This window comes from Palaemon carinicauda, chromosome 3 (genome assembly GCF_036898095.1).
Source record: "Palaemon carinicauda isolate YSFRI2023 chromosome 3, ASM3689809v2, whole genome shotgun sequence".
Lineage (NCBI taxonomy): Eukaryota > Metazoa > Arthropoda > Malacostraca > Decapoda > Palaemonidae > Palaemon > Palaemon carinicauda.
This window is the reverse complement of record NC_090727.1, coordinates 152,363,529-152,415,061: the sequence shown is the minus strand read 5'-3', so window position 1 is coordinate 152,415,061 and position 51,533 is coordinate 152,363,529. Positions and strand designations below refer to the sequence as shown.

The 51,533-nt window shown below is 37.7% G+C and overlaps 1 protein-coding gene across 3 annotated transcripts; it reads left to right on the top strand.

Moving 5' to 3' along the window:
* Positions 1–23,624: 23,624 nt before the first annotated feature.
* Positions 23,625–47,315, top strand: LOC137638663 (uncharacterized). 3 transcript variants are annotated; one of them, XM_068370944.1, is made up of 11 exons: positions 23,625–24,334; positions 26,092–26,198; positions 26,711–26,885; positions 27,201–27,351; positions 27,951–28,045; positions 28,550–28,751; positions 30,854–30,973; positions 32,909–33,197; positions 33,637–36,720; positions 41,391–41,450; positions 46,982–47,315. In XM_068370944.1, exons 1-11 carry the CDS (start codon positions 23,970–23,972, stop codon positions 47,038–47,040), a joined length of 4,707 nt encoding a protein of 1,568 aa, XP_068227045.1. In that variant the 5' UTR covers positions 23,625–23,969; the 3' UTR covers positions 47,041–47,315. The 3 variants fall into 3 exon arrangements, with proteins under 3 accessions (XP_068227045.1, XP_068227047.1, XP_068227046.1); XM_068370946.1 differs by lacking the exon at positions 30,854–30,973; XM_068370945.1 differs by lacking the exon at positions 41,391–41,450.
* Positions 47,316–51,533: the final 4,218 nt, after the last annotated feature.

Genomic DNA, 51,533 nt, shown 5'->3' with positions numbered 1-51,533 from the left:
CAGTAACTATAGACCGATACTTCTCAGGTACCACCCTCAATGGAGGTTAAGTCACTGGCTTAACAACTTATTTATCAGACGTGAATTGGCAGTGACTATAGAGTAATACTTCTCCGGTGTCAACCTGAATAAAGGTTATGTCATTGGCAGTCTAATGAAAAAGGCATAGCAATTTTATTACATATATCGAAATAACTTTATTTACGTAATTCCTTTGATTTCTTATCTCATATAACTTCATTTACGCAATTTCTGATGAAGCGTAGAGAATACAAAATGAAAAATTACGCAAAAATAATTAATATATTCAAGAATTTGATTAAAGATTCTATGATGAAATTGTCTGAAATGTTACCATCTTAGAATGGGACTTATTACCGCCCATACCAAGACTCCAAGGTCTGTTGCAATCCCGAAATCTTTGATAATAGAAGGGTGACGTATATATCATATAATCTATTTTCTTATTAATCATATTTTGATGCAAATATAGAAGAAATGAAACCTATACATAGGTTAAGTAGAAAACTAAAATGATTGGGTTATCAAGGTGCATATAGCACACAGCATGGGGTGGACTGTAAACACTACATTAATCAATTTCCCAACCTTTTGTAGGGAATAATGAACCGTGAAATTAGTTCCCCACCATCAGGGAAAAAAGTGGAAAATCCAATTTGTGATTTTAATCTATTTTTATTTTTTAATTTATTTCTAGGGGTTTTTTGGTGATGGTGGGACTCTTTCGTGGTTCGTGGGTAAAATAGTTTTCTGTTGCTAATAAAAAAATCTAGTTCTGTATTCCTTAATCATAAATAAATTGTAGAAAAATATGCATAATACATACATGTGTATCCTATAAAAATTCATAGATACAGTGTTTTATATATATATATATATATATATATATATATATATATATATATATATATATATATATATATATATATATATATTTATAAATGGGTGTATTTATGTTATATATTTATATTTCTATACATATGTGCACTATACGGAGAGAGAGAGAGAGAGAGGAGAGAGAGAGAGAGAGAGAGAGAGAGAGAGAGAGAGAGAGAGAGAGATTTACTAATACCATCAATACTCCAATCACAAATGAACAATCAATTGCAATGACCCTAATAACCATTAACTCACATACCAACCAAAGAAAAAGAAGAAAATTACCTTCGAACAAAAGAAAAATAACAAAAACAATCGTATTTCACCTTCAAACAAAACAAAAAGTAACAAAAACAACCGTATTGTACCTTCAAACAAAACAAAAAATAATAAAAACAATCATATTGACGTAATAAACCAAAGTACTATCGAAGGACAAACGAAAAATTCAATCAACATTTCTCTTTCTCTCTTTGTGTCAACATTTCTAGAAGCCTCCCCTCAAAATAGAAAACGGGATCTGACCACTCACTTTTGAACACACTGTATCGACTAGTAAATAACATATCAGAAAAACTGTCTTAACAATATCCTGGTTTATTGGCACGTATAGGATGATTGTGTGGGATTGGGGATGGGGGGTAGGGAGGTCAGCACGCAGTGCCCCAATATGTCTCTTGTCATCCTTTCAATCCTATTTGATGCGGCCTTCCAGTTCTAACTGTGCCCAGCAAGGACATTTTAACGGAATACAGGTCTAGGAAAAAGGAGTGCAATCTTCGATATGAGTTTTATTGTTATTATTATTATTATTATCATTATTATTATTATTATTATTATTATTATTATTATTATTATAGCTTTTATTAGTAACGTTACTTAAAGATATGTACAGTATAGTAACGTAGTGAAATTCTAAAGAAATTATCACGAGAAACTTCAAGTACTTTATATAAAGGTTATAAAGTATATTTGTAATAGATTACTTACATATTTAAGTAGCAGTTAGTAACGCACTAATATATGTGTATATATATACATATATATATATATATATATATATATAATATATATATATATTATATATATATATAAATATATATATATTTATATTTATAAAAATATATATATATATTATATATATATAAATATATATATAATAGTATATATATATATATATATATATATATATATTATATATATACATACATATATAAATATATATATATATATATATATATATATATAATATATTATATATATTATATATATAACGTATCAAATTTCTAAAAATAATAATCACAAAAAAATCTAGAATACTTAAATTACAAGTTATAAAGTATCTCGTATATATCTTGCACTTATCTTACTTAAGAGTTAAGTAATATCTTGTGCCATACTTAAGTAAAACCACAAAACAAACGAAAACATAAATTATAAAAGCATTCTCTGTACTTGAAATTTATCTTAAAAAGAGTCGAGTAATATATTTTATGACACAAAAGAATCAATTATTATTATTATTACTATTCTTATTCTTACTAGCTAAGCTACAACCCTAGTTGGAAAAGCAAGATGCTATAAGCCCAAGGGCTCCAACAGGGAAAAATAACCCAGTGAGGAAAGGAAATACGGAAATAAATAAACGATATAAGAAGTAATAAAACTAAAATGAAATACTTTAAAAATATTAACAACATTACAACATATTTAACTTATAAACTATAAAAAGACTTATGTCAGCCTGTTCAATATAAAAACATTTGCTACCCGTTTGAACATTTGAAGCTATATTCAACTACCCGATTAGGAAGATCATTCCACAACTTGGTCACAGCTGGAATCAAACTTCACAAAAATATTTGCTGCGTATTTGAACATTTAAAGTTCTACTGATTCAACTACCCGATTAGGGAAGATCATTCCACAACTTGGTCACAGCTGGAACAAAACTTCGAGAGTACTGGGTGGTATCAACTCTTCGAAAACAAACAAAACAAACACGACCTATTCAACAAACAAACAAACTAGGAAAAACATCCAACCTTCATCTACCAACAAAAAATCATTCCACAACTTGGTCACAGCTGGAATCAAACTTCGAGAGTACTGGGTGGTATCATCTCTTCGAAAACAAACAAAACAAACAAAACAAACACGACCTATTCAACGCACAAACAAACAAACAAGAAAATCTAACCTTCATCTAACAAAAAAATGGACTGCTACTATACCAAGGTCTCTTTAGATATGAGTCTCAAAGGTTACTCTTAAAAAAAAAAAAAAATGAAGTGTATAGTTATGTAATGTTTCTACATACTTGTGGTTTGAGTGTAGGATGCCATGGCTTTGCCATTCGGATGATGGTAATAATAATAATAATACTAACAATAATAATGATAATAATAATAATAATAATATCCACCTATTTTTTTCATTTTGAAATACCCAATCATCGATTTTGGTGTGTTTTGGGAGTTTACTGTATACGAACAGTTTAAATATATATATATATATATATATATATATATATATATATATATATATATATATATATATATATATATATATATATATATACACACATATATACTAAACATAAGAAACAAACATTCACAAACAACGAAAAAAATGAGTCTGATCAATCCATGGATGGGTAACCAACCCATACACCCAAGACACCTTAAGTCAAAAAGAAAAAAAAAACTCTTCTACCCATCACCCAAACTCCCACTACTCAATAAAACTCCAAAAGGAGACAAAGATGAAGAATATAAAAACATTTTTTGCTAAAATTCAAAAAGACGATGTTTGCGATATCTCAAGCCATTACTAACTCAATAAATTGCAGTTTGCAACTTTTCTTTTTAATGCCAAGAAAATCTAGTCTTATATTTTTAAACTGTTTTATTTTAATTGTTCATTACTTCTTATATAGTTTATTTATTTCCTTATTGCCTTTCCTCATTGGGCTATTTTTTCCCTGTTGGAGCCCTTGGATTTATAGCATCTTGCTTTTCCAACTAGGGTTGCAGCTTGGCTGATTAATAATAATAATACATCGTTTATTTACTTCCTTATTTCTTTTCCTCACTGGGCTATTTTTTCTCTGTTGGAGCCCTTTGGTTTAATAACATCTTGCTTTTCCAACTAAGGTTGTAGCTTAGCAAGTAATAAATTTCCTTTCCTCACTGGGGTATTTTCCTTGTCAGAGCCCTTGGGCTTATAGCATCTTTCTTTTCCAACTAGGGTTGTGGCTTGGGTAGTAGTGATAATAATATCCTTTATTTATTTCCTTATTTCCTTTCCTCACTGGGCTATTATCCCTGTTGAACCCCTTTGGCTCATAGCATTTTGCTTTTGCAACTAGGGTTGTAGCTTAGCTGCTAATAATAATAATAATAATAATAATAATAATAATAATAATAATAATGTTTATCTATATTAGTCCTACCACAATAAAAACAAGTGATAATGATGATTATAAATATAATACAAAAATTAACAATAAATAATCCTATACATTTCTATATTATGTTATATTACTGGCTATACAATTATATCTATTTCTGTCATAAGGAAAAACAGCATATGATAGCAGGCTATGCTATCTAACGGGGATAGATAAGTCTATTTAATAATAGCGAAAATAGGTAAATCTATTAATCAAGGTTTTATTATCGTGTATTTTGAGCGTAACAGACCATAATAATAATAATAATAATAATAATAATAATAATAATAATAATAATAATAAAAGCGTAGACACTATGGATAAATAACGCAAAAAATGTAGTAGGGTTTAACGTCCTGTAAATGAGACTGTACATAATTTAATTAAGAGAGAGAGAGAGAGAGAGAGAGAGAGAGAGAGAGAGAGAGAGAGAGAGAGAGAGAGAGAGAGAGAGAGAGAGAGAGAGAGAGAGAGAGAGAATATTATGAAAACGAAATGTATTTAAAAATCTCTATTTCCCTAAAGGAAAATTACTAAACGAATTGTCTTACTCTCGTGTTCACAATCTTCCCAAAACCATTATTAATACGAGAGCAGAAATTACTTCAGAATTCTCTATGGGCTTTTGTGTTTCCACACTGTATTGTAAGTCATTACAATAGACATTCTAGAAACCATTTATATATATATATATATATATATATATATATATATATATATATATATATATATATATATATATATATATATATATATATATATATATATATATATATATATATATATATATATATATATATATATATATATATATAATCATTTTGGTGCCTTACCAACACCATACGTGAACTATAAAAAAAAAATTATAGGTATACGACAGTTAAATTACATCTAGATTAATAATTAATTACATATTTGCACTTTGAAAATATAGTTCACTACGATAATAAATTAATTTTCATTTTCTTCAGTTTTATAATTATATATAAACTATAAATTATACAAAATACGTATATTGAAAACTCACAAAACCACAATTTCTAGAAAATTCGTAGAATAAAAACATTATATCACATTTTTAAATAAAGTTAAAAGCGCAAAAATAAACCAGAATTTATTATCCACACATTTTCAATATTATTTTCTAAAAAATAAAAAAACACGTCCACTAAAACACACTAAATAAATAGAAATATTTCTTTAAAACACAATTCTTCGCTCACCGCCGACAGAGCTAAGGACAAACATGTTAACGCAATGGCGCTTACGATACTACTGAGAAACAGTCGAAGTTTGAACTCCCAGTCAGCTCCTGTAGTTGTGTGTCACGATTAGGGGGAGTGTGGGTGGTGGAGGAGGTGGAGGAGGTGGTGGAAGTGGTGGGTGGTGTAATTCACCTCCTCCTCCTCCTCTCCTCTCTTCGTGAGTGATGATAACACCCAGAGCATTCCAAAGAATTGGTCGAGTGTGGTGAGATGGGGAGAGTATCACCATTATAATACTCGTCTTTCTCATACTGCTCGTTTTAATTATTAAGATTGACAATACTGGATCGATTTAACTCTCTCTTGGGGCGAAAGTAAAAGAGAGAGAGAGAGAAAGAGAGAGAGAGAGAGAGAGAGAGAGAGAGAGAGAGAGAGAGAGAGAGAGAGAGAGAGAGAGAGAGAGAGAGCAGTACTGATATTTAAATACAACTCCATTGCACAAGGTAATTGCTAATATTACTGTCAAAAGACACTGGTTACACAAACTAGCATGAAAAATAAAGTTGGGATGAGTTCAGGGGTCCACGCCAGATCTCTTTAACATCTTATGACACAGATAAATCACACACACACACACACACACTATATATATATATATATATATATATATATATATATATAATTAGCCATTGCTTGTTCACTGCAGGACAAAGACCTTGGACATCTTACATACATGCATTTGTTTATAGTCTCTAAGTAAGTCTATACCAGCAAATTTTCTTGGCTTGTTAATTCATTGTCTTCCTTTCCTTGCCGTAATTACTTAAGATTTGCAGAAGACAGTTCGGTTTAGTGAATCATGGGAGAAATTGCAAAGAAAATAGAAGATTTGAATAAAGATAGAAAAAATGTAGGACTGAAAATGAATATGAGTAAAACTAGCATAATGTTCAATGAAAATGCAGACAGATAAATGTTATGGACGAACCTCGAGAGATTTTTAATGAATATATATACTTAGGACAGACAGTGTTTGACCAGGACATAAGACCAAAATTAAGTAAAGGATAAGCATGGAATGGAGAGCTTTTGGTGAACAAAATAAGATCATAAAAAGTAAAATGCCACTTCCTCTAAAAAGAGCATTTAATCCCATGGGCCTACCAGTATTAACTTATGCATCAGACACTTGGAGCCTTACTAAAGCCTTAGAACATAAGCTAGTTACAACTCCAAAGAGGTATGGAAAGAATAATGATGGGAATAACACTAAGAGACAGAAAAAGAGCAACATGGATATGAGAGCAAACTGAAGTAAAGGTATTATTCTATTAACACATAAGAAAAAGTAATGGACATAGGCCACACACATAATGAGAATGACAGATAATAGATGGACATTAAGAATAACAGAATGGGTCCCTAGAGATTGCAAAAGAAGCTGGTGAAAGAAGAGAAGACAATGGATTGACAAACTAAGAAAGTTTTCATGTGTTGACTGGCATAAAAAGACCATAAACAGGCGAGAGTGGAATGACATGTCTGAGGCATTTGTCCTGCAGTGGACTAGATATGGATGTATATACTGTATATATATATATATATATATATATATATATATATATATATATATATATATATATATATATATACCAAGGCACTTCACCCAATTTTGGGAGGTAGCTGACATCAAACAAATGAAACAGAAAAGGGGACCTCTCCTCTCTACGTTCCTCCCAGCCTGACAAGGGACTCAACCGAGTTCGGCTGGTACTGCTAGGGGTGCCACAGCCCACCCTCCCCCGTTATCCACCACAGATGAAGCTTCATAACGCTGAATCCCCTACTGCTCCTACCTCCACGGTCTTCCAAGGCACCGGAGGAAGCAGCAGAGCCTACCGGAACTGCGTCACGATCGCTCGCCATTCATTCCTATTTCTAGCACGCTCTCTTGCCTCTCTCACATCTATCCTCCTATCACCCAGAGCTTCCTTCACTCCATCCATCCACCCAAACCTTGGCCTTCCTCTTGTACTTCTCCCATCAACTCTTGCATTCATCACCTTAAGCAGACAGCCATTTTCCATTCTCTCAACATGGCCAAACCACCTCAACACATTCATATCCACTCTAGCTGCTAACTCATCTCTGACACCTGTTCTCACCCTCACTACTTCGTTCCTAACCCTATCTACTCGAGATACACCAGCCATACTCCTTAGACATTTCATCTCAAACACATTCAATTTCTGTCTCTCCGTCACTTTCATTCCCCACAAATCCGATCCATACATCACAGGTGGTACAGTCGCTTTCTCATACAGAACTCTCTTTACATTCATGCCCAACCCTCTATTTTTTACTACTCCCTTAACTGCCCCCAACACTTTACATCCTTTATGCACTCTCTGACGTACATCTGCTTCCACTCCACCATTTGCTGCAACAACAGACCCCTAGTACTTGAACTGATCCACCTCCTCAAGTAACTCTCCATTCAACATGACATTCAGACATTCAACCTCACACCACCCTCCCTTCTCGTACATCTCATAACCTTACTCTTACCCACAATAACTCAACTTCCTTCTCTCACACCTTTCCAAATTCTGTCACTAATCGGCTAAGCTTCTCTTCCACGTCTGCAACCAGTACAGTATCATCCGCAAACATATATCTATATATATATACTCAGTATGTATAACATAGACCACTATTTGCCCCGGTTCAATATACGTCAGTCCATACATGTACTTCACGTTGGTCATCCTTAAATATCAAATATAAAAAAAATCCACGTTTCCCCATCTTACGCGACCTTACGTTTCTTTCGAACATCAAACAATTACAATAAAAGTGTGTTTCAGATGAAGGAAAAAAATCACAAATTTTAAGTAATTTGTATTTTTCCTAACAGTACTCGTGTGATTTCCAAGGACTCTCCTTAAAGAGGCTAGAACAGGAAATCCAACACAACATAATTACCTATAAAATATCATCTCCACTACTCTATGGACAGTGCATCAATAAACACCAACTCGGTGTGGACGAGAGACCACCGAGTTCAGGCTCAATTGAGCACAAAATAGCACCTTCACTGCTGAAATCATTTGGTTATCAATGACGAGTCATCACCGAGAACCATCACTACAGCTATGGACAAAGCTATTTGCACACCAACTTGTGGCCAGCTACCATCTATCAAACTCAAAGTGGGAATCAATCGTCCTCTTTCCATGCACAAGGACAGGGAGGGGGGATGGCTTTAGAAACCAAATCTCTTTAAAAATAGGTATCTCTTTTGGGGTTAATACTCTGTGTGGCCTCTAAGGACTAATACCAGAGCGATAACCGAGTAGACTCGTGAACCATTCAGAAAAACCTCCTACAATCAAGCAAACATCTTAATCATGTGTATAGATGAAAAGAAAAATTAACCAGTCTTAGAATCACCTCTTAAGGGAAAACTCCGGAGAAAGATTGGTTGACAGATCATGATTCTATTAAAAGACCCAGATGATATGGTCCTTCTTCTATCTAGTTTCCCCTTACAGACGTCACGAACAAGCGGAGTACCACACAGTACGGTGTACCGTTTTGATTTGCTTCAGGTAGTGTTTAATGTAAACCCTATGAAATGACCAAGCCATACAGCACTGGATGTCCTGAAATTACATATTAAAGAAAGAATACTACTGATGAAGCAATTTCCTCACATCGAGGGTTTTACAGGGAGAAAGAGTATCAGCTTCTATGGGAAGTCATTAGAACATGGATAGCCCCTGTTGAAATGGGCTTGTTTGCCTGTGTATTTTGAAATAAACTACCTCCAGGAGTGGATCTCTGTAGGTATAGTTGCAGAATACACATTGGACACAGTAAATAGTGCCATGTCTCAGCTCTACGGCTGTAATATAAAGGGGAGAATAGCTAATGAATATTATCAACGCAAATTCAGTGTCATTAAAGTAAGTACAGTTTACTTTGTATTCATGTTAAATCCTTTCCTTTACAGCTAAAACAAAAGATTGGCCACCCGTGGTCTGAGTGATCTCTGTTGCCATTGGAGATCCGGTGACAAAGGTCCGTCATAGTGAAAACGTGAACATCAGAGGTAAGACAACATTAACCTCCATGCTGAACGTCTGTGTGATATCCGGTTAAGCCGGAGATTCGATAAAAAAGGACCGTAATAATGAAATGGTGATTATTCATGAAAAAGGGTTCGTACCCTGGTTCTGATCGTCTGATTGATCTCTGTTTGTACCGAAGATCCGGTGACAAAGGTCCGTCAGCGTGAAATCGTGACCCTCAACGGTACGATAATATTAACCTCAATGCTGAACATCTGTGTTACCTCCCGTGAAGCCGGAGATTATGAAAAAAGGACCGTTATAATGTAATTGTGATCAATCATGACACAGGTTCGTGTGCAAAAGGCCTCAGCCGGAGTCCGAGTGCCAGATTTCACCGTTGCACTCCAAATATCTGACTAGTTCTCACCCAATGAGTATCCATTATAGCGGAGTATAAATCAAGGCGGAGCTAAGGGTGTCGGCATAAAGCGATCCCAAATAATGACTCATACACTAACGTAACCTATTAATAGTGCTAGCTCTATTAACAGTAATCACATCAATAAAACGTGAATATCATTAAACGTGAATATCATCAACTCGGAGAATAAGAGGAGGCAGGAATAACTCGTGATCGTATAAAACGGAAAACGGGAAATCCACCTCCTCTACTCGAGCTTAATAAAGAAAACGAGAGAAGGGGTAACTCGTATCTGTAGAAACAGAATACGAGCACTCTATGCTCACGCTCTCAAGGTTACATAATAAAAAAAACCAAAATCACACAATAATATGATAAGAATGATAAAATTGTAATAACCAAGAACGAAAAATAACGACAACGTAACAATTAAACATAAAGATATAGTCTAAATCGAGCACCTTCCTGAGGCGTGAACATAACTATAACAAAGACTAGATCGATATTCTTCGTCCAATTAGCCCTATGATATTTACCATGTGTAATTCCTATGGTTTAACTGTTATTGTAGTTACAGTTCCTTTAAGGTTTAGATATGCTTAGACATGTAAGGTTTGATGCCTTTTGCGATTCGACACTCAGCTGATTCCTTGTCGTCTTAGTTATTTAGCCTTACGCTCCCTATGTCATTTGGCTAGTTGGTAATTGGACGTTTCTTACATTATTATATTACATTATTGTCGTACATGGTGATTGTATTCTCCGCATTATGTTATTACTTTATTGGGCTTAGAAGGCCTTCTCTGGTACTTTTTCACCGGCCGTCACAGATCGACCCAGAAAAGGGATTTCGACGAAGGAAAAATCTATTTCTGGGGAGAGACCTGTGACGCCCGGTGAAACCCTTCCCGGTTATTTTTGTACGGACCCACCCTTTCCTTGCCAAGCCATATGTTCTTGCAGAAGGATGACCTAGAGAGCGCGAGTAGTAGGTGTCGGTGGGGTAGTCCAACTGTATTCCCTAGGGCCTGTCACGGCCCTCCCCTTTGATGAAGGGATTATCTAAATGGAAGACAGCCTGTGACTAGTGGTTTACACACGCCCTTGTTAAATACACGACACCCACAAGGTGATCGCGCGAGGGTTGTAACCTCTGCATTCCATGCTTTTATCTTTCTCTAGTATATTTGGAAGATTTATATTAGAAAAGTGTAAAGAAGGACCCTTTTCACCGGCCGTCACAGATCGACCCAAATGGGGGTCCTGTCTCTGAAGAGCCTTCAGTTTTTTGGCTAAGGACAGGAAATCCGGGGGCAGAATTAAGAAGACCCAGAATGAACTCTCCTAAAGGCTGCAAGTTCATGGACTCTTGCTCCTGGGGCTAAAGCTATCAAAAATATAACATTTTGTAACATTTAAAGAATACGGAGGAATTATCTAGACTTGTCAAAAACTCAAGCACTCTATCTAGAGAACAAGATATTGCAGGGATTGATGGATATGGGAAATATGAAGCAAAGCACTGGGTAATCTTAAAAAATATGTACGACAATATTGCTTATGACTTGAGCTTCCCAGCCTCAAAGAGGTGGACTAAAAAGAAAGCCAAAAAGTCCAGGGTTATCTAATGTGACAATCTATTCCTCAGAGAAGCCATCCATGCCTTTCACACCGACTGGTATTGTCTAGTGGATGAAGATGACTTACAGCTCATCAAAAATATCATGCCGTGAGCTGAGAATTCACTTACAGCGAATGTTTTTATGTTGAATAGGGTGACATAAGTCTCCCTTTATAGTTTAAATACAAAAGATCTATTTAAATACTATTAGTGTTCTTAAAACATTTCATTTAATTGTTCATTATTTCACTAGTAGTTTGAATTTTTATTTCCTTATTTCCTTTACTCACAGGGTTATTTTTCCCTGTTGGACCCCTTGGGCTTATAGCATACCACTTTCACAAGTAGGGTTGTAGCTTACCTAGTTATAATAATAATAAGATCCAATCATAAATGTTCTCAGTCAAGAAAAAAGAAGCCAAGGTAATTTGACTCTCTACTTCCTCATACAACCGTGTCAACAAAAACAGGTGTAACCTCGGTCTCAAATGCTGGAGCAGTGGATACCACAGGCCGTTTGCCCAAAATGAAGCTACTAGCACGGCTGACCTAATTTCTATGGCAACCTTGATGAGGAGACAGAGGAGACAACCGTTCTCTACAAGCCAAAGAGAAGACTAGCTCACCACTTCATGAGTATATATACAGGTGGCTGGTACCCTTAGTTACCCCCAACCCAGTCTCTGGGTAAGGTTGGCACCTCGTGCCAAAAAGTCTAATGGGCTACCTTCCAGCTTTGAAGAAAGAATACCCATTTATAAATAACATAAGGTCTGTTAGTTAGGTGAATAAATCAAACTTATCAGACTAAACAGATAAATCATGACCATCTGTTCCAATCAAGATTTAAGGCATCTCTTGCCACTGCCTGAGAATCCAAATTTGAAGCAAAGTATAGCAGACATTTGTGGTTTTCTTTTGTTGCAAACAGGTCTATTTGGAGATCGGGAACAAACTCTAGGATCTCTCAGGAAAAGCTTTGATCGAAGGTCCAATCCATATGCAGGACTGAATGTCTAGACAGGGCCTCGGCTACTACATTGAGGGATCCGGACAGATGGAATGGAGAGAGGAACAAATTCCTCTCCTAAAGAAACTTCATTAAGGGAAGACACTCTGCATTAAGACTACTTGAGAAAGATAGTCCCTCTAGGCAACAGACTTCTGCCTGATAGTCTATGGAAGTTTTTATGAGTTCCTTCTTGGACAGCATCCATTCAGCCTCAGGATGAAAGTCATCAGCTCCAACACTTTGTGAAATGCTGCTATCTGAGGGGACCATTTCCTGAACACATACAATAGAAGTAACTTTGCTATTGGCAAAGCGGTCGACTAGGATCCCCCTATAGCCCCCGCTTCCTAAGAGGACGTAACAGGCACTAGGCTTAAATACATCTGGCACTAAATTCTACTGTCCTAAGATCTGGAAATGAAGGAATACTGTCACCCAGTTGATTGTTATTAAAAACAATCTGGAGAGTTAGATGCTTAAAATATAACAACAGTTTGAATCAGTCCCATTTCTTACAAAGAAAGACTTAAAGAAAACTTCCAAGTTCCAGGAATCCTTCAAAGTCTTTCGGATACCACTCAAAAAAAAAAGGGACTACTGTACATTCTTTGAGCAGGGTGAAGTCTCCTTTTAGCAGCATCTCCCTCATTGATTCTGACCACTGCCAATGTGTTTAAGCCAGACTTGTATGGCATCAGGACAACCTCTTTCACTGTTAGCTGTGGACATGCTTTAAGGAGGGGACCTTTAAATCTCTATCATGATTTAGGGAAATGCAGTAATATTTGCAAATTATATTACATCGAATGGAAGATGCGTACACCTATGCAGAAATATAATTCTAAAGAACGATAGTAAAATTATTATGGAAATAGAAAGGGTAATTAAATTCCAATACTGGTAAAGGTGATATGAAACAATCTAAACACCTACATGTTAGCAAGAAAGCCGGGGTGAAGGCTAATATACCGAACAAATCGAAAGCAAAGGACAACAAACTATTGACAGCGAACTTGAACATGAAATTGACCCTTACTATGTTGTTGCTGTTATTAACCCTTTAACCCCCAAGCTATTTGGAACTTTCCAGCCCTTAACACACAGGCGGTTTTTTTTTTTTATCAAGCACATTTTGCAGTACAGTATAGTTTTTTTAAATTGCTCTAACATCCTTAGTTTTTGTCATAGAGAGGTCAGGTTAGTCTCATTCTTTTGGAAAATGTCTGAAGTTTCTCAAAAAATTATCAAAATTATGCAAAAAAAATTGTAAATAGCAGTATTTTGCAAGGACGTACAGGTACGTCCATGGGGGTAAAGGGATGGCTTTTGTGAAACGTACCAGTACGTCCATTGGGGGTAAAAGGGGTTAAGAATAGTTGATAACTAATCATAAATTGAGTCCAGTTGCTTAACAGTAGACTAAGATTCTTCATTTCACCAGAGACAAAAAATAAACATCACGTTGCATTACCCCATTTCCTTAGCTTCATTGCCTCTAGCCGTAACATACATTCTCAATTAACAACTGCAATTCTTTTCAATATTAGAACTTATCAATATCCCATTATTAGTACGAACAATATATTCTTATTCATACTAACAAGTCAAAACATTAATCAAGATTAATAAAAAAAATATTAGCAAATATAAAACTGTAAAACAAAATAGACTTCATAACAAAAATATATCCGCTGGATCTCCCACTTTACAATCAGAAATCACTGCTTTAATGCAATCCGAGTTATTTTGGCTGTGTTACCATTAACTTGTCTACAAAGGTAAATTTTCCAAGATAACGTTCCCAGCTTCTGAATGTCAAGTAACATAAAAATAAGTCCCACTCCCTAGATTCTTTGCACGAAACTTTTGAGGCCCAAGCAACATTACACATCAAAATCTACATCGTGGCACGAGGGGAGCAAAACACAGCTTAACCAGCGAGTGGAGTTCATTATATTACGTGACAATTGGTATAGGTGTATACAATTCCGGCCATGAGACCAACCAGAGGACCTACAAGATCCTCTTGCGTCAAGTGTCAACTACGGGATTTGGGGTGCAAAGGATGGAAGACCTTTCATTCACACTGACAATTGAACAAAGGTAGCAGGAACCGATGTAAAGTACAACACCAAAGAGTGGGTGCAATTAGAGAATGAAAAGACGCCGAGATAACCGTTTGGTAATGATTACAGTACTGTACACCACGCGGGGTGCAGTGACGGCAGTACTCATCTAAAGGGAGAATTAGAATGACACGACGTGAATTGACAAAATATGATAATCGAGATCATACAGGCTGCCCTTGACAGATTAGACCACTGTCCATCTTCTTAGTAAATATGAGATGAGGTAACGTATGTCGTTTTAAATTCTATCGGAATTAGAAAACCATGAGTTAAATTTTTTAAATGAGAATTATTTTGAAATCCACACAACCTAAGGATTAAAATTACTGCCAGATCTTTTCTCAGACAGCATCCCTAATGTTTAGAAGACTTCCAGATGACTAAAATTACTGCCAGATCTTTGCTTAACCACCAATATAAATATACTTCTAGAGCAAAAAAAAAATATAGTACATGTAAAATTTGACTTAATACAAGTAAATCATGCTTAAAAGAAGGTTAAATATGTATACTGTAGTTACAATTTTGAACTGTAATATACAGTACTGAGATTTATTCATATAACTCACCTCAAATGTACGACATACGACTAGCGTTAAACAAACTCTCACACAAACGTACCTGAAATGAAAAAAAATTATGCAATTAGTACCCAAACAAGATTCCATCAAGGCATCAATTCAATAATGGCACATCAAAAATGACAAATTTTTAAGTAATTTGTATTTTTCCTAACGATTCAAACCTTAGCTATTCATAGGGGTATTACTTTCAGCGAAGCTGAAAGGACGAGCCCTTAGAATTTATCGAGGGTTAACTACCCATTCCGCTAGTTAGCGGAGGGTAGGGGAGGTAGCTAGCTACCCCTCTCACTCACACACCTGTGACTTTGGTTCACTTTGCAAGAGGTAGGACTTTGACAGGGGACAGGGTTTGCAGGCAAGTATGTATAAATAGCTACAGGTTTGTATCGTTAGGAAAAATACAAATTACTTCAAAATTTGTCATTTATTCCATAACTGGAATACAAACCAACACTATTTATTGGGGTTGACTCACCCATCAGGAGGGTGGATGCACCTGCCAATCTGGCTTTTGGCCTTACCCGGGGTTTCCTAGTGCACAAATAAGGAGACCCTAAACCTTGCTAAGCATGGTCTGCAGCCTACGCGAGCTGTGTGTTGTTACTAGCAATGTGACGAGTGTGTTGGAAATACAGTAACGAGTATGTTGGACATACAGTAACCAAGTTTACCAAAACATTCTCAATGCCACCTCGCCAGGGTATGGAGACGCAACAGTATTGGAACAATATTAGGTTACACGCGGGAGCAATGGTTTACCTGCAGAGGTTGAGGCCAGCTTGTGCAGAGGACCCAGGATACTGATTTTCCCAAGAGAGGGGAGGATGAAGAAAGGAAAAGAGCCAGGCATTGCTTTTCATTCACTCAGACTAACACCGGGTAACCAATGCCCTCAACCCTCTGCTACTTGTCCAATAAGGAGCTTGAGGTAACAAACCAGCTGTTGTGCAGCCACCACAGGACCGATAGAGAACGTATCGAGTCTCCTTTTTGTCACGTTTTGCAGGTAATGAGCGGTGAAAGTCGTTTGACGGTTCCACGCGCCCGCTTGCAGAACCTGCATCACAGAGTAGTTTCTTTTGAAGACCAGGGACGTAGCTATGCTCCCGACACCATGCACTCTGGGTTGACGTGTTGGACGAGGATCTGAATTCAGAGCATGGTCAACGACCCTCCGAATCCAAGCATAAATGGGGTTTTCTGTGTTCCTCCTCTTATTTCTACCCGCGCTGACGGTTAACAATATGCCTTGCCCCACCTGTCGTCAACTAACTACCTTGTTAAAGATATGATGGTCATTCCAGTGCCACTATAGACATTTCTGTATTTTAAGAGACCAAGGATTTGCACTGTACAGTATACACATAAGAACAAAGAAGGATATAAGGCAAGTGTAGTAAGGGGCCTAGGGAACGCTATGGAGACCTTTAAGTAATGACAATAGTGTACAGTACCACATAAAATGCCCTGACAGTACTACTCCTGTAGAGGAACTCTGTTTCCTATACCAATAGGTAACAAGTGATGGAAAAAAAACTTATATACAGTGGCAGCAGTTAGCTAACAGCCAGTTGGAAGGCTTAAGAAACCATGATGACAGGGCACAAATGAAGGTCTGAATCAGACGAAAATTTGAAGGGCATAATAATATATTTTGGAACACCTCGTTTAAAATGTTAATCATAATAATGATCAATCTGCATCTGAAATAACTTATATCATTTGCTGATATCCCAAACATAATGACACCGCTCTCAATGGGTTTCATGACAGCTGGACTTCTAGAGAGTCTATCAGATCCCACAGCAAGAGTTGAGACACGTCATCTGGATATTATGTCTGTCAAAATACAGCTAAAAAAATTTATACAGTAGAACTAAAAGTAGATGGCCAGTATAGATTTTCAAATTTCTGAAGAGAATGCATGAGGTAAAGCCCAATTAAGAGCTGAGAAGACCAATATTTGAGCAAATAGTTGTAAAAAAGGTCCAAATTGAGCAAGGTATGTAGTAGGTTGGCCAAACACCAGCAACTTTTGATATACTGTACTACCAGTAAAGTTATTGGGTCCTTTGACTGGCCAGACAGTACTACATTGGATCACTTTCTCTAGTTGCGACTCATTTTCCTTTTCCTACATATACACCAAATAGCCTGGTCTATTCTTTACACATTATCTTTTCTCTCACACCTGACAACGAAGAGATTACCAAACAATTATTCTTCTCTCAAGGGGTTAACTAATGCTCTGTCATTGTTCTGTGGCTGTTTCCATTAATAAAGGTAGAAGACACTCTTTACCTCTGATAAGCAGATTTTCTAGGAGGACATTGTTCTCTAGTCTTGGGTAGTGCCAACCTCTGTACCCTGATCTTCCACTGTCTTGAGTTATAGAGTTCCCTCACTTGATGGTACAATCAGACATACTATTCTGTTTCCTTATTTCCTTTTCCTTAATGGGCTATCTTTCCCTATTGGAGCCCTTAGGCTTAAAGCATCCTGCTTTTCCAACTAGGGTTGTAGCCTAACTAGTAATAAATAATATTACATACAAAATTATAAACCAAGTTATGTGGTTTTACCCGACCTAATGCTGACCTCTACATCATAGAATAACAATTTAATACTGTACTGTACTTCACATGCTAGCTTCTCAATGTAAGTATAAGCTTTTGATAAAATGATAGAAGATTGTGAGTACAGGTACTTTTATGTATGAGGTTTGAATATAGGGTACATAAAAGTCAATTTATGATATAAAAATCCGACCTGCGTCAAAAATTGACGAGCGTCAGGTTCCTTGGAACCAATTAACTTTGTAGTCTAAGGTATTACTGTACTCTTCATATTTTTATTAATAACTATAGTACTCCCTATGGCCAACACCTTTATCATCACTATTATTATTACTTGCTAAGCTACAACCCTAATTGGAAAAGCAGGATGCTATAAGCTCAGGGGCTCCAACATGGAAAATAACCCAGTGAGGAGAGGAAACAAGGAAAAATAATAAATTTTAAAAACAGTAACAATATTAAAATAAATATTTTCTATATAAAATCTTCTAACAAAACAAGAGAAATTAGAATAGTGTGCCTGAGTGTACCCTCAAGCAAGAGAACTCTAACCCAAGACAGTGGAAGACCATGGTACTGAGATTATGGCACTATCCAAGACTAAAGAACAATGGTTTGATTTTGGAGTGTCCTCCTAGAAGAGCAGCTTACCATAGCTAAAGGTAGTAGGTTGGCCAGGGCACCAGCCACCCGTTGAGATACTACCGCTAGAGAGTTATGGGGTGTTTTGACGGGCCAGACAGTACTACATTGGATCCTCCTCTCTGGTTACGGTTCATTTTCCCTTTGCCTACATACACACTGAATAGTCTGGCATATTCTTTACATATTCTCCTCTATCCTCATACACCTGACAACACAGATTACCAAACAATTCTTCATCACCCAAGGGGTTACTGCACTGTAATTGTTCAGTGCCACTTTCCTCTTGGTAAGGGTAGAAGAGACTCTTTAGCTATGGTAAGCAGCTCTTCTAGGAGAAGGACACTCCAAAATCAAACCACTGTTCTCTAGTCTTAGGTAGTGCCATAGCCTCTGTACCATGGCCTTTCACTGTCTTGGGTTAGAGTTCTCTTGCTTGAGGGTACACTCGAGCACACTCTCCTATCTTATTTCTCTTCCTCTTGTTTTGTTAAAGTTTTTATAGTTTATATAGGAGATATTTATTGTTGTTACTCTTCTTAGAATATTTTATTTTCCTTTTTTCCTTTCCGCACTGAGCTATTTTCCCTGTTGGAGCCCCTGGGCTTATAGCATACTGCTTTTCCAACTAGGGTTGTAGCTTAGTAAGTAAGTAATAATAATAATAATAATAATAATAATACCCTTACCAAGAGGAAAGTAGCCACTAAACAACTATGGTGCAGTAGTTAACCCCTTGAGTGAAGAAGAATTAAAAGGTAATCTCAGTGATGTCAGGTGTATGAGGACAGTGGAGAATCTGTAAAGAATGGGCCAGACTATTTGGTGTACGTGTTGGCAAAGGGAAAATAAACCATAACCAAAGAGAAGGATCTAATGTAGTGTTGTCTGGCCAGTCAAAGGACTCCACAACTCTCTCGCGGTAGTATCTCTAGCTATGAGTGGATTTATGGATTCGGCCCACAAGAACAGCGCTGGTGCCTAGGAAACCCCATACTTACAGTATGATACAAAAATAAAGACGGAGAGCAAGACGGAAGAAAGGAAGTGAAAATGGAGGCATAGTGGAAGGGTAAATAATGGACAGTGCACTTACGGCACTAACCCCTTACAGTGCAATGTGCTCAAGGTTAAGGTATGAAACTGCAGTAAAATTATAGTTACGGACAGGACAACATTTCAAAATAAAAATCAAATTTAGTGAAAGTACATAATTTACTATAGAAAAAAACTACTTTTTTGGTTCAAAATGTTCTGTCCGTAACTATAACTTTATCCTTATTACACCAGTGTTACTTAATCATGTACATTTCCAAGTTACAATCACACGGATAACCTATGGAGTAGTTTTCCAGCGAGCCTCTGTGCTAATAACAATAACATTAACAAATGCTGTGTCTGAGAAGTAGGTTTGTAGAATACATTATTTTTTAGTGATGGCCAACAGGGGGGAAGTCAAAACCATAAAGCTAATAACACAACAACATTAGAAGGGTTCGTAAGAGCAAGACGGTGTAAAGGTATATATTAACCAGGTAACTACGTTACCTTGTTTGGTAATTTGGCTTGGATCTTTAATTCTCTGGTAGGCCCTATCTGACGTTTATGGGGTCAATTTCAGACGATTTACTGTTGAAATTTATGTCTATCGCAGTTAACACACCTTTGGATAACATTAGAAGGGTTTATGAGAGCAAAACGGTGCAAGGGTAAATATTAACCAGGTAACTACGTTACTATGTTTGGTTTGGATCTTGAACTCTCATAGGGCCAATTTGACGTTAATGGGGTCAATTAAAGACAATTTAAAGTTGAAATTGATGTCTATCGCAGTCAATGCACCCTTAGATAACATTAGAAGGGTTCATGAGAGCAAGACGGTGCAAGGGTAAATATTAACCAGGTAACTACGTTAGTTTGTTTGGCTTGGATTTTGAACTCTCTCATAGGGCCAATTTGACGTTTATGGGGTCAATTTAAGACGATTTAAAGTTGAAATTGATGTCTATCGCAGTCAATGCACCTATAGATATAAAACTAAAACTTAAAATCGATGTTAGCAACTTCACGTAAACAAAAATATCTCCCATCAACACACGAGGCCAAATGTCAAAAATCCAACACACCTCCTTTTCCCCAATTTAACAGCAATTAACCCTATTTTACCTTTCCACTCTTCAAGGACTTGAGCGTATCTCTCCTCCGAATGGTCTTCTTAAATTCCCCGAGGCTTTTGAGGTACTCAAAATTATTTGGAGTCCTGGGACTGTCCGTACCACTTTTCCTTCTAGGCGCCATGGTTTGTTTTTGAATTGTAGTTCTTCCCGCTGCCGCAAGATGGCACTGGTGTGCCATTCACGCCTTCTTCAATGCACAGGTGTATTTCAATTATTATTAATTAAATTTACCTTAATTAGGTCTAAAAGGTGTTTAAATATCAAATTAAAATTTTTTAATTAATTTATATCTTTGTTTAAATGGATATTTGAGGAAATAAGTAAGTAAAATGATGAAGAAATTAATGTTGATAATAAACTGTGCTTATGTCATTCAAAAGTCTTCAATTATTATTATTTAAATGAACCTGAATTAGGTCTGAAAGGTGTTTAAATTACAAATTAGATTTTTGAAATAATACACGCCTTTGTTTAAATAGATATTTAAAGGATTAAGTAAGTAAAATGATGAAGAAATTAATGTTGATAATAAACTGTACTGTCATTCAAAAGTCACCACGTGTTTCTTTGTAGTGCAAATGAATAATATTTAAATAATGTATATTTATATATAAAAAATAATAATTTCTATTTAAAAAACATGAAAATAACATTTACAACCATAATACCTGCAAAGAATATTTTCAACGGGTCCCCTAGAAAGGCTATAGTTCTATAAATACAGCATTTGGGCTGGTCTGCTAAAAATACAACAGGATAAATTTACTACAGTTTGTATTTTACCTTATAAAGAATGAATAATATTGTATTTAAGAAATAGATAAACAATAAAAGAGGGAAAACAATAATATCGTATTTAAGAAATAGATAAACAACAAGAAAGGTAAAACAAGCAGTTAAAATTCATAGTTACTAAGGTAAAGTGACACAATGTGGGTCACTTTGCATTGTTCAGTTAAAGTCAAGGGGTCTCTCTCTCTCTCTCTCTCTCTCTCTCTCTCTCTCTCTCTCTCTCTCTCTCTCTCTCTCTCTCTCTCTCTCTCTCTCTCTCTCTCTCTCTCATGCGGGTTACATGTAACATATAATCATATATAAGGATAAAGTTTAAAATCTATCACTACCTTTCATAGTTTCAGGAGATAGACGCATGTATTACATTATGTAAATTTTAGATTTTTGTTAGACTATTTTCTTAGGCTCCACAAGGGACTAGAAGAATTGGAAGACCCAGGCCTACATGGCCGAGAACTATGAAGCACGAAGTAAATGATGAATGGAGAAGTATTGAATTAAAAGATCATGATGATGATGAATTAATTTGGACCATAAAACCTTATAAAATGTTACTTTGAAGATGCAAATGACAAAAATTTATTTATATATATATATATATATATATATATATATATATATATATATATATATATATATATATATATATATATATATATATATATAGTGTGTGTGTCTTGCTAAATATGTTGTCTTTTACCTTGATTTATATTTCCTTAGGCCTATTTTACATTTTTAAATAAAATACGAGATGTTGAGGAAGTTTATACCAAATTTTTGTTGAATATATGTGAGATACAATTATATTGGATGTCTGATAGTAGGCCTATATGGAAAAGGCTGCATGTGATATGGCATGCATAGCCAGTTTGAAATATTTCTTAGGAAGCTTTTGTGTTTATGACGATTTTAAAAACCTTCAGTTAAATAATAGTGCAACATTTTGTCTTGAAAATATATAAGTTCATGTATTTAAAGGCTAACTTTACTTCCAAGATCTATAGACTTAGACCTAGGCCTAGCCTATACATCTTAATATAGATACCGGTATAGAGAGTTAGAAATCAAAATTTATTGATTTTTATATCTTAGAATAAATAGAATGACTGGAAGGAAACTTGAATTACATAATAGAATCAAGAAAGGCAGAAGGGTATAGGCAGAAGGTTGGTTAAAGACATGTGTTATACGGAAACCAAATTAGGGATAGGCCTAAATGAGGACATTTTTTCAAACTAAACCTCCTTTATAGAGGCGAAGTGTTATTAAATGTTTGTGTATGGCACAATTGCAAGCTGAGTTCTTTAATATTTTGATGGGAGTCATAATGATTTATTTATTAATGAAGGTTATATTAGATAAAATAAAACTAACTGTGGTATATTTTTTTGAATATTTTTTTTTTCATTGTACTGTTTTATTCAATAACTTAAACCATATATATATATATATATATATATATATATATATATATATATATATATATATATATATATATATAGAGAGAGAGAGAGAGAGAGAGAGAGAGAGAGAGAGAGAGAGAGAGAGAGAGAGAGAGAGAGAGAGAGAGAGAGAGAGAGAGAGAGAGGGTCTGTATATATAAACGTTTACTCGTAGAGTAAGTAGTTATACTGTATATATATATATATATATATATATATATATATATATATATATATATATATATATATATATATATATATATATATATATATATATATGAAAGTCCGTGCGCATCCCGACCTTCATCCATCCATCCATTAGGTACCAGAGCCAGGGTTGCCATTCGTACGATAATTATCGTACATGTACGATTATTTTGGGTCCGGTACGATATACGATACATACCTTAGGTATATACATGTGTGTGTTTAATTAAACAATTATACTAAAATATTTTGAAATAAGTCAATTATGTAACTCCCTAATAATTATATTTAAACTATGTACGATAATTTTGGTTGAAAAACGACAATTTTAAGGCTCATGTACGATAATCCAGTCGAAATAATCTGGTAACCCTGAACCAGAGCCATCTAGTGACGGCCTGAATCACTAACGTGATAAACAATTTTGAAACATCCCAGTGATTTTATTAGGTAATTTCTCTGCCACATTAACCCCTCTGGACTAATAACCCACCAAATGTGCTTTTTAAAGTGCCAGTGAACCCAAGAACCCATAGAAACCCGAAGAAAACCCAATAAAACCCTATGAAAACGGGTGATGCAATAAAGGAAATCGTTCTAGTCGAAAGGTAGTGCTTTTGTTTACATGCGTGTTGAAGGATTTGTAGGATCCTCTTCCTGCCGTTTGTTTTGCCCACAAAAAGCGTGTCATGACAGGTACGGAGGGGCCGTATATCCTGTAGAATAGCGTTATGTACCGGTCCACCTGTGAAACGGGCCCCCACAAGGTCCACCTCGAAGGGGAACTCCACAAGGTCCACCTCGAAGGGGAACTCTACTGCGGCAGCGAGGAGGAGGGCGACTCCTCCAAGGAGAACTCGGTCTTGGACGAAAATCATACCTCGTCGCCCCTCCCGACGGCGTCCAAATTACCCGGAGGAGGAGGGGGCGGGTCTCCCCCCGGGAGTGCAGGCAGGTCCCCCTGGGGCTACACCTTGACGCCTAAATCTGGCGCAGGAGGTCAGAGGCTAATGTCAGGCATGTCCCTTGATCTGACTAACAACTCCAACATGTCCATCTCGCCTTCGAAGCAGAATGTTCCGTGGAACGACCTCAGGTAAGTTATTGCGTTAATTCAAGTCCTTTGGCGTTACTTTACTCGTGCACCAGCACTACTGTTCTTAGCATAGAATGCGTTATTTATTCATTGTTCGTTAGTATTGGAGCCTTTGTATATCAGCGGCCAGTTCCTCCCTTTGGGATTAAAAACGGACATCAACTAACCTAAACTTTCCACCCCTAACCTAACCTACAAACCATGTCCTTACCTACCTACCTAATAGGGGCCGCCCTTACACTGCCGTATTCTAAGCCATAATCATACATGCAGGTGGCTGCTAGCATACATACATCCCGTAATATTTATTGGGTATGCCGTAGAACAATTGCTACACCCACCTATTAATCATAGTAGGTATGAAGCCTTTGTAGTTTTGGGGTGTATGTATGATAACGGCCACCTGTATGTGTTGTTACGGCTAACTTAGAATACAACATTTATTTCCTTGTGTCTGTTTTATGGTTATGAAATTTACACATTATTGTATCAAATCATTACTATGAGGTATCATCTTAATATTACAATACTGAACTACTTTACCTGTTAGCTTAAATTGATTGACCTTGAAATTTTAAAATAGCAAGAATTTCATAGGCTTTACAGTATTTTTGGATAAAAAAAGATGGAAAAAGTCTAATAGAACTGAAATACTAAATACTGTATTTCCTAATGGGAGAGATTGCTAATTTCAAGTCCGACACCCTGAAGGGAGAAGCTGTCGTGGTAATATATTAAGATCTTCCCCACCATTATCCCTACATTAAGGGGTTGGTTGCCTTCTGCGCCCTCCCCGATGCCTTCGATCAAAGGCATCCTCTTCCACCGAACCTCCTCTCTCCTTATCATCCTTCAGCTTATCTCGCCATCTAATTAAGATGATAGTGTACAATAGATGTGTATTTATATCGTGTCTTCTTTATCATTGTATGATAATAGATAAGATAATACATTCTTTATTATCTACGCAACATCATTCCGGTGAAGAACATTAGTTGATACAGTGCAGCGAAATTTTTTTGCTATGTATCGTATCTACAAATCATTCTGCTCTTACCCAAGTCACCTGAAGTACATAATAGGTACGGTAGTGTTGCTGTTTTTGTAACATTGTATATTAATTTATGTACAATAGAGTGAGTACAGTATTTAGTGAAGAGAATTTTTCACATATAACCTTGTATATACTATTAACTTACACAATTTTCTGTGTATGTATGATAAATAAGGTAAACCACAATTTTTGAAAAAGGAAATTTATGGAGCTTTCAAAGGGACCATCTCACTTCCTCTTCAGAAAACAAATGGTTACAAATTTTTAAAGAGGTACAGAAAGGTTCGTAAGAAATGGAAAATCCGTTGCGATCTCAGCAAAAATTAACAACAAACCGCCATGAATGCAGTACTGTCATGAACACTAAAATAAGTACAAATTTATGTGAAAGCCAGTAAAGCAATTTCTATTCATTCATTGAATATACTAACATCGTTATAATTTGTCCAAATTAATTTAACAAGCATACAGTAAGTTAAGTGGTACATGTACTCCAACGTCCTTATGTAGCTAAGTCTACATAATAAAATGGTGCTCTACAGCATTTTATTTTGTAGATCAAAGACGCCATATCTCCTTATGTTAAAGTATAACCCAATAGTAAAAAGAACTCCCAACTTATTCCAATTCCCTCTTTATACAAAGAACAGGCCCTTATTTACCATTTCGTAAATCTAATTTTTTTTATTTACTTTTATTCCAGCTTTGCTGCCGAGGTATTAAGTCCTGGTTTTACGGGACGCGTCGTAAGGGCTGCTCACGTCACCAGTCCGAGGATTGTTCGTGAGGGGCGTCGGCAGTATCCAACAGGTAACATACTGTACTATATACAGTAGTATCTTATAAGTACTGTACTGGTTGTAATGTGTACTTCAATATCTACAGTACTTTGTTTTGGGAACTTTTGCCCCAGGGGTGGGGGACCTCTTCAATTTTGGTCATGTCATAAAACATTATTACAGACATTTCTTTTTTTTAATTGAATGTCTGATGGCTCTGCATATCTGTTTTGACGTTGTTGCCTTTTTTAGAATGATTTATTGTTAGATTGTTCTCTTCATTTATTTGTTTCCTTATTTCCTTTCCTCATGGGGCTATTTTCCCTATTGGGGCCCCTGGGCTTATAGCATCTTGCTTTTCCAACTAGGGTTGTAGCTTGGATAGTAATAATAATAATAATGATATCTGATTCACATTGATTTAAGCTGTTCATATAAAATCCATTAAGAAGATTGTTGTACATTATTGCTCTAATCCAATAGCAATCATTAGGATTAATATTATTGATTAGTATTATTTATTTTGCTCTCACCTTTCAACAGCGCAAGAACGATATGTCAGAGCCGGCGTGATGCCAAACGTTCGCCTGGGAGGGCGGACTAAAGCCGTACTGACGCCCAAGAGGACGCCGACGTCTCCCTTAATACCCTTAAGTCGCTCGCCCTCGGCTTTCTCTTCCTCTCTTTCGTCGGATTTCCTTTCTTCGGCAACTCCCAGGTGAGAAATTTTGTACTTTTTATTTTCTATTGTAATGCAGTGACCTTTGGAATGGTTGAAAATTAAGTATCGTCTACTCAATAGGTACTAAAATTCACAAATATTTTTTAACCTTTATATAGTATCCATGAAAAGTTTTAAGACCTGGAAAGAACTGCAAAGGATGATATCTATAGTGGAGTATCTAGGACGATTGGGGCACTGTAATTTTGTTTAATCTGCTGAATAATACAGAGTTCCTTTGAGTTGAAGTGCACTACAACAAAGAAAACTTTGTAAATGTTATAGTAATCAACCCCTTTGCAACTTCTCTAGGATGCCCGACATACGTTCAGTTGCCTCGGTGTTGGAGCCGGTCAGCACCAGTAGCGAGTGCGTCAGAGACCCCACGAGTGTTCAGGCTGTGGTCGCAGCGCTCCAGCAAGCTCAGGCGGGGAAGGGAGTGAAGAGAGGATCGTGCTACATGGTAAGCGTTTCAATATGCTTATTTATGTTTGAGTATACTGTAGTAATGTTGATAATGACTTACAGGTCTTGGGGGAGGAAATACTGCACCGGAGAGGGAAGAACACAAGAAAGTTTATTTTACTTTACTTTAAGGGCTGCTTTTCTGGTCATATACTGCAGGGGAACCCTACTGTATACAGAACCTTTTATAATGAATTTCTTCGTGTACATTCCAAGGCATTCGGCATTTCACACCGCATATTGTTTGTTTATTGTCTAACCACATTATCAAATCCCTTGGAAAACTAAAAAGTCTTCAATTTCATCATGAAAGCCTTAATATCTTCAGTCTTTCGAATGTATTGGGAGCTTATTGTATAGTCTGGGGGCTGCATTTTAGAAAGCTCTAGAATGTACAGTAGATATATATCATAATTCCAATAATTTGAAACCATCTAACTATTCTCGTGTCAACACGATTTGTTGGCTGCAGATTTTGTAGCAATTCTCTTAGATATTTCGGAAGTCCGGCTCTGATAACTTGATGGGTTATTGTGCATATTTTATGTGCAATTTTAAAAAATGTGAATCATTTACAAAATGTGTTGAATGTTTCAGGAAGCAGAGGACCTCAGCAAGAGGCAGAGATGTAGCACACCAGGGACCAGTAGCAGCAGCGCAGGGACAATCGCCATGCCTGTGAATTATTCAAGGTAAATATCTGTGCTTGTTCTTATATGTAAACAAACTAAGGTCCTTCAGTGAGAGTATTATTTCAGCGTAGCTGGACTTCAGATGTTAAAATTATAACGATGTCTTAGTGGTTACTGGCGGGTGGCAAAGAAGGCCCTGACCGTCGCCAGCACACCAAATAGAGTTTTTTGGTGGCTTGATAGAGTGGTGCATCAAGGCATAGAAGAGGGGGTGACACACAAAGTTATTCAAATTGATAATTCCTTTGGAGTAGTGTCCAAAGTAGTTCTCTTGAAATGAGTATCTTATAATATTTACTTCATGATTTTAATTATACTTTACCGATTTTTATGTTCATATAAGGGTACTTTCTTAGTCTTGTCTGAAAACTTGTTCTCTATAAGTCATTAATCATGACCTTTTTAATGTAGACTGAAATATTTGAAATCCTTTTCCTTGTGCGTTGAAATTTATCCTTGCAAATATAATGGAAACAGTTTGTGACATTTGTATTATCTTTCCAGGGACTACATGGAGGATAATCAGAACGTTGCTGGGAACAGCCACGCAAGCGTGGGAAACGGCGGAGAGAAGCGTGCTCTAGATTTAAGCCCTTCCCAGGGAAACTCCCAGCAGATCAGTCCCGAGAACAAACGTCGGTGCGTGCTGGATCCCATGCACGCCTCTCTGTCGTCGTCGAGGTTTCTGGATTTTTCGAGATTGCAGGTACGGCTGCAGTTGTTGCCTGTTCCTCTCTGCCTTATCTATAAGTGGTTTTCCTTATCTTTCTTTCTCAGTTTGCCTCAAGGCTTCATTGTAACTAATTGGTGCTAGTTTTCCTCGTACTTGTTCAATACGGTTTGGACCGCGAGTGAATTAGTGCTCAAGTCCTACTTGCGAGCAAAAGGGGAAAGCTGCTGTCAAAGCAAGGGAGGTGCCACCTCTTTTGATGGGTTATTCACCCACTCATTCGTGGTGTCTCCAAAGACGGCATAGAGTTAAAAAAAAAAAGCACGTGATGTTATTACAAATGTAATGCAAATATCAGGTGGATATTGAGACCTAAAGAGAGTGAGTTACTGCAAACGTCATGCAAATGGCAGGTGACCATATTAAGACCTGGTTAGAGTGATTGTGTATAATACACTGACTCGTGTATTTGCGACTGGATTAGCTTCCGACAAATCTTTCCTAAATGGACAGTAACACTAGGTATAGTGGTGTTGGTTGTGTTAACACAATAATCAGAATGGGGTTAACTTTTATGTTACCCATATGGCACTTCGTATTTTCCATTCAGTTTTCTTGATCAAAGCAAATGACAATAAAAGCTAATACGTCAAGATAGAGTAAAAGGGAAAACTATCTCCATTGCCATTTTCTTTATGTGAATTAAATCAGAATGGCCTTGGATATATCTCTTGCTTAGGATAGGAGCAATCTCATTAAAAACATTTGAATTTCTTGAACGATTGAAGCTGTTAACGTACAGTAGCTGAATATTTATATCTTATGAAATAGTGTAGAAATTTAGAAGAATTAATTACCAGCAGTTATAGTCTCCAGTCAAAATTATTATTATTACAAGCTAAGTTATAACCCTAGTTGGAAAAGCTAGATGCTATAAGCCCAAGGGCTCCAGCATGATAAAATAGCCTAGTGAGGAAAGGAGACAAGGAAATAGATTCTACCGGCAAAGTAATAGATTATAAAAGATATTTTAAGAACAGTAACAACATTAAATTAGATCTTTCATATAAATTATAAAAACTTGAAAATTAAAACCAAGAGGAAGAGAAATGAATAGAACAGCGTGCCGGTGTGTACCCTCAAGCAAGACGGACAAGAAATTGGTTTCCTGAAGCGAAACTTGCGATTTTTCGCGAGTCGTGATTCAACCAATAGCGAGTATCGAGTTTTTAGAATCTTCGAGTTTGCATTTCAATTGTAATCCTTGAGAAATTTAATTTTTAATTTGTTTTAGATGAGATGTAAGTATAGATAAGGACTAACCCTTCGCACAAGACCGGAAGGTCGTTGGATTGGTAAGATTATTTCAAAGCAAACTTTGAATAGAAGGGCTTCACTTTATTTTTGAAATAATATAAAGCTTATCATTGTAATTCACATAAGGAGCAACTATTTTAGATCTAGTTACTGTACAGTATTTGCATCTAGTAGGATTAGAGTAAATCATTCACCTTCGCTACTTTAAACATGTGACTCTGTTACAATAGTCAACTTGTAATCCTAAAACTCTTATGCGCAAGGAAGCGGTCGAGACACTCCTTATTTAATTTTGAAATATTATAAAGTTTGTATCATTGTAGTTTACATATGGAGCAGCTATTTTAGATTTAGTAATATTAGACTATGTAATTCACCTTCGCTACTTTAAACATGTGACCCTGTTACAATAGTTAACCCTTTTACCCCCAGGCTATTTGGAAATTTCCAACACTTAACCCCCAAGGGGTTATTTTTTTCCCAGCACATTTTGCAGTATATATATTTTTAAATTGCTCTAACAGCCTTAATTTTCATCATAGAGGGGTCAGGTTGGTCTCATTCTCTTGGAAAATGCCTGAATTTTCTAAAAGAAATGATCAAAAATATGAAAAAAAAATTTTTTTATAGCATTTCTTTGCAAGGAGGTACCGGTACGTCCATGGGGGTAAAGGGATGAGTTTTGTGAAACGTACCAGTACGTCCTTTTGGGGGTAAAAGGTACGTCCATGGGGGTAAAGGGATGGCTTTTGTGAAACGTACCAGTACGTCCTTTTGGGGGTAAAAGGGTCGACTTGTAATCCCAAAACTTTTATGTGCAGGGAAGCGGTCGAGACACTCCTTATTCTATGTACGAATCGAGGCATGACACGGACTCTGAGAGCAATAGGAGTGTCGATTCTGGTCAGTCGAAAGCTTCCGAGCAGTCCTTACACCAGCAGGTATGCCACTGCGTGTCTCTCTTCCGAGCAGGTTAAGTCAGTTTGAGAAGTTTAGCAAAGGTTTAATTGAGGATTTAGGAATAGTCTAAATAGTTTGCTACGGTATATTGTCGTCAGTGTTTTTTTACGTAAGTATTCGTCTGCTTAAAGTAGAGTGTGTTTTATACAGAAGTTCCTCAACTTACAAAACATTTGGAGATACAGACACGAATCTAAATGAAAATGACAAAGATAAGATAAAGAAATTCTGTCATAAAACAATAATATATTATTTAATACAGTAATTACCATAGCTAAAGAGTGTCTTCTACCCTTACCAAGAGGAAAGTGGCCACTGAACAATTATAGTACTGTAGTTAACCCCTTGAGCGAAGAAGAATGACTTTGGAAATTTTACACCCCTTCCGTCCCAGCGATCTTTATAGTTCGCTGGGATGGAAGGGGTGTAACATTTCCAAAGTCATTCTTCTTTGCTCAAGGGGTTACCTACATTACTATAATTGTTCAGTGGCCACTTTCCTCTTGGTAAGGGTAGAAGAGACTCTTTAGCTACGGTAATCAGCTCTTGTAAGCCAAACGATATTTGTAATAACTTGATATCTATTTCATATGAAACCTTGACTATTTGTTGATTTTTGTAGCAGGAAATCATAGGAATGGGATTCAGGTTAGGCCTTCCGTAGGCCAAAATTTAAAATAAAATTGGACTATCAAACAATTCGACTTACAGCTTCTCAGAACCAAACAAGTTTGTAACTTGAGGACCTTCTGCAATGAACTTTCTTATTAGTTATGTCGACAATGTCTGAATAATTGTTCTTATTGGATTCCCGTTTGTCTTTATAGGAAGAAAAATCCAAGGAACTTTTTATAATGCTTTTACCCACCCAGTTTTGTGTAGATTATTAACTATAGTCAATTCTTTCTAGTGAGGCAGATTTGCACCAACTCCCAGGGGTGCCCTTTTAGCTCGAAAAAGCTTCCTGATCGCCGATTAGTTGGACGAGATAATTCTAACCAATCAGAGAGCAGGAAACTTTACTGAGCTAAAGGGGCACCGCTGCGAGTCAGTGCAAATGTGCCTCATTGAAAAAAATTGAGTATAGTAACAGATTAAATTAAATACAGTATCGCACTTTTATATACCGCACTGTCAGTACATGTATTCTCCTTTTTACCCATCTAACATCCTGAGCTTGTCCTAGATTCACTTCTCACTTCCTGAAAACATATTCTAGTAGCAGGAGATGGAAGACCCTCAATCTCCTGTCCGTCTTCCACCGCTCGTCCATTCCGTCAAGCGTTAGGTATCGTTTATAGTCTTCTTCAATAACTTTTCTTCAATGTCACAACTGCTTTCATAAATTGATGTCTTGACATCGTCATGAAACTCTTTCATGTCCACTTGTTGAATGTCTAAGGTGATCTGTTCTCAAAAGCATATCCTTCACTATCTCTCTGGCATAGTGGATACAATTAGTGTTCATTCATGCTTCTCAATGTAGTTTTTATTTTTGTGGCATATTTCATTTTGAGTGTTGTTAAATGTTTTGGTTTCGTAACTTTTTATATCTCCTTTTACATCAAATGTTTTGTATTCAGTTATTTCTTCAATGTATAGCAAGTGAATCTCAGTTATGAAATGTGTGACCCATATCATGAAGGGATTCATTAACTATATATTTAGCTGCCTTGATGATTAAGCCTCATAACTCCTTCGGTATATAATTTTGTTATCAATAATAGGAACTTTTAATAGATGTCTTTTTATAACTGCTTAATATGAAAACAAATCATCCTTGCTAACCATATAACATTGAAGAAATTTCACTGTGATCCCATTCAAGTATTGATAATGGTCAAAGAAAAGTTTATATCATTGAATTTTTTTTTATCTCTGATGTCACCTTTTACTAACGATCGACTATTTTCCAGACAAGCGAGGCCACAGGCGGAGACAGCTGCGTTATTAGTCCCGGCCCCTCCGAGAGGGACCTCTCCGATCGCTCCGGATCCCACACCCCGCAGAGCACGAGGGGCGAGAGCTGGAACAGCGTCGCGGGCGGAAATGGGGGTACGGCCAACACGTCGCGAACTTCTACTCCTCGAAACCCTACCCCTCCCCATCACAATCATGTCATAACCTTGGAAGCGTATAAAGCGGAGAAGACCAAGAGTCAGCAGAGACTGAAGAAGATGCTTGGCATGCTCTTCCATGTTAACGGTAAGCTGCGTTTTGGGGTGCAATAATGCTCTGTGATATGACCATTTGACTTACGAACTTTCAGAGATAAGAATCCTTACTGGTAATAGATTAGAGATGTTTTAACTTCTTTAAAAATTATTTCACTAAGCAGAAATAGCTAAAGGAATGCTTAACACTTACGTAGGCTAATTCTCTAGTGTTATAAAGATGGTGGTTATGGAACGGAGGAATATAATCTGAATGCCCTAAGTTAATCAAATTGCTTTTGAGCTCTTTCCAACTTAAGAACCCACTTTTAAACTTGCATATTCCTTGTGTAGGCAACTCTACTATGTTTTTGAGAAATTGTAAGCAAACTTAACTGTGCCAGCTTATTGAAAGAACGAGTTAGTGGTTTGTTATAACTTTCAGTAATATGGTCTCATTTCATCTCAATTTATCTCCTTTTCTTTTGCAGAAAACGAAGAGACCGCATCATCGAAATCTGGTAGTTCCACTCCCGTCACGAGTGTCACCATTGCCAAACCAGCTTCTGAACCTGCTACATCTGCTCCATCTACTCTGGTATCTATCCTGGAGGATAAAGGATCATCCAAAACAAGCCTGGAAAGCAGTTCCTCATCGTCGAGTAACGCAACGGTCACTGCAGCAGAAGCGAGCAAGAGCGAAGTTACGACTACATTTACCTTCTCTCTGAAACCAGCTTCAAATGCAGAGAAACCATCTGGGGATTCGGAGGCCAAAGCGAAGGAGTCGAGCCCGACGCCAACCGTTGAAAGTAGCGACGTGTCGGTCGAGGCAGTGATAAAGCTTCCGTCGGCCAAGGCAAGCGAGGGAAAACAACCATCCGGCGATGACTCTTCTACCGTCGCGCCACCCGCTGAGCTGACCGTAACGACGACCGAAGTGGTAAAGAAACCTTCGTCATTAGTTGATTTTCTCAAGACCACCGCACCACCAAAGACATCCTCGGGAGTTAGCGACACTGTTGCCGCAAATCCTCTTCTCCAGAGCCAGTTGTCCATGCCATCGCCGATATCCGTTACACTACCTACACCTATAAGTGAAACAAACCCCTTATTTAATATTCCAAGTCAATCCTCTTCAACTACTACACCCAGTATAGAAGGATTTGCATCTACTAAAGCGCCAGATACATCTAGTGGCCCAGCATCAGCCGGGTTCACTTTCTCCACGTCGTCGAATACGAAAGCACCGTCTCTCTTTAGTTTTGGCATGTCGTCGTCCGGTGCCTCACAGCCCGACACCACCGCCAGCACTGTGTTGGAGACGAAACCATCTACGTCACCTTTTGTATTTGGTTCTGGCAATGCAGAGAAATTACCAGCATCTACATCAGTAACACCAGCAACCAGCACCAGTGTGAAAACTTCTGGTGGGATGTCCGCTGCCTTTACATTCGGAAGCACGCCTGTCACAAGTAACGAACAGAGCAATCCACCGCCATATCCATCGACAGCTGCCCCAACTACCCCCAGCTTTAACATGCCCAGTGCCACTACTTCATCGCAAAGTGGGATTTTCGCTTTCGGTTCCGTGAAGACAACAGCTTCGGCTCCAGAGTCTTCTACTCCAAGTATTTCCACTGTTGGTAATCCTAGCCAGAATACTACCACTCCCAGCATGATGTTTACATTTGGTGCAAGTGCCCAAGGGCCTGCAAAAACTTCATCCTCGGTTGTTACAACTCAGCAATCAACCGGTCTGCAAGCGTTGCCCTTCAAAGACACGGCATTGGCCATGCCTTCGGCAACATCCGGCTTTTCTTTTGGTGCTTCGTCCGCAGGAACATCAGCATCCACCGGAGCAATGCCACAGAACGTCGTCTCGCCTTCATCCGGAGCCTCGACCCAACAGCCCAGCACATTTACCTTTGGCCAGCCGATGACCTCTCAGGTAGCCTCGTCGACGACTACTTCGTCTGGATTTAATTTCTCGTCTACCAGTCAGACTACTGGAGCTCCATCAGCACCGTCAGTATTCCAGTTTGGAACAACCACAACTTCCTCACAGGACATTAAGGCTCCCTCTAATCAGCTCTTCCCACCGGCTATTGGAAGTACCCAACCCAGTGCAACCTCCTCTTCGTCACCGTTTACATTCGGGTCGGCCGCAACGGCGACTTCGGCACCCTCTCCATTTTCGTTTGGTGCTCCTAAAACTGAAAACTCGGCTCCGCCGGCCTTTGGAGGCGCCACAGATCCTTCCACCAAACCAGCAACACAATCATCTGGCTTCACGTTTAGCTCTACCCCTGCAGCTACAACCAATGCCTTTAGCTCTGCTGCCCCTTCAACGACTACTAATGCCTTCAGCTCTACAACCAACACTTCCACTTCTTCCGCAGGTTTTAACTTTGGAGCGGCTACAGCATCATCTGGTTTTTCATTCGGTGGCTCCAACAAGCCGCCGGCAACCACCACAGCTCCTACTGTGAGTCCGTTTTCATTCGGTGGTGCTACCGCAAACAAGACTAGCTTTGGTGCACCGACTACCACAACGGTATCGCCTTTTAGCTTCGGCTCCAACGCAGCACCGACGCCTTCATTTGGTTCCAATCCTTCCCAGGGATTCGGTGCTCCGACGACCGGCGCATCCACGTTTGGTACTGCAACGGCAAGTTTTGGCAGCAGCACGAGTAGCGGCGCTATGCCGTTTGGCGCCAACAATGCCTTTGGTGCCAGTTCAGCCACGCCATCATTTGGTTCATCATTTGGAACGGGGGGAAACAACGCCCAGGCAGGCACAGCTACAAGTCCTTTCGGCGGTCAAACTGGGAGTTTGACATTTGGAACATCAAGCAGTACTCCTGCTTTTGGAGGATCGGGAACAACGAGCGGTACCCCTGCTTTCGGAGGCTCAGGAACAACGAACGGTACCCCTGCTTTTGGAGGATCAGGAACAACGAGCGGTACCCCCACTTTTGGAGGATCAGGAACAACGAGTGGTACCCCTGCTTTTGGAGGATCAGGAACAACGAGCGGTACCCCTGCTTTTGGAGGGTCAGGAACAACGAGCGTTACCCCTGCTTTTGGAGGATCAGGAACAACGAGTGGTACCCCTGCTTTTGGAGGGTCAGGAACAACGAGCAGTACCCCTGCTTTTGGAGGATCAGGAACAGCGAGCAGTACCCCTGCTTTTGGAGGATCGGGAACTACAACCATTACTCCTACTTTTGGAGCATCAGGTAATGCAGCATCTACTACACCAGCATTTGGAGCTCCCAGTTCTACTCCAGCAGCCCCAACCTTTGGTGCGCCAGCCAATGGTGCTCCGACATTCGGGGGTAGTTCTACAACTCCAGCTGGGAGCGCCTTCGGCGGAACGCCGGCTCCTTCCTTTGCTCCGTCATTTGGCTCTGCTTCTACGAGCACGGGGACCAACAGCGTATCATCCCCTTTCCAGTTTGGGCAAGGTCAGGCAAACCCTCCTCCGACCTTTGGCATGGGCGGAGGGTCTCCCACGGGAAGCGGAGTGTTCCAGTTTGGCACTGCTAATGCGCCTTCGCCGTTTAATGCAGGTAAGGCGACTAATTTAATCTAGCTGCTTTTATATAGATTATAACTTTTATATATTTATACTTTACGTATCTCTGGTAGCTCCTGATCCCTATTTGATTTGTCCTAGGGTAGGGTGCCAAATCTGATCAGTTAAAATAACTTACAATATAGCCTCTACTTGAATGGAAATTTCATGTTGTGTAAATTTGAAAGTATTTTCAGGTTAATGTTTTGTTTTCACTCATTTTTCATAAATAGTGGCTATACTGTAAACCTAAATGGATATAAAAATCAATAGGTCCTTTTGTTTTCTTTTTATAAAGTCATTCTAACTAGCCATCCTGTTATTGAGGCATGAGTATAGATAGATTACAGAGCTCTGATCAAGTGCTGGTTATATTTTGATATTCGGCAATAGCACAGGCAGTGAGTACAGTATATCCAAAATATATTGCTCCTATGCAAATACAAACCCTCGTTCTTTAGTAGGTGTATTTTCAGCTGGCTTGTATTGGTTGTTAAGAATCCTAACGAGGGGTTGATAGTTACTGGCGGGTGGTAGGGAATCCCCAACCTGTAGCCAGTGCACTGAGTAGCCACTTCATTTCTAGCTGCCGGTGAGAGTAGACAAACTCCCGGCACTGCCAACTGGCTGGTTTTTTTTTTCAGATAATGGTTAACAGTTTATGTCTAAGGAAAATTACGGAAGAAAAGTTCTGAAGTTTTCCCGATTAAGTGTATCCGACAGACAGTTTTCTGTGTGACCGGTATACACTTTTGGTTCCTATTTAACAGCTTTCTCTTTGCTGTTTATGCCCTCGCAAGTATAGACTAGTGGCGACGATATCATCGAAACTTATGAAGTGTGACACCGTTCCACGCTGTCGAAAAATGTGCCTTCCGCATCTTCGTCTTTTCACGGTCCCCTTCTCTTTCCCTGAATGGACAAAGTAGTCCTTTAAGACCGATCGATAGGAGCTTTGTATACGTGATTCCTACCGTTTCTCTCCTCTTGGAGGAGGCAATGTTCTCCAGACTCAGCGACTCCACAGCAGATGACCCCGAGACGATGAGATTTGTGTGCACACTCCTACAGGAGCGCCATCAACTGAGAACACATTTGTGTAGTAGGTTCAGGTACTCGTTACTCTCGTTCGACACTGCGATATCGGACACTCCAAGCACTGTATCTTCTTCGGTGATTTTTGGGTCACTGAACACCCGTCATCTGCTCTTATCAGCAGATGTAGATCGCACTTAACCCATTTTTCAAATACCGTAATGTCTCTAGTTTTAGTATGATGAGTTATCGGTTTGCAGATGAATCTCAGCATTGGAAATGCTCTACGGGTTAAATAGGGGTTATGATGGCCTATTTTAAAGTCCCTGCCCGGTGATCGCCAGACTGGGGTTCGAGTCGTGCTCAATCTCGATAGTTTCTTATAGTGTCTGGAACCTTACCATCCTTGTAAGTTAAGGGGGGGAGTCCCCATTGCCTGGCCCTCCCTGGTCCTATCTTGGGTGGAAAGGGAGTTTAGACACTTATCCTATATATATATGGTTCGTCAATGACCTTAGATGTCAGGATGCCAGAAAACTTTCAATCAATCAATCAATCAATCGTCTTTAGGGCTTCATCACTGTTCCTTGCCTCTGCCATTCATGAGTAGCCTTTAAACCTTTAAATAGATCCTCAACTTGTAGGTCTCCATGGGACAATATTTCTGAGGTTACCCCTCATAGAAAACGGGAATAGGGTAAACTACACATCAAACTGGTTGGTTGGGTGGAGATCCCAGATACTCCTAAGAAAGTAGTTCGAGCTAAGTACTGTTAGGAAAAATACAAATTACTTAAAATTTTTTATATTTCTTATGGCATTTTATATTTTATTGATTTCCCTGTTTTAGCATTTTACATGAAAGTCTTTGAAGACCACACAGCACAATCCCTAAATGATGAGACAAAAAGTATGTTACTAGTTTTTAAAAATGTGCCAAAAATCCTATGGGAAAATGCTATAAAGTTTTAAAGGCCGCTCATGAATGACAGAGGCAAGGGACAGTGACATTGCCTTATCAAGCAGGACAATACCCTAAAGACCAACCTCTCCACCCAAGCTGGGACCAAGGAAGGCCAGGCAATGGCTGCTGATGACTCAGCAGATAGAACTATAGGCTCCCCAAAACCACCCATCCTTAGCTCACAAGGACGGTGAGGTTGTAGTGACCGAAGGAACTAAACGAATTTGAGCGGGACTCGAATCCCTGTCTGAAAATCACCAGGCAAGGACGCTACCACCAGGTCACCACAACCGATAAACGGAATTAAAAATGATAGTATGTACATGAACCCTGTATGTTAGATAAACCATTAGAATCTTGAGGAAAAATATGGGTAATATACATTATAACAAACTACTTTAAACAGCTAAAATAAACTTCCTAGTAAATAAGAACAGCTTGCCAATTATTTATGTTTAAAACTGGTGCAAAAACGCTCTTTATTATTGAAACGAGAAAATAATCAGTTTCGGTTTCTTCCCTTGTGTTATCTTGCTGTGCGGCCTCTTTCAATTTTCACTTCATACTGCAACGGCTATTCCTCACCGCAGAATGCCCTTCCTTGGCTTCAGTGTCCGACAATATAGCTTAGATTCCATAAATGCTACCCAGTGTATAAACAAATTAAAAATGGATGAATGTAAGGTACTATTAATGAAGCCAGCCAGTCATGTTGGAAGTATAATGGCCTGAGAAAGGCAAAAGATCTATCAATTTTGACACTATACTAACAGGGGTGACAAGAAGAAGAAGAGGAGCAGGTAGAAGGAGAGTCTTTCATTTCAGAATGACCTAGTGCAGGCCACAGGCTCTTGCAAGGCAGCCCGTAAAAAAGGTGGAAGGAGAACTATTGAGTCTATTCTATATACTTTTACAAGACTATATTTTCAAGGTCATTTGATTATGAATCACTTTAAAAGGATTGTTGGTGAGAAAACAAATAAAATTGCTATTTAGCTATGGAAGAAAAGAATGGTAATCCTGACAGAAACTGGTATAATTGTCAGTTACTACTTAGCTATGGAAAGAATATTGATGGGAATAACACTAAGAGACAGAAAAAGAGCAACATGGATACAAGAGCAAACTAAAGTAGAGGATATTGTGACATGTAAGGAAAAGAAATAGACATGAGAAGGACAGATAATAGATGAACATTGAGAATAACAGAATGGGTCTCTAGAGGTTGCAAGAGAAGCAGGGGAAAGAAGGAAGAGAAGACAAAATAATTGATGAACTAAAAATTTGCTGGTATAAACTAGCATACAAAAAACCATGAACAGATGCAAGAGAAAGGACAGGTCTGAGGCCTCATTCTATTTAGATGCACAAATGGGCTAAATGAAAGTAAAGGGTTTTTATGAACCAAAGTTAACTCTGTATTTGCAAAGTTGGGAAGACTTCTGTTTTGTATGAAGTTGTGTGAAGAATTCAATGAATCTTTACCCAAGGGAAAAGGATGAAAAGTATGTGAAAAACATGGAGTTTGGATGAAAAAAATTGAAGTTAGAACAAGAAATAAATGTTAAGATGGTGGTATGGCGAAAGCGAGCCTTATATCGACAGCAGTCCCACCTGGTCCACGTACTATATCTCCCAAAAGTAACGTTATAAAAAATGTACTGTTATATCTGACACATCGGAAGATGTTATTTGACACAGCTTGAGGTGAGAAAAGAATGGTAGGCCTTATTGTTGGGGAGTGGATGCCGTATATGACCCTGAATAGTATTATACTTTAATTTCTAATATATTATAAATTACTGTCATATGTAGATATATTTCATTCAGTTGTGATATGATTATACATAATACTCATTCATTTATTAGCTGTGGTTTTACCAATATTAGACTATGGCAACTCAGCTCATTGTTATTATGTTTTCCAAGGTCTATTAGAGCACAGTGTAGTGTGCAGTAATGATTTACATACCTTCAAAAAAAGGTATTGATATAATGGAATATGTCTATTATCGATGGATGTATGGAATTGTAAGGAGCCATTGGTTTGGTTATTAGCAATAGCATTAACGCTAACTACGGTTAACCACGCATACCAAACCCTATTGCCTCGATAGGTGATCATGTACCATCAGCCATTTGATCATCTAGCCATCTTTTAGCACCATATTAACGTTACTTTTGAGAGCTGTTGTACATAAGGCTACCACTTTTCTACTGCTGTCTGATTGACCTTAAAATCTGCCATGTGCGTGGATAATCGAAGACCATAATTCCAGGCTCTCTATGAATAACGTGGTTTTGTTGTGAGACATATTTTGCATGAGACAGTAGCTTAGTTTTCCCTTCTGTAGGGTGCTCTCTTACTATGTCATTTTCTCAAATACTTCAACCTTCCAATCATTTTTAAAAGTAACTTTAGGGAAACTTTTTTTTCCAGAATCCTGAGTAACCTTTTTTCTGTGTATGTTTTTGAAAGTATTTAGTTATGACTATAATTTTGAAATATTTTGCATATTTTCTTGTACTGTATTTGTAATCACTAGAACAGTATGTTTTCAAAGTACAGTAGTAACTCACACATAGAAATATTGATCTTGTAATGACGGAATGTAGTACCGTAGATTTTACGGGGTCGGTAGTCAGGCTTATGTTCATCTTCACAGGGGTGTTAAATTTTGGTGTGTCGCCAATGCCGGGAGACGCTCAAAACGTTTTCAATGTCGGTAAGTACGGACGAGAAGGTGTACGGTGTGTGGTGTGGTGTGGGTAGTAACTGTTAGAAAAGCTTGCTTGGTTAGTCATTGCATTTTTGAGACCCCCTTTTTTACGACCTTGCTTTTTACTGTTTTGCTTTTGTGGTCCTTTTTTAGACTATTTAAAAGTACAGCTTATCCTTGATATGCATCTTTTTGACATAGTGCATCGCCTTGCTAAAGATTAACACCAGAAATCCCCTTCATTGTTGTAGATGAATACCTTACACAGTCAGCTGTTATTTGTGGCGAGAGGAATTGGCTCTCCACGCTGCTGTATGCTTGTAGCTGTGATCCTTCTAAACTTACCATGATTAGGTGTACTGTAGTTCCTCTGAATTTTGAAATGTACATTCTTGTTCAATTGTTATTCTGGCATTACTTGAAGTGATAGAAGTGTGTGTTTATAAACTATACAGACCATTGCTATACACAGTTTTACTCGCATCTGTCAGTCATTGAATATACCAAAAATCTCTTGCTCCAGTGGAGATACGCAATACGGCGTATGGTGTTGGTATATCTTGAAGTTATGAAGTATATATTCATATGTTGTATGAAGGTTTAGTGATGTATTTAATACTGTGTATACAGTATTTACATACATACATACATATACCAAGGCACTTTCCCCAATTTTGGGGGGTAGCCGACATCAACAAATGAAACAAAACAAAAAAAGGGGACCTCTACTTTCTACGTTCCTCCCAGCCTAACTTGGGACTCATCCGAGCTCAGCTGGTACTGCTAGGGTGCCACAGCCCACCCTCCCACATTATCCACCACACATGAAGCTTCATAATGCTGAATCCCCTACTGCTGCTACCTCCGCGGTCATCTAAGAAAGTTACTTATCAGCAGTAGGTGTCCCTGTTGAAAATAATGTTTCTCTCCTCATTGGCTTAATCTAGAGCCAGTTTGTTTGATCAGCAATTTTACTCTTATCGTTTCTCTATCCTCTCTCTTTCGCTGCCCCAGTGAATTCCATCTTATCGGTGTCATTGACCCGGGCAGTTGTGATGCCAAATACCCCCCAATACTTCTCTTAATGTGTCATTTTCATTTTCATCGTGATGCTTTCTGCTTTGTAAAAGCTTACTTAGAGGTTGACCTTTACTCTGGCACTATTTAGTTATCTATGTATTCCAGCTGAAAGTGCTTTGCAAGTTGCAGTGTAAGCAGTTTTGCACGTTCTTTGAAGATTCCCGCCAGCTCAGTAGATTAAGCTACGTGATGATGGCAATCTGCTTTCCTTTCTCAATTGTTCCGTTGGGTTCTTCGCCATAGCCATCGAGCTCTCTTGTCTTGTACCCGTTTTCCCCGCTTTTCAAAAATGGGTTTTTTGGGCTACCTGTGGGGAAAAGCTAAAATAGTGACAGAAGCCACTACAGAAGGTTCCCAAGTTACAAGAAGCAAAACAACAATTCTAATAACTTGATATCTATTTCGTATGAAGCCCAACTGTTTGTTGACTTTTGCAGCTGGAAAACATAGACGTGGGATTCAGGTCAGGCCTGCCGTAGGCAGATATTCTAGCAAAATTAAACTTACAAACCACTTCTTTGAATCTATTAAGTTTGTAAGTTAAAGACTTTCTGTATTGCCAAACTAGTGATGATTGAATCCAATGGAAGTTTATTTTAGGGTGGACGATGTCAGATTTTTCCAATCTATCAACACCCGGTAGCCTATTGAAAACATCCAACCCAGGCAATTTATGGGACTTCAATTCAATGGAAGGATAGAAAAACAGCTAAATGGATACGTCAAAAAACTAATAGTAATGGATATCCTTGAAACCATTAGCAAGCTCAAATGGAACTGGGCAGGGCACATTGCCAGGATGACAGACAACCGATGGACATCGCGAACAACCTTCTGGACACCCGGAGGATACACAAGAAACCGAGGAAGACAAAAAACCCGCTGGCGAGATGACTTACACCAACATAAGCAACAGTGGCACAGAATAGCTTGCGATAGAAGTCTGTGGAGAAACCTGGGGAAGGCCTACATCCAACAAAGGAATTTTGAAGGCTGAAATGATGATGATGAATGGAAGATCTGCTCAAGCTCGGTATTTTCTAGTAGGTGTCTGCAACCTCACCATCCTTTTGAGTTAGGGATGAAGGCGGTGTTTGTGGGAGCCTATAGGTGTACATGCTTAGTCATCAGCAGCCATTACCTGGCCTTCCCTGTTCCTAACTTGGTGGATAGGGTGGTTGGATGCTGGTCATATATATGTATGATCAGTCTTAAGGATATTGTTACTGCCCCTTGCCTCTGCCATTCATGAGTGACCTTTAAACCTTTTAAGTTTGTGTGTGTGTTTTTTCACTGGCTAGTTTTCATTGGCTCTGCATAACTTGCATGGTGGAACTTTTATTGTTGACTGGCACTTACAATATATCTTGTTTTTTTTTTAAGTTATCTTTTATACATTTATATTCTACTGCTATCTTTATGTCATTTGTACACAGGAAATAACAGTTTGAAGCACAATTTAATGATTGTAAAATTTATATAAATTGTATCATGCCTTGGTAGTGCGCATTAAAGAGCTTGTCACTAAAATCACATATAGTTCCTGCCTTAATTTTGTGGTGCTGTTGCTAATGCCTCTGCTTACAAAATGGTACCTAATGTCCTGTAATTTGTGTGTGGGAGTTAATCCTTACTATGGTGTGCTTAAAGACAATTCCAGTATTTTGTTTAATATTTATTGTGTTAGCAAAATTACCCTTTCATAAACAAAATAAGTTTTAAACACTGTACATAGACTGTACACTGTTCCTATAAACTATGTTTCCTGTTCTTTTGTTTTTTGTTTTTTTACAATTGGTAGTTGAAGTCTAATGGGTTTGGTGAGCTTATTGATTTTCAATTTTTTTTTATATATATTTCAAAGTTTATTGGTAATACAAAATTCATTCTTGGTATTTGATATTACTTGTGTTTAATCCCAGTTCATTGGTGCGTTGATTTACAAGTTTAATTCATCCTGGGAACGAGCTCATAAACTATAATGCTCTTATCCTAAAACAATTTTCCCATAAGAAATACCGTATAAGAAATTCACATCCTTAAATATCTTAAATATCGTTTTTACATTCTTCAAAATTGAAATGCATAGAATTATTAAAGACAGTAAAATATTTGAACTACTTATTGCATTGGTAACAATATTGAAGTTTTTACGTCATGTCGTCTATGTATGTTTTTAAACGTAGCTTAGTCAAGTCACTAAACTGATTACCATTGTAACAGGATGCATAATTTTTTGAGATGTCCCTAATGTTATTATTATTCAGGTTTCATTTTAAAACTATATAGTATTCATGTAGCCAATTTTAAAATTAGCCAACTTCAGCTAACTTCGAATACGAAAAGGGATAAAACTCAAGTTTGGTTAGCTGCTTCTGTTAAATGCACTTGAACCTGGCTTGCTGCTTCTGTCAAATTCACCCAAGTCTGCTTTGCTTTTTTGAGCTTCAAAATGCTTTGCTTTTAGAAGTACTTTCTGTTTTCAAGGTGTGATTCAACTCATAATATTTTGCGCTTCTAAATCAAAATAGTCAATACCCTGACAGTGATTTTGTCATGGCCGGGATCGCCATAGGGTTACGGGTCATAAGAATGTTTTCATTGAAGTTCCTTCAGATACATTTTCATGCCAGTCGGTCAGTTTTAAAAGCTTCAGACATCAACTTGTAAGAGAATCGTGGAGTATCTCAAGCACCACATTCTCCTGTGCTACTCATTCACTGAGACTTAGAGGTTAGAACTCTCATTTTTTAGGTTTTGCTGTGTTATGGAGGTGGCCTACTGAGGAGACAAATAGCCACTTTGCTGCCTAGAGCAGTGTTTATGGCACTTGATTTCATTCCTTAATCTATCTGGAAAATTAATTTGCAATATATAGTGTTGGACAAGTCGAAATTACCTTGGCATATATTTATAGAGTGGGAGGCATAGAGGCATTAGCAGGGCAGTCCAGTAGTGGATATCTTCCCCTGGACGTAGAACAAAGAGTTGGCAATTATACCGAAACACAAAGCTCTCTCTTGTCTTGGCATTCATAAGTGTACAGCCTGGCTGCACCCAGTTTTTGGCCTTATTACTTTCAACTTTTATGATCCTGGACTACTGCCAAACATCTATAAAGTTCTTCCTCTAGTTTTACATCTAAGCTGAAGGACCTCCCAGGTCTCAGTGCCTGGCATTATGCCTCAAATCTTATGAATCCAATTAGGACAGAAAGTGCCAATCAGGAATATCTTAGTTTCAGATTGTTTCAAAGGCTGACAGAAAACTACAATACAGTAACTCACAGAATGCATCCAGATTTGATATTTCCATCCATGGACATGTTCGAGGTCCACGTAGGGTTTTAACCTTCAGAACAAATATGTTTTAAGACTGGCTGGCTGACCACAGCAAGAAAACCTGGGAAAGAGTGTCATGGAAAACAGATAGCTCTCCATGTGAAGTAGCAGAGGGACCGGGAAAATCAGCCAAGTGCTTCCTAACTGACTGTGAATGAGTAATAAGTTGTAGATCAAAGAGGAACTGCAAGGATTCAAAATAAAAGGGGGAGACCTAAAAAGAAACTTTTTCATCAGGTGCAGATAGTGTGGTTGCATATAACTGTTGCCTAAGTGATAAGAGAACACATACTTTATAACCCTTTTGCCCCCAGGCTATTTGGAACTTTCCAACCCCTTAACCCCCAAGGGTTATCTCTTTTTTTTCAAGCTCATTTTGCAGTATATATTTTTTAAATTGCTCTAACAGCCTTAATTTTCCTCATAGAGAGGTCAGGTTGGTCTCATTCTCTTGGGAAATGCCTGAAGTTTCTCAAAAAATTATCAGAAATACCCGGTATGCAAAAAAAATTGTAAATAGCAGTTTTTTGCAAGGACCTACCGGTACAATCATGGGGGTAAAGGGATGTGTTTTGTGAAACGTACCAGTACATCCTTTTGGGGGTAAAAGGGATAAAATATAGACTGTATTACAGGGAGAAAATAAATAAAACCCTAGATGTTTTCTCTTCATTATCAGTAGACAATCGTCTTTTACTTTTACCATGTTTGGTTTCTAGGCATAAGTAAAATACAAAACTTTTTTTTCATTGTGGAATATAAAAGTAATTATAAAAGTCTGTTTTGTATTTTATATCATTAAAGATACATTTTTATAATAATTTGTTAATGTTAACATAATATTTTTTCAAGTTGGTTGAATTTCTTTAAAGTTTTATCTTTGTCCATATTTTTAAGAATTTATTTAATGCTAATGCAAATATAATGTGAAGCAATATATTATATATTGAATAGGTTGAATTGTTGGATTATACAGTAACTTATCAATATTTACTGTTTATGCTCTGTACTTACAGCTAATATTATTTAAATGTATAAATAACGTTTACCTGTCCTGTCGTCATTGCTTCTATGTTTCTCGAACACAATCAACTCAACATTGACGTCAATTTTCAGGAAACCCCAACGCAGGATCACGGAGACCCAGGAACCGTGCCTCGAGACGTCACCGTTAAAAGTTGCAGGTGCCGGTAAAACAGCCTTCGTTTCTTGTTGATCAGATTTTCTTGTGGAAATTTGAGATTGACGTCTGTTTGGAGGAGGCCTCCTCCTCTTGTTAAGTCGTCTGTTATTTGGAAACTTTGCTATCCAGGATTTTGAGGATGTCATCGCACTAACGAGTCTGCCACGCCTGCGAAAGGGGATTTTAACAAAGTGTTCGCAAGTTTTAGTTCTTCAGTTCTATCTGAGAAGTTTACTGTATTTACTGATTAAATGTGAGAGTAATTTACCGGATATTTTTTACTTTCATCAACGAAGGAGTTGTTTATTTACGCTACCATCTAGGAACGTGAAGCGGAGTTATATGTTCCATCTTATTTAGAGTCAACTATTGACTGATCACATGAGGAATCTAGATTTTCAAGTAGACGCCTGTCTTGTGTTTTTCACGGAGTCGAAAGTATATAAACCCACATTTTCTTTATCGCTAGGAAACATATAGGATTATGGCACCTCTACCTCATTGTTTTTATATTTCTTTTGAATTCTGTTTTGGGTGACAGGCCTGAGGGCAACCGAAATGTATCTTCCCCATCTCATCTTGGTGGAAGCGTTTTAATGTTGATGTGTATGAATGTTCAATGACATATTTTTGATTTCCAATTAAGTTTTTGAAGAATGGCAAGTTATTTATAGAATTTTAATACCATTGTAAAAGACAACACCTGGCCAACTCTGTGAGAGAATAGTATTTTAACTGTATTCTTGTTTAACTATCTGTTAGTAGCATATATCAACACATTTAGACTTTATCTTTGTTTTAACAGTTTTAGATTTTGATATTTGTTCGCAGTGTTCGAATTCGCGACGGCGATTTTTGTCTTTTCTTCCGTCTCCTGTTGTTTTCGCTCTCCGTTGTGGCCTTGGAAGTTTTATCCTATCCCAACCTTTAGTCCTTTGATTTTGGTGCCTCGGTAATCAAAATTATTCTGTGTCCTATCAATTTGCTCCAACACGCTGGCTCGGACGTATCGTCACTTCACTTTGATCTTGTTTAATTCAGTGGTTTAATTTATTGGTCTTTGATAATGAATCCTTTTTTAACTATAGCGATCGGAGGTCTCGATAAATTATTACGTTCATTAGGGTTTTATATAAGCCTTCAATCTAACAATCTAGAAGCCAGATACTATCTTGAAAGTAAAATCTATTTTTAAATATTTCGTAATTTTAATTTCTTGTCTTATCTGTTAGTTTGTGGGGCTTGATTTCTGTCGGTAATTAAGAAAGAATGTTGCCGTAAGTACGACCCTAAACATAGGAACGCTGCCTCTTTGTTTGTCCTGCGACTTTGCAAATGCATGGTGCTGATAACCTCTCTTAAAGTCCTCCCTGCAGTCTATCTTTTTGTAAGCAGTATCAGCCCCCCTAAAAGTTTTAGTTGATTTATAACATCAAAAATGAAACTCTAATGGCCCCTTTCACCAATGAGTCTGAGTTAATCTTTGTGTAGTACTCTGTAAGTAGTTCCCAGACATTTCCGTTTGACACTTCTGTTTCCGATGTAGCCCTCGCTGACCAAGAAGTCTCTTTGCACCAGCCCAGTTATAAATTCAGTGGTGTGTGGGTTATCTCATTAAGCTGTTTGCCAATTTTGTAATGGGAACTATATATTGCAAATATGGCTTTAAAATACAATGAAGTAAACATCAGAAAGTAAGGAAGCCGCAAAAACTTAGCCCAAACCTATTTTACTATCGTATTTTTTATTTACCTGTTAAAATGATCATCTGAAATGCTTCTAATGTAGGTTATGTGCTAATTACATTTTATGAAATAGGTAAAATTAAACTATAAAAGAACCTTGTCCGTGCCTTCCTGTGAGTGGCTAAAAGTTCCATTGATAATTGCTAACAAAAATATTGTTGTTTTTCTTCAGTTTTGGTTACTTCAAGCCAATTGAGACTTTCACTGCCTCCGGAAGTTATAGAAATTTTGCTTATCAGATTTATTACATTCTTTGACTAACTGCCCCATCGTAATCTACTTATTAATATTTTGAAACGCTCTCTAGAATAATTTTGATAGACGAAAGTGAAACTACCCGTTTTCAATGACAATGCCTAAATTATAAACTGTAACACCAGAACTTTCATTATATACCTGAATTACTTGAGGGGTTACTTTCATCCGTGGTTTGATAGGACCCGAATTGGTCTGTCCTGTTTTGTAAACATTTTGTGTTGTCTTAGCTACGTAATTCTTATATAGCATGTGTCCATACCTAACAGTTAAGTCATTGTTGCCATCTCAGTAGGTGAAATTTATATGAATCGTGTGTGCCTCAAAGGTAAGCAATAGTTTTAGTCGGGTGAACAGGCGGATGGGGTACGGCACAGAAGATCCTGAACTTACAAACTTAATGGGTTCGAAGTAGCTTGTTTGTATGTCTAATTCTGTCACATTTTGGCCTATGATTTCCTGCTACAGAGGTCGATAAATAGTTGGGTTTCCTATGGAATGTCTGGTTACGACAAATATTATTTATGAAATGATACGATATTGTTTTACCTGAATCGATAAAACGACCACACAATGAAAAATTCAAGAGGAAAAGAATAAGAAATAAATGGCGGCTTTACAACTTCTGTTGAAGGTGGGTGGTCGGCCTCACTGTATAAAAGCATCTGATATACGACTTTGAAACGCGGTCATAAACCATCGAACATTTCCATCTTTACAATACCTAATGAAGTAAGGGACTTGCCGACCTCTATAACATCTCTATGGATTTGTTGTTTACATCTCCGAGAGTTTGTAAGTTTGGGATCCCTCTGTACCTGCCTTTCCGCCACTCCTCCTCCTCCTCCTCTCTGCAGTCGGAATTCACCACGCCACCAATAGTGTGCTCAAGACTAACGTATACCAGGTCCGTGCATTTCTAGATCGCCGTTCTTAAATTTAACGTTTGCCTTATCATTATGCATTACCACTCGCGTGCGTTCGCGCATAAGGATGAGCCGATGCCTTCGCTAAAGACATTATTAATCGTGTCATATATTATTTTTTAGCCATAGAAAAATCGATGTCCATTCTTGGGTCTTCTTATATTTTTGTAATATTTCCATCTATTGTGTTCTTAAAAAAAAGCATTGTATTGTAACACTTGGCTCTCAAAGATACTGCTTAATTTGACTATGAGTATATTTTAATAGTTCTCCTTACTGGTTTAAGTGGAGTCTTTGATACTCTGATGAATTTTTAAATCGTAGCCATAAGATACTAATCTATGATACTGACGTAAAATTTATCACTATAATTTATTGAGGATATTTTTAAGAGTCTGCTCTCTGTATTGATTAATATTTTACGTTTTACTTTATGAATATGTATATACAGTATATCTATTGCTCTGACGGAAAAATAACTTTCTGTTAACTGTAAATTGGGCCATTTCTTGTCTTCATATAGAAGTAATGTCTAGATTTAGGGAACTCTTAATATAATAACAATACATTTATCAGTGAAGGCATATTTTTTTATAGCTTTAAGGATTATGTATATTGTAGAACACCTCCGTAGGAACAGGAATGGCTTGAATACATAGTGGTCTCTCATCAGCTGATGTCGGTAACTGAGCTTTCTATTCTCATGTGCTCTATCGTGAGATCTAATTATAAACTACTTAACCCTTTTACCCCCAGGGTATTTGGAAATTTCCAACCCTTAACCCCCAGGGGTTATTTTTTTTCAAGCACATTTTGCAGTATAACTTTTTTTAAATTGCTCTAACAGCCTTAATTTTTGTCTCATTCTCTTGGAAAATGCCTGAAGTTTCTCAAAAAATTATAAAAATTATGCAAAATAGATTTAAATAGCATTTTTTTTTGCAAGGACGTACCGGTACGTCCATGGGGGTAAAGGGATGAGGTTTGTGAAACGTACCAGTACGTCCTTTGGGGGTAAAAGGGTTAATATCTTGAATGTAAACACGCTGAATCTACATCTCACTCCCATGCCTTGCACCGTTTTAACTCGACAATTGTGCCTTTTCCTCGTGGACATTTGTGTAAACGACAAACACCTGGGAGAGTAAGGCAAAACGGAGGTCTGTTTCTTTGGTAATCGAGAGTCCGATGATCACTGTCTCTTTGAGACGTGGTTAGAAAACGAAGGCAAGGTAAATGAGACATTTTCTCCTCCTACTTTTTGGTGTTTCCATTCGCTTGTGTGTGCGAGAGGGCTCTTTCCCTCTCAGTTCATAAAAACTTTCTTCTTTTACCTGTTGACGATCACCTTTTACACTCTTTTGAGCTGTTGCCTGTTGTAGAAATGGGTCGTACCTTGTAGCTAGTGTACATAACGTCCTTCCATGTCGTTCGGGATGATAGTACTTATTTTCCCTGTAAAACCCATTGCCTATTGTATTCATCGTGTTTGTTATCAGCAATACTGAATGGAATGTGTCAGTTTATTGCCAGAAGAGGGATATTTGTTATCGTGCTCC

Excerpts from the sequence above, each read along its gene's own strand:
- LOC137638663 (XM_068370944.1), top strand. The coding sequence starts at position 23,970 with ATGTACCGGTCCACCTGTGAAACGGGCCCCCACAAGGTCCACCTCGAA. Across the intron at positions 26,199-26,710 it reads GCGTCGGCAGTATCCAACAG|CGCAAGAACGATATGTCAGA; the intron begins GTAACATACTGT and ends ACCTTTCAACAG. Across the intron at positions 30,974-32,908 it reads AGCAGTCCTTACACCAGCAG|ACAAGCGAGGCCACAGGCGG; the intron begins GTATGCCACTGC and ends ACTATTTTCCAG.